Below are 70,035 nucleotides of genomic sequence, written 5' to 3' on the forward strand. Positions count from 1 at the left end.
CTAAATTGAAGTAATTTTCAAAATCGAAGGATCAAATTGTTGCGATTTTAAATAGAAGGACTAAACTGAACAAAATGTCCTACTATATGGACTTTTCAAGTATTTTGACCCAACAAATTTAGGTGCAAAAAATAATAAATTGAAATGCATTTTCAATTTTCACGTGAATCACAAAATTAGGATTTAAGTATAACTAAATTGACTGTTACTTCTTTTATGCAAGTTCGACCCTTGGGTAAGACCACACAAGCAAGGGCTTTAGGCCCCAAATTTGAAAAAGTTTCATATTTTTAAAATAATAATAATATAATTAATTATATTAAAAATATATTACAATTAAGATAATATATAAAATATATACCTAAACCCTACACCCAAATACATATTTATTTTCTCTCACTTCCACATCCCTATTAATTCTGAACTAATTATTTCATTTCTTATTAAAAATATGTAAAAGTCAAAAATAATAAATAAAATGACATATTTTCTAACTTCTTTATTTATGTGTCTAATAAATCTTAATTTTTTATCAATTCTTAACTATTTTTTTCAATTTATAATATCCACTCTTGATTTTTTCTTTCATCATTTACTTTTCTTCCTTTAACTTTATATGTCCTCCAAAAAATACACAGGAATCTATTATATTATTATCTTCAGAAAGCTATGAGCCTCATTTAGGATTTGTAATAAACATTCAACAATTAGGTATTATTGTTCTAATCTTTGTAGACTTGTTTATTTTAATTTAGTGTTTATATTGTATTATTATATTATCTTTATTTTATGCGATAAGTAATATATTTGAATTAGAAATTTTTATTATTGATTTTATATTAGCCATTTAAAAAATATAAAATAATTATAATAATTAAATATTTTTTATACTTCATAATAAATATTTGAATATGGTAAATCGAAAATATGAATTTGATTACTCAAAGTTATAAAAAATTTCTTAATTTTAATAAAAAGGTCTCATTTGAATATTTTATTTTAGGTCTTTATTTCATCCAAGTACCCCCTAATCAATGTTACTTTAAAAAGTAAAAAGGAAAATTAGCATGATAAACATGGGGTATATAATGAGAAGAGATGTAAGAAAAGAAAGGACCACAATCCTACGAGGTTATCAATTTTGAATTGGCCAAGCAGAGTTGATGATGGATGAGAGGACAAATAATGAAAAGCTATACTGATTCCAACAAGCAACCTAAAACCACATGCATATACCCTCCTCCGGATAGGATCAAATTCTAGTTAAATAGCATGGCCTCCCCATGTGATGAAAGATTGAAGACCTTGGGAATTGGCAAGGAGAAAAGAAAGGGAATATACACGACCTGGTTGATCGTACAGGATTGCATAGAGAGAGAGTGTGTACTGTTGGCTCTTCATCATACATGATGTATCTAAAACCATGTGAAAGCTAACATGCATGAAAATGGGGGCACACTATTTGGGCAACATGCTTGTGCACGTGAAGGGATGGGAACAAGGAAAAGACTAAAAAAGGGAAATAAGCTAGTATATATGGGTAGAGATATTTTGTGGTTGTAGTCGTGTCCATGGACTCTACTTGTTTTTAATTATCCACCTCTCATACAAAATTTTGAATTCGTCATTATCTAAGACTTATGATAAAAAATACTTTGCAATTTTTTTATACAGCTTTAATTAAATAATTTTCTTGAGAGGGATCATATCAATGATTCAATTTAAAACAAAAATTAAAAATTAAGAGGTGATGGCCGTCACCCCAACCACCACCTTCTGTACCCTATTACTTTGGAGAAAAGAAAAAATTTTTAATTCTAGTCTTATCAATAAACTCAACTTTATGCTTTTCAAAAAAAATAAACTCAACTTTATAATCAATTATATCTGCGTACACTTGCATTCACACATCGTAATATACAAACTCATTTCCTTTATATATATATATATATATATAGATAGAGAGAGAGAGAGAGAGAGAGAGAGTTTGAATCCAAGATTAAAACAATAAAGCACTTTGCAAAGCCAATATAGGAATCACTTAGATTGGTGAATTCAAATGTAAAACTTTTTTTCGTATATTATTGATCCATAACGTTTGCAGTAACCCTTTGGCATTTCGGATAGGCCACTATACAACCACCAAAAGGAAGGGCTTTTGGTGGATGCATATATAATTGTGTGATTCACTCAATTCCAAGTATCTAAATCCAATTATAAGCAGATATAAAGTTAAACATAGGACTGACATAAATATGATTAAGGGCTTTCATGCTGAGTGCCTCATAATTAATTGTTTTCATTCATAATTTAGACATGAGATTCCATGTGCTATGATGGGTTTTTGACTACCTTTTTTTTTCCATAAAGATTTGTAATGAGAAAACAAGCTACCTTTGCACCTTCTTGTCTCTCATGATTTTGTCATTTTATAATCATAAATTGAATTCCCAATCTTCAATATTCCATCTATCATTTCCTTCATTTTATTTCTTTTAATTAAGAAAAAAAGTATTACTAGCATGCATTCACTATTATTCATATATATAACATTGATTTCTTGTGAGTGTTTGAAAATAAGAAAATGTAGGAAATAAAACCATTTATCATAAAAAAGAAGTACTACATATAATTTACATTATATAGTACTTTCATTAATCTATGGTTTAAATTTATTGGTGGCCTGATGTATTAATATTGCAATCATGAAATGTTCAAATGCATGCTAGCTAGGTAAAAGAACCTAAAACAAAAACCCATTATTCTTAAACTCACTAACATTAATATGGGGGACAAAATAAGTTCCCAACTAAGATGATTAATCATGGAGCATGGGGTTAGATTAAAAGAAAAGAGCCCACCAACATTTTAAAAACTTTTCAAAAGATTATTTGATTACCAAAAGACATAATATATATAGATAGAATATATATGAAGGATAAAGACAAAAGCTTCAGCCTTGTATTGTTGTAGCTTTGTAAACATTCTTTTCCCTCTCAATAAAGTAGTAGTACTGTCTATAATAAGAAGCGATTAGCAAATACATTAAAGCAAAGAGTTAAGATAGAGAAATAGAGAAATATATACCCTAAAGCAAAGAGATCAATTAAGGCATATGTAAATTAATTTCCATTTCACAAAGATCATTTTTCTTTTTATATCAAACGGTTAAATTTTCAAACTCACACGTTATAACAGTTTAACTAACTGCATAATTAATATTAAAAAAATATATATTTACATATATTATATTATATTTATATATTATATTTCCACGTAAAGATAATACATTACAAATGTTTTCTATAGATATTTTATAGTTTGGAAGCATTGTAAAAATTAAGAAAATTGTTCTTTAATATTAAATTATAATATAATGTTCTCTACAGATTTGACATTAGGATTTCAATGGGGTAATTGCCCCACCCTAGATCTCTCTCTCTCTCTCTCTCTCTCTAACTAAAAGAGAAGATATTCTGAGATCAAAAGAAATTAAGAAAAATCCAAAGCTACCAATTAATTATTTAATATTGGGAGTCGACAGGATTTTATATTTTAAGTTGTTTGGGTAGTCTTTGTTTGACAGGATTGATATTCTGTAATCCCAAAGCTTAAGCCTTTTTGATGCAAGCAAATCAAGTGAAGAAATTTTGACAATCCAGCATACTGACATGTGGGGTCCAAAAATTGTTGGAAATTGTAAGCAAGAGTGATCTTCCCATGCACACATTAGACAACAAATGAATCACTCTTCCAAAAGTGATTATGAGAGATTAAAAAAAGAGTGCTTTCCTTTTCTTCTTCTTCTTCTTCTTCTTCTTCTTTTTCTATTGAGATAATGATGAGGATGATAAGTCATTGCAGATTTTCTCAAAAGAACAATGCTTTACTTCTTGTGGAATTATACTTAAATTTTGCTAGGCCATGTTTCAAGTGCTGGACAGTTTGCTTTTAACATAAAAGCACTTTCCAAGGTTGAGTAACTTGAAATCAACCATGATTTCTAAAACTGGCGGCTGCTGCTACCCTTTTCTGGTAGGGGATCATGTAATAGAGCAAGGTTGGAATCTGATCATTCAATGAATATTAATCTCTGGACTGTTAGATTTTGCAATTGCAGTCTGTCTGCGTATCCTAGATATTGCTACAAATTAAATGTATTCTTACGGATCTATTAACATACAAAAATGGCACATTTTGAAATAAGATGTAGAGGTAGCTCCAGTAATTAAGATTTCAGAATAATACAAAACTGGGGGATTAAAAAATGACTAGGTTATCTTGTCAGGGGAGTCAAAAAGTGTTGCTTTTAAAGAAATCAAAGGATCTGTGCTGGATGGATATCAGGTAAAAGGAAAAGGCGAAGAAGAGCAGTAGGAAAACAAATAGAATGTTCACTGAGAGAGACAATGCATCACCATGGTCTCCAAGAAACTCAAACCTCTTTCACATTGGCTGCCCACTGAATGAGACATTTCTTTGTTCTTTTTTGGACAAAAAATATGTAGAGAACAGGACAACAAGAACTGCAGAAAAATATTAGCTGTCTGTCTTATATGTAAACTTTATTAAACATGACTTGTCACCCTGGAAATTGTCACTCATGTTAACTGGATTCTTTCTTACTGCCAAGTCAATTTGGTGATTCTTCCCCCCATTTCTCTGAACTAGTAATTAATCCTAATTTGGGGCAACCCCTTTCAATTTCCTGCTCGAAAGCAATATCGATCCTTGCATTCACACCAGGAGGCCCAAATCAAGCAAAGTACTGTGCTGTTACCAATGCCCCAAGGAAAAAGAGAGGAGAGAAAATGGAAGAAAAGGTTCATCTTAAAAGAAGCATTGAACCTTCGGTTCCTCATTACTTTTTTGCACTTTCCAAATTTTATATTCCTTTTTTCACCCAATCGAACTTATCATCAAGAAAATAGCATTAATATATACCTCCATATACTATCCAAAGTAATCTGTAAGCTTTTGACTTATCGGTCGGTATTCACATTTTAATGGTGGGATTGATGTGCATCCTCAACCCATACCCATAGTCCCTCTTTATATAAGAAAACCACATAAAGAAATGATAGAATAGGCCGCTGCATGCCTGAATATATGTAATTCAGATTTATTTTAATGTATTCACACTACTTTATGCACATCAATGTTGCATAATGTAGCATCTAATCTTCTATGACCTATAGTTTTACCTTAACTAGAAAAATGAAAAAAAAAAAAAAAAAAGGAGGGAAGAAGCTGCATTAACACTTCGGAAAATGCTACTACATCTTAGAGCTTAGGTTGAAGCAACAGAACAAAGTTCAATAGATCCATAATCAAGCAACTCCTCTATCATTTGGTCTATATGGTCATCTTCTAGTGGAATAAACTGCTGTTCACTCCCCACCTGACTTTCCTCCCCATCCCATTTGTTCTCCGGCTGTCTCCGGCAATCCATTTCTCCAATACTTTGGGCAATGCCACTGGTGGGAGCCAAAGGATGACATTGTGCTGCATAAGACTCTTTTGCTGCATTTTTTTTAGCCAGTTGGAGTGCTGCCATGTGACATTTATGTAACTTGGCTGCCAAGGTAGCTGAGAGAAGCTTTGATGAAGAAGATTGAGGCTCATTGGGATTGTATGGGAAATTCGTTCGTGCTTTTTGGCCGCACATCAGCCTTGCCGCCTCGTCATATGCTCTGGCTGCATCCTCTGCCGTTTCAAACGTGCCTAGCCATATTCTAGTCTTCCTGTGAAGGCAGAAAAGGTTTCTCTCATTAGAAGAAATTGAAACAATCAAGAAAAACGTTTCCCTATAGCTGAAACATAACTAAAAAAGAAAAGAAAAGAACACAGATGGGGTTTGCAAGGAAATTACAGGACGGGGTGTCGAATTTCAGAGACCCAAGAGCCCCAATGTCTTTGACGAACACCGCGGTATCGCTGTTGAGGTCTTCCCATGGTGGGTTTAAGATGGTTGAAGAAGAAATGCTTTGGCTGGTGGTATGTGTGTGTGAGAGAGGCAGAGAAGGAAGGGAAGTGGTGAAAGAGGGAGAGTGAAGGCTTAAGTGTAAGGGAGGGGAGGGGAGGGGAGGGGAGAGGGGGCTCTATATAAGCGTCTTTTGCTGCATTCTCAACCTGGTGGTAAATGGTGATCAAATAAGGGCCCAGCCAGGAGCCAAGAGCCAAGGGCCAAGACTCTTTCTCTCTCTCTCTCTCTCTCTCTCTCTCTCTCTCTTTGTTAATCCCCTTTTACATGAGCAACCATTTTATTCTCTGCTTTTTCCTCCATTTTGGCTTCAGCTTTTTTAACATTGCCCACTCAAACGTCTCACTCACTTGAAAGGTTTTTTATTTTTTTTTCATTTTTGCCCCTTTCAATTCCATTGCCATCAGCCACATTTCTTTTCTATAGGTTTAGTGTTGTAGAAATTTTTTGTTAGGGGTATAAAGGTAATTTACTTTTACCCCATTATATCATCATTATTATCCCTATTATTATTACTATTATATACAATATTTAAAAAAACTCTTGAATTTTTTATAATTAATGGTTAATTAATTATCATTAATCAAAATATTATTTATCATTTTATACCAACATGACATTGACGTAAAAAGTAAAATATCACATATTCACATCAATATACTACTTGATCATCCATTATGCTATGTCAGTATGCTTCGTTAATGTCACACGATACAGAATTACAAATAATATATCAACTAATAACAGTTAGTCAATTAGTTATAAGAACTTATTTAGTTCCAAATTAAAATATAATGATTTGATCGAATGTAATAAAAATTTATTTAAATTTTCATTAAAAACTCAAAAGCATTTTAAAGTATTACACCTTGATACTATTACATGAAAAATAACTTCCACAAAGATGTCATTTTAAACAAAAACTCTCTCTACTTACACTATTCATTCTCATTTTTAAGTATAAGTTGAACACAAATATTTAGCAAATTAGCACCGATAAAAATGAGAGCTAGATTTATGTTACTTGGTTTTATGTGAATTGTATTTTGTCATACTCATTTAGAAATTAGAATACAATTTTAATACTAGTCTACATGTACCCTCCTTTTTTATTACTTTTTATTTTTTGTTAACTTGTTTCTTTATGTGGAAAAGTAGTTGCATTGCAAGTGGTATATTTCTATAGTTTTTCTACATGAAGATCAAATTTTTTTAAAAAGGGGGTAAGGGGTGTTTGTATTTATTGTTGGAGGTAGTGGACATAGGTACGTGGCTAACATCACATAATTTACTATTACAGGAAACCCACCCATATGGCATATTGTGGGGCAAGGACAGAAAACCCACGTTTCATGTAATTTTCAAGCCCATCCCCCTCTCATACTTCTCTCTCTTTCAATGGGCCTATGTATATAGCTGCAATATTTGACCATATATTCCGTCGTTGCGAATGAGGCAATCCAGGCACAAAAGACTTACAAGTCGACGTCCATGGCCACCCCTTTGTCCCCTTCCATTCATTCAGCCTATTGCTTGGGTCATATTCTCAAAATGTAATGTTTTTTGGGGCATGGAAACTAGCATTTATATATACATGTCAGCAAAGAACCGAGGCAAATCTAGAGACCAAATGCATGAATTTCAGCTCGGGTCCTTGTACCTGATTTACATCATGTCTCTTGCCCCTTGGGAAGTCTCACATGATGGAAAAGTTTGCTCAAACTATGCCCTATGGAAGGGAAGTCTTCTCTATACATACGCCATATAATGTAATAAACTACAAGTTCATTGATTGACCTTTTTTTTTTTGGCTTAAATATTCATTTATTTGCTCTAGCCATTCATGTATACAAAAGCTTATTGGTCTCAACAATGAAAAAAAAAATTGGCTTAAATAACAAAATGAACTCTTAAACTTATTAGTTTATGCAATCGAGTCCTTATACTTTATTGTACTCAAAGAAATTCTCATCCTTCACTTTGTACTGAAAAAAGTTTCTATTCTTGTTAAATCCACGTAAGCCCTTAATCCATAATGAAAAATTTATGATCGTCGAATCCAAAGTTAACTACCATTTTCTATTCACGTAGCATATAACTTGATATAATTATATATGATCACGTGACATTTGAGGTGGATTTCTCTCTTTCCTCCTTCAAACTCATCACATGAAATATGACATGATCACCTTAACTACCCTATGATCAAGTAAATAATTTTTATACGTAAATTTACTATAATTAAAAAATAATGTGTCAATAATTTTTATACGTAAATTTTTATCCAACTTAATACTCCTCACTATAATTAATACTTGTTGAAAACTTAATTTAAATTGAGTAAACAAAACATTTCACTAAATATCCATTCACCATTAGCTTTTGTTGATTTTGAATCAAACAGTGTAGTCACACATAAATCTATGAGATTAATTCTTTTAATTATGAGGTTTCAAATGGGTTAAAAATGGAGCAACATGTTTCAAACCGGCTGGGGGCTTGGAAACTTTTTAATAATTAATTAATGTCCTTGTGCTTATCGTCTTCTAAAAACATATGTTTCTTCATCATCAGGCATTACCATGGAAATATTAGTCCTATATACATATATATATATGTAAATTGGCAATCTTCATCAGCCAACTATTTTCTAAGCTGCTTTTGTTTCATGTTCCGGGGACAAAACAACATAAAAGAAAATTGCTCTCTTGGAATTGAGAGACAAGTTTTTGTCCCGAGTAGAAAGCATGCATTTACGACTTGGGAGGTAAAAGGTAAAGAAGGCATGCATGCCACAATAATCATGAATAATCAGTCCAAAAGGAGAGCAAGTTTTGGTGGGGTTGCCATGCATTGTTTCTGTTCTGTTTTCTTCACATTTACTCAAGGAATACACACTTGAGCTCAAAAAAGCCCTTAAGATTTCACTATCCTACATGCTTACAATGAATTTGACTATTGCTTCATGATTTGGATTCAATCCTTATTATGACTAAACCCTTACAAAAGTATGTTCTTTTTTTTTTTTTTAATTTCTTGTTACATTATAATGTTTGGATGAGTTGGAAGTTGAGGAAAAGCTAAGAAGAAACATGCAGGCTGTGACGACGAAATGAAGAAAAAGCAGACAACATTAGCAGAGGTTTGCTTAATTTTCTTCATCAGACAAAGAATATTGACCAAAACAAGGAGAAAGACAGACACTTTGCTCTCTTCTCTTGGCCCCCTACCTACATATGCTTTACCCATATCGGTTTATAACAGGAGAAAAAAACTCTTTATATTAATTCTTTTCTCCATTTGCCTTTTATTCTTATTGTCTTTTTCTTCTTCTTCTTTTTCCACAAATACTTCATTCGACTTTCCAGTTCAGATCTAAATCAGGATATCCTCTTAAGGTTAAATTATCCAAGTATTGAAAAGTTACATGTTGACCTTATAGTGCTAAATGTTTTAGATATAGACTCTGTAAAGTCAAAATTGTTAGTATGCAACTGAATATGAGATAATGAATGATCTCTTATCAGGTTTGTTTCTTTGTTTTTTACTGTAAACGAATAGATTTTTCATCTGGAAGTAAGTAGACATCATATTTTGTCCAAAGTAATTTAAGATTATGGTGAATGATCATATGGGTTTAATAGGATTTTAATTTTTAACTTTAAATTAAGAATATTTTTTAGTTTATTTAGATTATTTTGTTTGGGTCTAACTGTACATGAATTGAATTCTTAATCCAATTATGTATATAAACTTGGTTGCCATGCCATAGCAGCTAACTAAAGTTGGACTGACATGACAGCCCACCTTTAAATTCTTCCCAAATTGCAACTATATTTTCTCCCAAATTGTTGCACTCTTTTCAGAAAAGATTTCTGTCCCTCAAGATTTTTCCTCCTTCACCTGGCAAGGGTTACACTGTAAAGTCAAATAATATAATTAAAAATAAAATAAAATAATAAAAAACCTGTTAAACAAGTTAACAGATAAACAACATCTGTACTGTAATGAATTAAAATAAACAAATTAAATTCGTCCGATGTACTGAACTATAGGAAATAAATAACAAACAGGAGACCTTTACGTGCTGCAAAAATTGCTTCAAAAGGAGAAAAGAATAGATCATTCATCGCCAAGTTATAATGTTTTTAAATGAGAGACCTAAAAAACTTGGAAAATTTGTCAACCCTCATAAAAGTAAGCTTTTCAAACAGCCAACAATGGAGCAACCACTCTTATGGACTCTTCAGCCCAAACATTGATCACAAATTACCCAAGGGGCAGCATTCTAGTTAGACAGGTAACTCAATTCATATCCCAGTTGCTATAATGGGAGAAGGAATGACAGGATGTTCGAACAACCAGCGAGGGAGCGGCAACTCTATAGATTCTAAACCCTAAACCATTGAACATCCAACCGAAGGAGATAAATAACCCATGGGGAAATGTTCCTAATGTACACACAACTCATTCTTATCCTAGTTTCATACGGGGATAAGCAATGGCCATCTAGGAACCAGAAAAAGAAAATGACAAATCCTTTCCTCTAGTTTCAATCATTTTCTAACCAAAAGCAACCTTCACTTTCTACCACTTGTTCCAACTCGTGGCTTGCCTTTAACTTCAGATTCCTGCATGGGAAATGACATTAACAGTTGCATTCATGTGTGAAAATTTCTTATTTTGGTGTTTCCAATAAAAAACAAACAGCTTAATGAATAAAACAGATGATCAAATACGAAATCATGCATGTTGACATACCTGAGGCAAGTGCAGGAAAATGTAGGTCTTTGCTGTTGATGGGTTGTGATTTTCAGCACCCTTACTCCAGTCATAACAAACCTATAGCAAATTCAAAGTGAGAATCACATTACGAAACTTTTCCAGTTCAAAGAGAAAATCAGCATGGTAAAAAGGAGATACCGAGTATGCAAATATTGACCCATCATTGTTGAAAGTACTACAAGGTATGGGTTGACTACACCTTGACATGGCCTGAAAATCAGAAAAAGATAGTATTATATAACTAAACCAGAAAGCAAAACATATTATCTTTCCTGCTGGAGCTAAAATTGTCAAGTCCAGAACACTTTCAATTTATTTTAAAAAATAACAAACAATTTAATGTTGGTTTTCTTTTCATTTGGGGCAATTGACCTCTCAAAAGAAGCAAATTGTCAAAGGGTTTCATGAATTCCCATATTCCAAAATACAGAATGGTGTCAGTGTCACTGATGGTAGCAACTATGAACAATATCAAACTCCAGGCTTCAACAATCAGTGCAACCTTTCTAATAGACCCACCTTCACCAATCTGACTCTACTGAGAAGCTCTCTCTCTCTCTCTCTCTCTCTCTCCTTTCTTTGAAATTAGTTTTCTGAAAGCAGCAATTTTATTAATTTTGAACCTTATGTGCACAAGTAGGATAGAAGGTCATTCGCCCCCAAAACAAAAAAACTTACAACAGTTCTGTCTCGTAAATGATCTTATTGTTGCTTAATTTGAGGAAGGATTCTAAGAATACCTTTAGTCTCTGTTTGCTATCCTTGTCCCAAAAATTAAAAGCACCATCAGACCCTGCAGTGGCAAAAGTGTGATGTATCTGAAACAACAAACAGGTACATGAGATCATGAGACATAGAAGATTTACTTTCCCAAAAAGTTAATGAATACTCTGGACCCAGCATACATGCCATGAAACATAAAATTGAAGAACTCAACATGAAGATGAACAAGCAATAAAGAAACATACAGGATGGAAGTTTAACGAGTTGACTGAATATATCTCACTGCCATCCCTGTGGCATTTGAAGGTAAAGTTTTTATTCTGTTGTCCATCATCAAGGTGGTGTACGCCAACCCTTCCCTCAATTGAACCAACCTGTAAGAAGAGAACACCAAAGTCAATAATTGCAATCAAGCTATTCTATTACAGTTTGCACAATAAAACTTTTGATGTAAAAAGATAGAAAACCAGACAACTGCCTCTGCCCAATTCAAGTTAGAGTCAGTAATGACACTCAGGTATCAACAAAACAAAAATAAAGTAAAAAATGATAAAATAAAAGCCCCTCAACAACTCCACATAATGACTTCAACAAAAAGAAACAGAGAAAAGGGAGAAAGTAAACATGATTACAGATTGACAGCACTGAAGAACAAACCTATTTGAAAGATGGAGCAGAAATAGGGAGGAAACAATTCACATTATGACCATGAAAATACACAAACTGAACCACTTGGGGAAATGAGGCTTCTAGAAACTGGTCTATCTTATGACAGACAAAATGATGTCTTTAAGTAGCCAAAATGCCAGGGCAAACTGCAAGAAGATAAATAAACAAAGTGTCGAATTGTTGTAAACTTGCTGCTCAAAGGCAAGGCAAAGGTAATGTGCACTTACCAAGAAACCTTGCTGGTCAGGGAAGGCAGCAACACATCTTGTCTGATACTTCAAGGGTGAGACAACTCTCTTGTATTCAGTCTGTTAGCATTTCAGCAAAATTATGAGAAAGGAAGGTGTAAGAGAAAAGAGTAAGCCAACAATTAACAGAAGTAATTCTTCAATTAATCAGTCAGCATTTATACCAAACTCATCATGTCCAACCTCCGTATACAGTACAAAACAACATTAGCATAGACCATTTTTTAACTTGGATTTTATAATAAGTAAAAAGGAAGACACTGAGTGCACCTTAAACTAAATTATTTCTAATAAAGAGAGTGCTTCCCCCAATTCTATAAACAACAATATTCCATATCACCAAAAGTAATACTAAGAAAACCAAACATCAAACTAAAATGAGACAGAAGTGATGGCTCATTCTTACAAGATAGGAGGGGGTGGGGGAGCCTTGACTACATGAAATTATATGACAGAGAGAGATTGGAAAGAGGGAAGAACCTTAATCTATAATTGGAATTATAAGAAAACATTACCTGAGGATTCTGCAAGTTAAAAACTATTAGATTTCTATCAGCAGTGCCCACAACCATCAATGGATATTTTACTGTGAGTGCATAGCAGCGATCAGGAAGTTGTTGAGTATGCACTGGATTTGGCTGCCTTGTATCCCAATACCTAAATGTAAAGGTGAAAAACCAGTAGTTGATCAAAAACCACAGGAATGCAAAGGTATCAAATTGCTGAAATTGATAGATGAAGTAAAAGGGAAATCGTATTGGTGGCAATATGTAAAAGCTATAATTCATGAATGACCAAATAATAACACGAGGAAATGCGTCGAGTGTGCATGTAAACAAATAATAGACCAAATAATTATATTATCAATAGAAAATTCAACTTTAGCATTAAAAAGGATGCGTAGAGTGTGCAGGCAAGCCCACTCAGCAGGAAGGTGAGTTTGCCCTCACATGAAATGCAGAACTCATAACATGATCCTAAACGCTAGGACCCAAAATCAAAAAACATAATTTCAGATTTCTCAATGGTACACAACTGAGGGAAAGACTGGAATATTACTTTAATGTCTTGTCCCAGCTGCCTGTGACTAACAAGTTCATTTCTGGGATCCAGGCAACCTCTTTAATAGGGGCATCATGCATGGCAACTGTCATTGGTTGACCACCAGACAGTAAAGGCCACATCTTAACCTGCTTGTCACAGCCTCCAGAAAAAACTGTTGTTCCATCATCCTTCCAAGTTGAGCACAAAACCTTTTAAATGGGCAAGGACAAAGCAGTATTAGTTTAGCGCAACTATAAATTGAATAATGAATAATACGTCACTAAATACAAGAAGCCTGAGTTACTACCGGTTGATCATGAGTAATTGATGCCTTTGGCGTACTAGCAACAGCTGTACCATTCCGTGATATTTCCCAACATCTCACCTGCAGAATCATTCAACAACGAAATAAAAAGAATTGTCAAACTTCAGCCATCCCACCAATAAACAAAAGAAGCAACAAAGAAAGAAATTTCAGTAACATTTCAATAATTCATTTTCTCACTAAAATTCAAGAACTTAAAGAACAAAATTGAGAAATATAACATTAATCATTAAATGAAAAAAAGCAGAATGAACAAACCTGATTATCCCATGAAGTGGCAACCAAGATATTGGCCTTGGGACTGAAACTAAGGCTTGAAACAGAATCACTGGGCGGTTGCAAAACCTACAATCATAAATTGCGAGTAAAATCCCTTTTCATGAAAAAGATACACCAAAACTTCAACCAAGCTCTCAAAAATTAAATTAAAATTTACATATGTATATAGTAGCATCTCTAATCACAAAAAATTGCTCACTGCCCATATTTATCTTGAAAAATTAAAAGAAAAGGGGAAAGCTAGTTAAGACTAAATGAGGAAGAAATAAAATTCGCATCACAGTATACTACTTCAAATGTTAATTTAACCAAATGCATCTTGGTATAAGCCTTAGTGTGAAGCAAAGAATAAATTTCTTTTTTTAAAAAAAAAAATTCTTCCTTTCCCTAGAAAGCCCAAACAATCTATCCAAATAATCAAATAAATGCAGTAAGAAGAACAAAAGATTCTTTACTAAAAATTTATATAGACTAAAAGGACACGAAAACGATGCTCAATAGTAAAAAATAAGCTCAGAAAATCATAATACACAACCAAGAATCACATCAAGAAAAGATGATTAAAAATTAACACGAGAAATGTGAATCATATAAAACAGAATACCTCAAATGATTTATTAGGGTTATGATTAGCAGCGGCAGCACCGAAAGTAGACATTTCTGCAAAAATTAATCGAAAATAAAATTGTGATTATAAACACTCGCATAGCATTGATGAATATGCAAGAGAGAATCGAGAGTAAGGGGAGAAATGAACAAGTACCTTTGGAGGACAAACAGACAAAATTGATTTTGGTTTTTGAAAGGAGAGGGAAAACTGAGCAAAATGAAAAGCAAAGAGTGTAAAGGTTTTTATATAATGGGGGAAGTTCGTTGTTGCGGTGCGAAGCGGTGTAGGTTTAAGGAGAGCACGCGTTGCGTTGGATGGACGCCCTCATCACCGCGTCCGTTCCGCTAGTAAGCATTTTATAGCATTTCCACGTCCAGAAACGGTGTATGGTCTAAATAATATTTTATTTTGGTTAAATTTTGAAATTAATATTATTAATTTAATTATTAAAATATTAAACATTATTTATTATTTATATTAATATGATATTTTTTGTTAATGTAATATAATAATCTGTTGATGATAACATGATTTTTTTTTATCTATTTCACAATAATTTTCTCACTATTTTAAATTATAGAGAATAAAAATTCAATTTTTCATTGTCTCATAATACTCTTTCTCTTAATTTTAGAAATCTATTTATAATTTTGATTTGTTTCTTTTTCTTTCTAATCATGTTTAAAATCATTAAGTTACATTAGATAATTTTATGTCACATTTATAAAATTCATATTAATACTTGATCACATCACATCATTTGTGAAATGTCACTTTATCATTATTATGTTATCAAATTTAATGTCACATTAATAAAAAAAATCAAGTTAATATAACCACATACCATATCAATATAAATAATAAAAAAATTTTAATACATTGAACTGATATTATTAATTTTTAAAAATATAAAAATTTAATTTTTATAAATTATTACAAAAAGATTAAATTTATGATTTTGATAAAATATAAGAACTAATTACATAATTTAATTTTTAAATTTTATTGAATAATTAGATAAATATTACAAATTATTAAAATAGTCAAACAAAGTTTTTTTTCAATTAGCGAATTATTAATCCTTTTAAAATTATTTAAAATTAAATATTAAAATTTAATTCATGATTACCTTACTTTACTTAAACGGAAATAAATATGATAACGGTATCGAATAGCTTTCATTTTATAGCACAATTAAGTAAAATTAAGATATTTTATAATCGTATTTCAATAAACATTATACGATCAAAGGAAGTAAGATTAAGATAATTTTTTTAAAAAAAATTAAAATATCTTAATAATCATTATTATTTATCATGGGTTCGAGAGAGATTCAGATAATGATTTTGATATATAATACTCGAATTATATTATAAATAATAATTTTGATCATAAAATTTTAATTTTAAATACCTTATTTTTTATTTATACACTTATAATTAAAAGGAATTAATTGTTTTATCCATATCTCCTTTAGCACAGCAAGGCTCGAGTCCCTTCCCCAATTCAAAACTTTTTTTTGAACTTTGATTTTTTGATTGTTTTCCGACCAAAAACGAAAGGTAAAAATGAAAGCAATGAGAAAATGTAAATGGCGGAAAACTAAAATTCATATTTGACCTGTTAAGAGGCAGCTAGCTAGGACCCTCAGTGCTTTCACTGTCTACCCTCCAGAACCAAAGCCCACCCCGAGAAACCTTTCCCTCCCATTCCTCCCTCTTTTTCGCTTCACCCTTCTTTCTTTCCCTTCCCTTTTCCCTCTTATTTCACTTCACCACCTTCTCATTGAGGTGATTGAACCCCGAAAGATCTAAAACTGCCGCTGAACAAAACCCCTCATAAACCCTCACTCGCCAATCATGGCGTCCGCTTCTTTTCTCCCGGCTTCAGGTAATTCCCTCACTCTTGCTTTCTTCTTTTTTTTTTTTTTTAAATGTACTTGGGATTAAAACTTGGGATTAATCCAATCATTTCCTGCTGTTTAACATGAATTAACTACTGCGTTGTTTTAGTTAAGTTTACTATTCTGCTTGGATTAGATAAAAGCATTTTTTTTTTTTTGGGTTTGGTGTTTAGAGTTCAAAGTTTTGTTTTATTTGGCGTTCTTGAGTCCAGCTATTAACTTTCTGGGTCTTTTCTGTTTGATATCCAGTTTTTGTTGGTTAGGAAATTCTTTCTAAGTGTTAAATATAGATCTGTAATGTATGAAGATTGTTACTTTTTTGGGAAAAATTGGGGATGAAAATGTGGGTGTGTATTGGCGTGTGCATATGTTTGCGTTTTGGAATTAATTTTTGTTCCCCAATTGATGAAATTGTTTGCTTGAGCTGTTTGGTCAACACGGTGTTTTTCCTTTTTCTTTTAATTTTTGTTCGTTGCAAGCTTGAGCTGATTAGAGATGGGAGATAGTTGTGTTAAATTACTCAATGTCTGAGTTGTATTTGAATTGCAGGGACTTTGAGTGAAATTGACAATACAACAAGTGATAAATCTACAAGTGGGACGCTCTTTGATGTGGAAAATTGTGATTTACAGATTACATCACTATACAAGAAGAGAAGCCTTTCTACAACTACTGATTTTTTGTCACATTATGTTTCAAGAAAAATTAAGGAATCTTTACCTAGTTTGCATTCCTCTGATTATTATATGGAGCCTTCCTTGAAAGATATGGTAACATTGGAACTCATGGATCCTGGTTTCTGCAGCCGCATTCCAGATTTTGTGGTTGGAAGAATTGGCTATGGTTGTGTAAAATTTTTTGGAAATACTGATGTTAGAGGGTTGAATCTAGATCAAATTGTGAAGTTCCATAGGCATGAGGTGATTGTATACGAAGATGAAAGTAATAAGCCTATGGTTGGTCAAGGCCTTAACAAGACTGCTGAGGTAACTTTGAGGCTTCAACTTAAACATTTAATCTTGGAAAAACAGGAGGTAGATGGTATTGTTAAGAAATTAGGAGAGAGCATGACGAGGCAAGGGGCACAATTCATTGCATTTGACCCAGCAAATGGTGAATGGAAATTCTTGGTTGACCATTTCAGCAGATTTGGACTGAGTGAAGATGAGGAGGAAGATATTATAATGGATGATGCAACAGGGGTTGTCCAAGATCCTGGGGAAATGAATGGTGGTGAGAATTCTGGGATTGATGAAGATATGCAAATAGATACTAATGGACTGGTGCTTTCTCATTCTCTGCCTGCACATCTTGGGCTTGACCCATTGAAGATGAAAGAAATGAGAATGTTGATGTTTCCTGTTGAGGAAGAAGAGGAGATTGAGGATTTTAGAGGGGCAGCTTCTCATCAGAAACCAGCCTTTGGCAAAGAATACATAAGGTCTCCTCTGCATAACTCTAATCAGAGGATGAGTCATAGGTCTAGCCCACCTGTTGTACGGAAAACCCCAGTTGCTTTGCTTGAGTATAATTCTGGTAATTTTGATTCAAGCTCATCTGGAAATGTTCTGATGGTACAAGAAAATAAGGGCATGCCTTTAAAGACTGTTAAAAAAGAAGGTTTCAAGCTGGACCTCAAGCAAGAGACGCCTGTCACTGGTAGCCATTCTAGAAACATAGTTGATGCAGCATTGTTCATGGGTAGATCATTTCGTGTGGGTTGGGGCCCAAATGGCATTCTTGTCCACTCTGGTGCACCTGTAGGTAGTAATGACTCCCAGAGAGTATTGTCTTCTGTAATCAATATAGAAAAAGTGGCAATTGATAAAGTAGTTAGAGATGAAAATAACAAAGTAAAGAAAGAACTTATTGACTTTGCTTTTGATGCTCCATTGAATCTTCACAAGGCCCTAAATTATGAAGAAAAAGAATTGGAAGTTGGATACTTTAAGTTGAAGCTTCTGAAGGTTGTCTCTAATCGCTTAGAGCTCTCTGAGATTTGTAGGAGCTATATAGACATTATTGAGAGGCAGTTGGAGGTTCCTGGTCTGTCTTTGTCTGCTCGCTTGGTTTTGATGCATCAAGTAATGGTCTGGGAATTGATAAAAGTTCTTTTTTCAGAAAGGGAAAATACTGCTCATCTGAAATCTATGGGTGCTGATAATGAGGAAGACGAGATGCAAGATATCAAGGAAGGTCCTCCAGAAGTTGACCTGGAATCACTGCCTCTTATTCGAAGGGCAGAGTTTAGTTGTTGGCTGCAAGAAAGCGTTTGTCACCGTGTACAAGAAGGAATAAGCTCAGTGAATGATTCAGGTTATTTGGAACACTTATTCTTTCTCTTGACTGGGCGACAATTGGATGCAGCTGTGGAGCTGGCTGCTTCTAAAGGAGATGTTAGACTGGCTTGTTTACTAAGCCAGGCTGGTGGATCAACAGTTAATCGTTCTGATGTTGCACGGCAGCTTGATATTTGGAAAATTAATGGGCTGGACTTCAAGTTCATTGAGAAGGATAGAATTCGGCTTTATGAGTTGCTTGCTGGTAATATCGTTGGTGCTATGCATGGTGTTAAGATTGACTGGAAGAGATTCTTAGGATTGTTGATGTGGTATCACCTACCACCAGATACTACATTGCCCACTGTTTTTCAAACTTATCAGCAACTTCTTGATGATGGAAAAGCTCCATATCCTGTTCCAATTTATGTTGATGAAGGACCTGTCGAAGAGAATGCAAATTGGAGTAGAGTGGAACGATTTGATCTTTCATACCATCTTATGCTTCTGCATGCCAGTGAAGAGAGTCAATTATGCTCCCTGAAGACAATGTTTAGCACATTCTCTTCAACACACGATCCGCTTGACTACCATATGATCTGGCATCAGCGGGCTATCTTGGAGGCTGTTGGTGCTTTCTGTTCTAATGATCTTCAAGCTCTTGACATGGGACTTATATCCCAGTTGCTATGCCAGGGGCAGTGCCATTGGGCTATCTATGTAGCCCTTCACATGCCCTACCGTGATGATTATCCTTATCTTCAAGCCATTCTTATCCGGGAAATTTTGTTCCAATATTGTGAATCTTGGAGTTCACAAGGATCACAACGCCAATTTATCGAGGACTTGGGTGTTCCATTGCAATGGTTGCATGAAGCTATGGTATGTTATTGGTTTTCTAGATGTCATTGTTCTAACTTTGTGTGTCTGAAGCCCTTTGTTTTTCACTTCTTGTTGGTCTAGCCTGATTGGTATTCTATGTTAACATTCAATGCTTTGCTGGTACCTTAGATGCTCTATGTGGGTTAGATCCATCATTAGTTTTAGATTCTTTGCCTAGTGGCAGAATATCAGCATCCTGGTTAGGTGGAATTCTTTTTGAGAAAAAACAAAGAAGTTGAAATGTTACCTTTTCTTTAAGATGGACTGTTATAAAAATTAGTATCAATCTTGATTTGTCCTGCTCTATGCTTGTGTAGATGTTGGTGAGAGAGAGAGAGAGAGACAGAGCACTCATGGTGGCTGAAAAATCCTTTGAAACTTGAGTGTTGTTTCTTGTTGTGAAATTTTCCTCTTATGGTGCAGGCAGTTTATTTTAATTATCATGGGGATTTGCCAAAGGCTCTCGAGCACTTTCTGGAATGTGCAAGTTGGCAAAAAGCTCATTCTATTTTCATGACTTCAGTATCTCATGCGTTATTCTTGTCTGGTAAGATCTCATATTGCAGATTAAGTAATTCATTTGTGCCTTTTGAGTTTTGTTGTCCTGTTATCTCTTTATGTAATGCCTTGTTGATGTGACTTAAAATCGAATTCAAGGCCTCCACCCTTTTCTCTTCCCCAATAAAACAAGAAGCATGATAATAAAATTTGTAATCACAAATGATTATGATGTTGTGACCTACTGAGATTAATTGGTTCAGACCTCAAAGGAATTGATGTGTGTTATGAATTATGGTGAAACACAAAACCACATAGCATGAAAGAATTTCCTCTTGAGTTTTTGTTTCTTAATATACAAGTTACCTCTTCGCACCTCTAAAAAATATTCATTTAGCCTTGTAAAATATGTATAAAAAGGAAGTTAGAACTAGAAAAGTTATCTTTGAAGGGAAAGGTGCATACTTTTGAAAAACTTGAGAATTGTAATTAAGCTATACAACCAAGGGGGTTCTTGTAATTTACTCTATTATCTGTTTATACAAATGTATTTAGAGTATATTTGCCATGTTTATGGATGCATGAGTCTTATCACTTGGGAGGTGGCACTCTCAATTTGCACTGTTTAGAGACACAGACTCATGTAAATGTGGATCTCAACTACTTTTTGGGATCAATCTTAGTTATTTAATTTTGTCTCAAAAACCAATTTACATTTGAATTTTTTTCCACATATTTATACTAGATTAAAGAATTTAAATGTACAATTTTGGGCCATTGAAGAACTGAGAAGTCTCAATTACCTTCAATATTGTTGATCCAAGTCTTTTATTTTTTTCTATATGCAGCCAATCACTCTGAGGTGTGGAGGATTGCGACGTCAATGGAGGACCACAAGTCAGAAATTGAAAATTGGGACTTGGGAGCTGGAATTTATATTTCATTCTATGTAGTAAGAAGTTCATTGCAGGAGGACAACAATACTATGGGTGAACTGGTAAGAAATTCATGCAAATATCAATGGCATGGTAGAGTCTAGTTCTGAATTTAGGCTAACGCTTGTTGGATGGTTCAATTATTAATCAATCATGTCATTTACAGTGGTGAATCATTTGTAAATTACAGCTGCAGCTTTATAGGATTGTGTTGAGTGCAGTCCTTAGCTTCAGTTATGTTATTAATATAGCTTCAATCACTTGTAAACTTTAGTTGCATCTTAATGGGGTTGTAACCTCAAGCTGTTGAGCCAAATTTTATGTACTTCTTCTTACAAGAAAATGCTGATGAACATTTTGTTGCATTTACAGGATTCTCTTGACAGCAAAAATGCAGCTTGTAGGGACTTTCTTGGTCGTTTGCATGAGTCTTTGGCAGTTTGGGGTGGCAGGTTACCAGTTGATGCAAGGTATTTATGTTGATCCTGCTTCTTTGGTGGGTGTGTGTGTGTGTGTAGATAGTTAGATAGATTGGATTTGAATGTAGAATGGAACTTGTCACATTAAAAAGTTTTAATATGAGAATCTCAGCTTGTGATGGCACGAAGTTTGATTAGTATCAGCCTACTTTAAACACACAGGGGCCAAGAACTAAATGAAATAAAGTAGATACCAATAAGCTTACAATAATTTATTCCAGCCAATTTTTTTGATCTTCCTATAATTAAAAGAAATACAAATGTAGAGACTTAGTTCTTATGTACAATTGCTCAATTGTGAAGGTATTAACTAACTTAGCTGGTAAAGTCTACCGCCTAGTGTCTGAGCCCATCTGTCTGGGCTTGCAAGTTCATTTAAATGCCCATCCTTTCATTACCTTTAAAATTATTCAGGAAATAGATTGACATCTCTGCTTAGCTAGCTTATGTCTGTGTAGCAAGTTTTCGTAATTTTTCTTACAGATTTCCTTTTTCATTATGATATGTTATCATTTTATTCACTTGGTTCCAATAGAAATTTGACAGTGAATTCATGATAACAAACCTCTTTTGTTCTTTGCCTTTCACATTTGTCCATTAACAGTAGTGTGAAATTTGTCATGTACACTAGTGGAAGGGGGAAAAGTATTAAGTTTTGCTAAAATTGAGAGAAAGCTCACACATTCATTAATGGTACCTAACGGCCCCAAATACAAGAAAAAAGAAAACTACCACTTAATACATGAAAAAAGGATAAACTACCAAAGAGTACTGGCCAACATGGCCAATAAGCGAATTAACTGTTGGTTCATGGGTACATGGTTACAAACCACTAATGAGAACATGTCCATAAACTCAACTTACATGAAGGAAAAATTACTGCCTAGCAAACCATCAAAGTCTGCAACTCTCCAAGCTTGACCTCAACTTCAACAAGTTTATAATGTCATTCATAATATTCCTGTGTTTGTCAGCACATATCCTTGGAGCTATTTCATTTCATGGCGACTAATGATCTGTTATGGAATATGTTGTGTGACAAAAGCCTTAGTCATCACTTATCATCAATGATATTAGTCATAATGTTGTTTCTAATTACATGGATTTGATTTAAATCATATAGAAGTTACTCTGGCATTTTATTGCCCTTATCAACTTGAAAGTGGTTCTATCCAGTGTTTTCATTTGAGCTGCAGCTGTCATCAGCTGTCTAATAAGGAACCAGATTTTGTACACTAAAAAAATGAACCTCAATTTGGTAAAGAGGGGAAGCCAAATTATTTGCAGATAACCATATTACCCAAGTAAGCCCTTGAACTTCACTAAAAAATGGAAATAAGCCTTCTATTATTGCATGAAATTATGGATATGATTATGAACCCCTATTTGGGTGGATTCAGACCTTAGATGTCACTGAATATTCCATATTCTGTTTTAACATGCTTGGCTGGCTGGTGCAGTCAATAGAAAATGCTGATGTGGATGGTTTTCACATGGATTAAAAAATTGGAAAAAGAAAAATAATCTTCTTAAAAAATTTTTAAAAGACATAGTTCTTTCTCCAAGTGCATATTAAAAATCAAAGAAAAAAATAGTGTTAGAGATTTTGCAACAGTTAGACTCATGATGAAAAAAAAATGACGACAACAATAATTACAAATTTACAATCAGAGAATCAAAATTGAAAAGGAAGACCAAAACTAAAACTGTTATTAAGGGGAGAACCAAACTTGAAAATCATAGCATCAAATCACACTTCTATGGACCATAAACTTGCATGTAATATCATTGACGCTGACATGGTGAAAACAAATGTTTCAGTACCAAAAATGCCAAAAAATAGTTTGAATCTTGTATCAGTTAATCCTATAACAAATAAAACAGCCCATAAAAATTGTTCAAAAAAGCTTAAAGAAACAAATGCCAAACATACCAAAGAAATAAGCTTTAATTTTTTTCTTTTTAAATGGAGAAATAAACTTTCAATGCAATGGAAAACTAAAAAGAAAAAATAATGATAACCCATGTCAAATTTGCCAAAACCCTCTTCTTCCCTCACAAATTTTGTCTATTCTTTTAGCGATGATGACAATAAGCCTCGTGAAGAGAGTGGGGTTGTGTGCATGTTTGATGACCTAGAAGCCTCACGCTCTGTTATGGCTCTCCATTTGTTTCAGCATCATCAATATCAGATCTGGCTTGAGCTGGATCTGGCAATGCAGGCAAGATCTGATTAGCAGGACTCTAGATCTGGTGTTAAGATGCTTATATGAGGCTGACAATCTCATCAGCAGGGAAGAGATCATGAAAGGAAGAGGAGAAAGAAGATAAAAAAAAAAAACAAAACCAAAAGTTTTTAAATTCAGAACAAAAAACATTTATTTAATGGTTTTAAGCTTTTAGGGTTAATAGTATTATAAGTTTCATTCTTTTTGCCAGTTAAAAAATAAAAAGTATATAATTTCTGGTACACCTCATGTTTTTGTTTTTTAGATAATGGTTTTTTGGCTGCAAGCAAAGCGAAGATAACATGGATTAATGCTCCATTATCTCCATTAGACTTAATCTCACCCATTTTCAGATTTATTGGTTGTAATTACAATGAAACAGGAGTTTATGAGCTTAATTTCATGCAATAAATGATAAAGGGTTGATTTCCATTTTTAAATGAAGCTCAAGGGCTTATTTGAGTATTATGCCCAACATTATGATCAAGGACCAACTGATTAGTTGGATTATTTGGCATTCATAGGTGCATTGTGTGCCTGCTTAGCTCTAATATTATATAAAGTGACTAGCTGAATTGGCAATTTATCACGTCGATGTTCTTCGTTTTTAATGGTCGAAATAAATTAGACTCTTTTTTTTTTTTTTGAAAAGTAGTTAGACTCTTATTTAACTTGGTAAAGCATCCTCCTAAGTCCCTATTTTAACTTTTTTTTTTCTTTAACAATCCTACTTTTCTCATCTTTATCACAAGCCTTTCTTTTTTTGAAAAGCAATTGCATGCCTTTCCTACAATTTACATTTTTCTTCTAGAACACTGTATTTTTTTTTTATTACTTAACTATACAGATACTATGTGCATGTGAGGATGATTTACCAACTAGTGACTTAACTGCTGTGCATTTACAATTTAGGTGCCATGTGTTAAATTATTTTATGGAATGAAAATGAAAAACTGCTTTAGTGAACTATCTATTCATAGCAATATTAAATTGCTGGATCTATCCTTTAATTTGTTAGAACCTGTTGCAGAAGAATTTGTTATAGATTTGACCTAATAATTATGTCATTTGCGAGACTTCACAATTTTCATGAAATTATAAACTCACATTGTAGTCTTCAAATTTGACCTCTTCATGAAGTTGGAACGAGTCTCTAACTCAAAATATGGGATGCATGTAGCTTTTTAAGATTCTGGGACTTTTACGAGAATTTCTATGGTGGAGTTAGTTGCCATAGGGACCAGTTTGTTTAAGTTGGGTGCTTGCTGGTATGCTATTTGATTCTGTGTAATTAACAAACTGCATATATAGCAAAAGACAAAAGTAAACCTTCTTGGGGAAATGCCTGTAGACTAATACATTTTGATTCAAATCTCTTCCTGATAGTGATTTTTGTTTCCTAGAAGTTCTAGTTTCCATAAATGGAAAAAAACACAAGAAGGAAACAAATAATTCATGTTGTTCACTGTTGTCACTCTTCCTTGTAGAAAGTTGCTGGGAGAAACCAAAACGATTGGAAAAAAGATATAAGAAAAAGCCTTGTATTCAGAAAAATCACCAGTAGGTGGGGTTTGATGGCTCTAGGATATGTATGCAATGGACACACTCAGGTAGTCATTGCGTGTCTACAAATATGTTGATGGTTATAAGCTTGGGCTTTGATTAAGCCAAATGATAAAGGTTTAAAGAGTTCAAAGATTATGCAGCTTTAATAGATAGCTGATAAGTGGATTTACTGAAAAATGTTCATTGTAAATTATTAGTAAAATAATTTTAGCAAAAATGCGAAGTGGTTCATAGAGACAATATAAAAGGAGTTGTGTCTTTGATTTCCTTTGGCATTTATAATCCCCTATGGGAGTATGTATGCTCACTTCTTTAGTTAGTGATCTCTTTTCTCATTGACCCAACTCTTTAATTCCTGACTTGGCAATCATTTGTCGGATCTTCAGAAAGCAGTTTGCTAAATAAAGAGAGGGAAAGGGGCCTAAAGTCAAGCTTTGGGCATGTTACCTTTTTATCCTTATGGTTTTCAGTATCATTCACATTTTCCCTACGTTCTTGTTTTCTAGTGATTGACAGTCTTTTCGAAACTATGGTGCAGAGTGGCTTATTCAAAGATGGCGGAGGAGATATGTGATTTGTTGCTTTCTGAGATTAGTGAGGGTCCTACGCGTGATGACCAGTTAAGCTGCTTTGATACCGTCTTCAGCGCCCCCATTCCCGAAGACCTTCGGTCGAATCATTTGCAGGATGCGGTTACACTATTTACTTGTCATCTTTCAGAAGTGGCGAGTTAGTTTGTCTTAATCTGTTGAAGTTCTATTTTGATTTTGGTGTCTGTGCAGGTTGTAATAGTTTTTGAGTATTTTATGTTACACTTATTTCTTGTAATTGTTCAGTAGGATTCATCAAAATTCAGTGAATAGATATCAATCCAGTTGATGCACAAACCTCTTTGCGGTTCTAAGGTCTGTAGGAGGGAAAATATTTTCTTTCTTCATTCTTTTTTATCAAATCCAGCCTCCTCAAGTTAGGGTTTTTTTCACTTAATATGTATATCTTTTGAGGTGAAAACGTAGATTCGTATTTAAAAGTACTTGTTAAGCTCATTAGAGTATATCTTTGCATTGCACTCGTATAATATAGACAAAACAGTATTTATTGAAATATATTTACATTTTAATAATTATATAGTACGCATTGTATTCGTAAACAATCTAAGTATTAACAAATAAACATCATGTTAAAAAGATTTATGAAAATTAACCTACCTTATAAAATAGTAAAAAAAATGGTAAAAAGTTTAGACAAATTAGCAATTATAAAATATAGAACAACATTATAATATTTTTAAAAACTTATCAAATCCAAACAAGGGAAAAGGAAAAGCAAAAAACTTAGAACCATAAAAACTTAATATTCAGTTGTTTGTCGCTCCTGCAATACTCTTTTGAGAATCAAACAAATAGCTAGTAAACAAAAAAAAAAACATAATAAAATAAATAATAAATACAATCAACTAATAAAAAAAAGTACAACAACAACATTAAATATTACTTAACAGTAAGTAAATGAAAACATTAACAATGTATCTATAAGTTGGTATAAAAGATAGGCTAAGTTGAAATACAACAGAGATCTCTTGAGGAGTATATTTTATAATTAGTTGAAAATTTTAAAAAAAATTCAAGATGAACTGTAGTATTCAAGTAATGTTTTTTTCATCACATTTAGATATTCTAAACTTGAAGAACGCATTAAAAATAGGTAAAATTAATCAACAAATCAAAATTGAAAGTGAACCACAATATTTAAGTGATATCTTTTATGACATTTGAAAATTGTAAACATTAGTATAAAACCCTTTCTATAAACGTTTATACAAAACATTCTCAGAATTTTGAAGAATTCAGTCTACAATAAATGAAAAAGCAAAGTTTGAACATAGGCATGATAAAAAAAAAAAAAAAAAAAAAAAAACAAATTGAACATGGACTTACCTTTCAAACTCACTCTAAGGAGGCTTACCATTAATCATCTCAATGATGGTACAACCTAGACTCCATATGTGAACAACCAGAGCAAGATTTGGGTTGGCATGACAGCTTTTATGACCTGCAATAGAATAACAATAGTAAAGAAAAGAAGCCAAAACAGGAAAGCATCAAATATGTACAATTTACAGTAATGTGAATCACCTCATGAGCCATCTAGTATGAACTGCCCTTAAAAAGACAACTCTGATAGTTCTATAAGTTACAATTAATAAATAAATAAATAAATAAAAGAAGAAAGAAATTAGACTCTTTTAAACAGAAATTTAGCACGTATCATCAGACTAACACAATCAATCATCACAATCTCAAAATATTACTCTAAATATTGTTAATTCTATATAAAGCATAGAGCATCTTCTTACCAACTTGATAGAGTGCATAATTCCAGATAAACAACCATAAATGGTGACAATTGATATCATTATGATTCCAAATAAGTTCAACTCCATGATAGAAAAAAAAAAAAAAACTAGCAAAACAAGAGAAAATGTTAGACAATAAAGGCACACACCTGTGCAAATTTCTCTAGATAAGGATAGAAGTCAAACCGTGAGACCCATTGTTGAAGTACCCCATGATAGTAAATGCATCTGCTTAATATTTACCCTATAGTAGTTGATCCATCAGATGGTCTTCCAAACAATGAATACATTTAGACACTAAAATTCTTATGACTAATTCATTCCTTTTGTTTTCCAAAAGATAATGTAGAGAAGAGAGAGAATTCATGCATTGCAGGAAGAAATAAAAGCAAGCTGAGAAATAGAGTTAAGAAATCGAAATTCTAAGAGCAAGAGACCATAATCCAATTCCCAAAAACCATCGGTAAATAATCTTAAAATTAGATAACCAATCCAAAATTAAGACCAATCAAATTAATATTAAACTGTATTATTGAGAATTTCTCCCAACAAAGCTTGAAAACCAAGCCAAGGTAGAAAATTGATCAAATATCTAGATGGACAAAGACCTAAAAGGAAAACCCAAAAAATCTACCCGGAAAGCAAAGGTCGGAGATTACAACTTGTGAAATGAAAAAATTGACCATGAGAAAATAAAGAAGTTTTGCTTACTGGTACTGTTGACATAAAAGGGCAAGAGAAGAAAAATGAAATGACTAAACCATGTCTTGTCTAATCTAAAGATGATTTAAACACGAAGAAAAAAATATAGTACAGTATCTATATGTTTGTTTAGATTACCAAACCTGGTAGCTAGTGGGGGTCAATTTCAAAAAAGAAAAACGTGTATTTATAATTTTAACCAAAATAAAAGAAACTGTATCTACATTAGTCATTGTAAGTAATCTAGGTGATGAAGTTCTAATTGCATAGGTTACCATTTGGTTCTTTAAGCAATGGTTTTTCCTCTTCCAAAGTTGAGCTATCCTAAACAGTTTGACTCAACCCCCAAAAAAAAACTCATAAAAAATCAGGCATAAATTCTTCAAAATCATATGCCTCATCAATTAAGAAAGAAACAAAAAGAACCTATTAAATTAAACCAAAAAAAATCAGGCATTAAATCAATACCTACATTAAAATATTACATAATAACAAAAATTGAAATATCAAATTGTGTTTTTGACTTTGATTTATTCAAGTAGAGAAAGCTAAGTAATTAAATAATTTTTTTTTTAAAAAAAAAGAAATCACTTACCAAAAAACTACTAGAAAAACAGATACATATGTCAAAAAAGAAAACCAATCTTCAGGATCAGCTATTAATGTTAGAAAAATAGTATATTTTATAAGGTTTAAACATCTTACATTGCTAAGATACATAAAGATGTGAGTGCTTTAAACAAGCAAACCCATTATGAGCTTGTTGCAAAGAAGGAAAAATGAGTGGGCTTACGCGCACACAAGATCAAGCCAGGCCTTGAGAAAATTCAAATTTTCCCCTTGCACATGAGTATACACGTAAGCTAAGCCCAAGTGACCTTTTTACATGACTGAGTTTTCTTAACTCTTTTAATTTGGTGCAATGTCTACTTACATGCTGATTGGGTTTTTTCTTAACTCCCCTGATTTTGTGCAATGTTCACTTCATTCTCCTAATTTGATGCAACGTTCATTTCATTCGCTACCTATAAATACAGCCTCCTAGTCTCAGTCAAAACACACACCAACAGTTCCAATTCTCTCATCTCCTCTAAAGCTTATCTGCATACTTTCTCTATTTTCCTTGCTTTCCTGCTAGGTTCCTTTTTTCTTTGAAAAAGTCTTTCTGTTGTTCCTATTATCCTTTACTAGTTTGTTCAAACTAATAAGGAAAGGTATGTTGAATCCTGAAGAATAACCATTGCAGTCGGTGCAAAATACAGCCTCTCTATCTCAATCATAACATACATTAACAATTTTAATTCTCTCATCTCCTCTAAAGCTTCTCTGCATATTGTCTCTATTTTCCTTGCTTTCCCCCTGGATTCCTTTTTTCTCTGTAAAATTTTTTTGTTGTTTCTGTTATCCCTTATTAGTTTGTGCAAACTAATAAGGAATGGTCTGTTGAATCTTGGAGAATAACCATTATAGTCCTTTTATACCAATTTTCGTACTCTGAAGAGGTGAAAATTATTCTTAAGAATAGTGAAATCACGCTTCAGACTTCTCTCTATATTCACTTGCTTTATTATTTTTATTTGTTTATCAATTTTCCTAACAATCTTAAGGATAATGAATTCCACACATTGATAGTGTTGCTGCCATTGTTCCTACTGTCGCCTTTGTCCTAACTGCCACCACCACTGTCAATGGTTCCACCATGGCTCCCACTCCTTTGACTATTCCTCCTACGCCTTTGGTCACATATGCCAAATCATTTTCAGATACTTCCAAAATTGAGGTTTTTGATGGCAAAAGCTTTAAAAGATGGCAAGAAATGATTTTTTCAACCCTGACGTTCATGGGGTGGCTTTTGCGCTAATTGATTCAAAGCCAGGCAATGTCAACATACTAGAACCATGGATGCACGCGAATAAGGTTTGCAGGCATACGTCATTAGCACACTTTCTAATGAGCTATTTGGTGTATACAGTCCCTGCAAAAATGTAAAGCAAATATGAGAATCAATGATTACCAAATACGTTACTGAAGATGTTGGGAAATAGAAGTTTGTGATTGACAACTTTTATCGTTAGAAGATGACAGATAACAAGGACATCAAGTGTCAGATCAATGAACACCACAAGTTAATGGATGACTTAAAGGCTAAAAAAATCAACTTGCAATAAGAGTTCGTTGCTGGGTTGCTAATTGAAAAGCTGCTAGAATTGCCACAAGCAACAACTGAAGCACAAGGAAAAGTAATTGTCACTTGTAGACTTGATTGTGCACATCATCATTGGAAACACAACCCAAAGGGAGATTAAGGCCTCCAAAGCTAAGGAAGTTGCAGCTAAAGCCAATTTGGTACAAGGCAAAACCTAACGTCAACAAAGGTACACTCATAAACCTGATTATAAACCCAAAGCTTCACATCCCACGGTCAAAAAAAGGGTAATTATTTTGTTTGTGAAAAGCCAAGGCATTATATAGCACAATGCATGAAGAAAGCAAAGGGAAAGGACAAACCTTTTAATTCAAGAGTCAACTTGGTCAAAGCAGATGAATCTAATTATATAATTGCTATAGTCATTTCTCAAGCCAATATGGTGCCCAGTGTGAAAGAATGGGTGGTAGACTCAGGTGTTATCATGCATATTTGTGCAAACAGAAATGCCTTTACCACTTATACCCTAATAGAAGAAGGAGACGAGATAACATATTTTGGTGATTCTCGAACTGCTTAAGTTCTTGGCAAAGGGAAAATCCTTCTCAAGCTCACATTTGGCAAGACCCTAGCTCTGAATGATGTTCTACATGTTACCAATATAAGGGCAAACATGGTTTTTATGGCTTTATTAGGCAAGGTTGGGGTGAAAGTATCATTTGAATCTAAAAAGATTGTAATGATAGAAAATAATGTGTTTGTGGGCAAGAGATATTGTAATCAGGGACTTTTTATAGTTAACTTTGTAAATGTTATGAAGAAATTGTTAGTTTTTCTACTTCCATGATTGACTCAATTGATTTGTGGCATAGTAAATTAAAACATGTTAGCATTTCCTACATTAAGAAAATGCAATCACTAAATTTAATTTCTAGTATAAAAAATGGATGCTTTAGAAAATGTGAAATATGTACTGAAACCAAATCAATTAAGAAAACTTGTATTTTAATAAATAGAGAATCTGAATTGTTAAATTTAATTCAAATTATTTTAAGAGATTTGAAACAAACTATGATTAGAGGTGGTAAGAAATATTATATTACATTTATTGATGATTACTCTAGATTTACTAAAGATTATTTACTTAGGCATAAAGATGAAGCTTTTGACATGTTTCTTAGGTATAAAGCTGAGGTTGAAAATCAACTTGTAATACCCCATACTTTGATATGGTGACAAATAAAGTTTGTCGGATGCAAATTGAGGCTAATTATAATGTTTAAACGTGATGGAAGATGAAAGGAGTAGTTTAAGGTAAAATGATCCGCACGCGAGAAAATAATAATAAAATAATAATACTTTATCGAAAGAGAATTTGTGAGATAAAAGGGTGATTCGGTAGTCAATTACGGCATAATAAGGTATTTTGGGTACCAAGGAGACAAGAGAAAATTTTTAGAATAAAATGATATTTTATTAATAAAATAATATTAAAATATTAATATTTAATCGGATGTCGAAATCAGTCATGAAGAAGGATCATATGATTGATCCAAGTGGGGGAGAAGAAATACAAGCAAATATTTGGAGAATGAGCGACAAAAGTAAAATACGTGTGTTTTGCTAAGTCGTGCCAACGCGGATAAGTAAATATTTAAATATTATGTAATACCGCGTTGAAGTGTAATTTTGATATTTTGGTGGTACACGTACAGAGAAAAGAAGATAGATGAAAATTGACATTTTTCGACACATCAAAGGGATCGAATTTAAAATATAAAAGTTGAAGGATTATGTAGAGAAATTAAATGGAAGAGATAAAATAAACAAATAGTAAAAATAATAGTATAAGTGTGTGTATATAAAAAAAAAATAACTAAAGGAAGACTAACATGGGCAGCCGCCCATGTGGTCAATAAAAAGAGTCAAAAAAACTCTTTATTTTATTTGATGGAAGGGGGTCAGCCATGTGGAACAAAGTGGAGTTTAATAAGGGTGTTATAACTTGAAAATTAGCCAAATAAATAATAATTGCTAAATCTACAATGGAGTCAGAATTTGTAACTTTAGAGTTTGTTGGAAATGAGGCAGAGTGGTTAAGAATACTCTTAGCTGATATTTCTCTGGGAATGAAACCAATAACTTTTGTGTCCAAGCATTGTGATTGCCAAGCAATAATAACCATTATAAAGAATAAAACTTTTAATAGTAAAAATAGACACACTCGTTTGAAACATGATATAGTAAAGTGTTGTTCAATTTTTACTCATGCAGGTATACGTATCACAAAGATAATACAGTAACGAGTAGAGTTTCGATTCCACAAAGTTTTGAATTAATTATTACTGTTAACTACTAAAATTGTCACATCTTAATCTTATCTAAAAAATTAAATTTAAAATTATTAAAAAGAAAAAATTAAAATTAATAAACTGAAACTAAAATTAAATAGTAAATTTGTTTTATAAAACTCACTTAACTACCAAACCTAAGATTATGATGTCCCTCAATACTTCATCTGATTATTGTCTCTCTCTCTCTCTCTTAACTTAGTTTAATGGATTAAGTTACTAACCTAGAATCCTAAATTATTTACAAGCCTCTGTCAAGTTTCTCATACAAATACCTTTCACAATTAATTTACTATATATCTATGCAAATTAAATTGAAAAAAGATTCATTAAGTTCGTGATCTAATTTTGGCTATGTATGGTATAGTTGTCTGTCTACCTTATATGCAAATCAAGCCACTTAATAAACTAAGTGCATTTGATCATGCACTATTCTATTCAAGGTCTACCTAAATCTCCTTCGTCAAGGTTTAACCTAAGTTTCCAATTCAATCTAATTGGTGGGCAGGCAACTAGAAGCATTAAGAACAGAATAAAATAAATTATTTAAATCCATAAAACATAAGCAAAATAAAGATAAATAAAGCAAACTACATATTGAGTTCAATCATAATCTTAGATTAATGAATTAGTTTCCCATCAAGTCACACATCATCATTGAATAAAGTTTAAACATTAAAAACAAAACCAAGAAAATAAGAGAATAACAAAAAGATGGAAAAAACCAAGGATTATATTCTTGATTACCAAATCTCCTTGAATCCTTCAAATTCTTCTCAACTTCAATGATTTTGTGGCTTGAATTTTAGCTATCAATCTGGTGTTTCGTTCTCTCCTCAAAGTCTTCCGAAAAGTTATTTTTATAGGTTTTGAAGTTAGGCTAAGTTGGGTGAAGAAATAAGTCAATTCCAATAAGGATTTCTTCATCAAACTACATAGGCCACGACCTCGACTCATTAATAAGCAGAAATCATAATTGCTCTAAAACTGCTACAATATGTCAATTTCAACATAATTTTTGACCATCTTCTATGCCAAACTGGCAAAGTAATGAACATAAAAGTTGTAACTTTTTCTCTTAGCTTTCCAATAGCCTAAAAATCATCTCATTTGGAGCTCTGTAGAGAGAGATATGGTTGAAATACCAAAACATATGTAGTGAAAATCTGCACCTCAAAATTACTCTCCTTCATTCATTAAAATTTTTCTTTCATCAAACACCTACAAAAGTATAAATAAATCAATAACAACCTATATTAATCACATTAACACCAAATTAAGTATAAAATTAACTAAGATTAAATTGACTCACCTAAAATAACTAACTTAAAATAATTTAAATAAGAACTATTAATTTTTATGCATTACTACAAGAATTACACTAAATTACTATCAAAATTAAGTCCAAATAACTTTATATCATAAAGTTACATATAGCAACTACTTAAAGATGGAATTATGTCTATTAATTATGTGAAGTTAGAGCTAAAATTGACCGATCCTTTAACTAAACCGTTGGGAAGAAAATTGGTTAATGATACATCGATAGGAATAGAACTTAAGCCAATTGAGGAAATCAACAAATAATAGTAACCCAACTTATATGATTGGAGATCCCATGAGTTAGATTCATATGGGTAATAACAAGTTATTTGTTGATAAATTAATGTACTATTAAAATTATTGTCCCTTTTATGGTGTGTGAATAGTGTAAAACTATAATACAAAAGAGGTTGAGTTAAACTCTTATAGCATGTTTGGTTGGGGGAATGGCTAAGCCATTCCCCTTTTATTTCCAAAGAATTTTAGTTCCTTTATTTGGTTGAGAAATAGACCAAGGAATAGCCATTCCATAGGAATGGCTATTCTCCAAAATCCTTTAAAACTAAGGAATAGCTAATACCACCCTCCCCTATGGTATTAGCTATTCTATGGTTGAGGAATAAACTCAAAAAATCGTAAAGATAAAAATACTCCTTACAAGTTTGAAAAATTACAACTTTATTTGTATAAAATATTATTTCTCTCTCTCTCTCTCTCTCTCTCTCTCTCTCTCTCTCTCTCTCTCTCTTGATTCCAACTTTTAATAAAATATTAATATTTTTAAAATATTAATATTAAATTATAAATAAATTATTAATATTTAAATTATCAATTATTAATAAAATAAATTATAAATTATTCCTATTTAAAAATAAAATAAATTAAAAATAAATAAGCATAATATCATTTAAATTATATAAAAAATATTAATAATTAAATCATCAATTATTAATATTTTAAATAAACTACCAGTTATTAATATTTAAAAAATAAAATAAAATAAAATAAAAAATTAATAATAATAATATTTAAATTAAATAAAATATTAATGATTAAATTATAAATAAAATATTAATATTTAAATTATCTATTATTAATATTTTAAATAAATAATCAATTATTAATTTTTAAAAATAAAATAAAATAAAATAAAATAATTTATCATAATAATATTTAAATTAAACAAAATATTAATATTTTATAATATAAATAATTAAATTACAAATAAAATATTAATATTTAATTATAAATATTTAAATTACTATAATTATTATTAAATTATAAATAAAATATTAATATTTAATTTATCAATTATTAATATTTTAAAAAATAAAAATTAATCATAATAATATTTAAATTAAATAAATTATTAATATTTACATTATTAATTATTAATATTTTAATTAAATTCTATATTATTAATATTTAAAAAATCTAATAAAAAAATAGGCATATAAATAATAAAGGGTGTTTTTGGCTTTTTGTTTTCTATTCCTTTCTTATTCCAAAATTATTGTTATCAATCAAACACTACAATAAGTCATAATAATTATTTATGTCCTATTCTCTTTGTCATACAAAACTAAATAACAACTATTCTATTTTATTCTCACTTCATTCTATTCCCACATAATAACTATTCTATTCCATTCCTGTCTATTCTGCCAATCAAATGTAACCTTAATGAATTTCATATCCCTTATAAGGAGTGTATTAAACTGCAGTATACACTTGACAGAATCACCTATATAATTATGGAGTGGGGCCGCTCCTATGAGAATTGTACAAGTTCTCAAGAGCACTTATGAATAACCATGTACGCGCATGACTTATTCGTGCAAAACTACATTGAGCAGCAGAAATTGTGGAGGTGCAATGTGATTGATGGAAATCATATCTCACATCAAGAATTTTTTGTTCATAAAAGTTACAAAACTTCACCAAAATTCTATGATTTATGTTTCATTTTCTCTAGAGTTGGTTCATAGCTTAAAAGCACCAGTCACAAAATATTACACTCAAATGAAATTTGATGCAACAAAACTTCCTATAAAACCTTATGAAATATGTAGGGGATTGTTGAAAAAATAGTATATTATAAGGTTTAAACATTCAACATTGCTAATGTACATAAAGATATGATGCTTTAAATTAGAAAACCTATTATGGGCTTATTACAAGGAAGAAAAAAGAAGTGGGCTTGCACGCCCACAAGATTGGGCCAAGCCTTGAGAAAATCTAGATTTCTCCCCTTACACGTGAGTATACACGTGGGCTAGGTGCAAGTGAACTTTTGTACCTTAGCTTTAACTTTTTTTCTTCTTAGCTTTCTCAGCCTTTGATTGAATCAGACTCAAACTCAACCTATATGTCTAAGTTTTCTTAACTTCCCTGATTCGATGCAACGTCTACCTACATGACTAAGTTTTCTTAACTCTCCTAATTTAGTGCAACGTCTACTTACATACTGATTGGGTTTTTTTTTCATAACTCTCCTTATTTGGTGTAACGTTCACTTCATTCTCCTGATTTGGTGCACTGTTCACTTCATTCTCTGCCTATAAATACAGCCTCCTTACCTCAGTCACAACACACACCAACAGTTCTAATTCTCTTATCTTTTTTAAAACTTCTCCGCGTATTTTTTCTATTTTTCTTGCTTTCCCACTAGGTTCTTTTTTCCTCTAAAAAAGTCTTTTTATTGTTCTTACTATCCCTTACTAGTTTGTGCAAGCTAATAAGAAAAGGTCTGTTGAATCTTGAAAAATAACTGCTACAGTCCTTTTACACAAAGGTTCATACTCTAAAAGGGTAAAAATTATCCTAAAAACAGTGAAATCACGCCTCAAACTTCTTTCTATATTCACTTTCTTTATTATTTTTATTTGTTTATTAGTTTTTATAACAATTAACTCAAAAGTTGATTCAAAGCAAAGAGAAAAAAAATTTCACAACCTCCAAAAATAAAACTATTTATGCTACCTGAGGAAATTAATCCCTAGGAAGCTCATATTTTCTGTTAAAAAGGCATTCTTGCCTTCATATCGCTAACCAAATAAACAAAGAACATTAGGTATAATTGATCAAAAAGGAAGAAAATGATGATGCATAAGGAAAAGAAAAGGGAGAAGAAGGGAGGTTTGAATTAGGATGGTTGGTCAGCAAAGGGAGTGAGTGGATTAAGGTAGTTGTGTCGTGAGATGACTACTAGTGAACAAAAAGGGGGCGTCACTAGTTCGGAGGCTAATAGGTTTATGGGCAAAAAGAGCAAGGTGACCAAAAATGAGGAAAAACGAACTGAAAACCTAAAAAAAACAAAGAAGCAGAGAAAACAAAGATTGAAAGAGTAAAAGGAGAAGCAAAATCTATCATAAGGAAAAAACAAAAATATCAAGAAGAGATAAAATGAAAAATAAAATCTTGATTTTTTCAAGAATAGCAAACGTGTCCCAAAGGTTTAATTAGCCTTGTCATGTGGCCAACAAGTAGCCCCTCAATTGTCCCTTCCTTGAGATAACTTTTAATGTATGTAGATTTATTAAAAGTATTATTGAAGTTGGGGTCAAGCTTGAAGAGTTGCTGGCAATTAATTGCTTTGTTTTGTCACCTAGTAAGACCACTATTTTTAGGTAGCTTCTTTTATTCATGTATTTAGAGTTCATGGATAAGTGGTTATTTTTAGTTTGTAAAATTGTACCATGAACTGACAATTAAGTGTAACGAGGTCATCTAAGTCATTATTTTCAGTTTTATTTATCTTTCTTTCATGTATTAAGGGGTAGTTTTCTTTTTCTTGTTTTTAAGGCCGTTAGACACCACTAATGAATGTGTGAGCTTTCTTTACATCTTTAACATGGTATCAGAGCCAATTTAAAAGATCTTAAGGACTGAGAAAGAAAAAAAATCACCAATATTTTTCTTTAAAATCTTCATTCTCAAGCTTTTAAAGTAAAACACCATAACAATGGCTTTCTCAAGCCTTAATATCGTTACTCTGCATGTGTTTACAAAAAGAAAAAAATTTATAGTAGTTGAGCTATGAAAGTGGAGGCATATTTTAGAGCCTTCGATTTATGGAAGGTTGTGAGGGTGGGAGGTGAGCCACCAAAATAAAGACCCAACCCCATAGTAGTGCAAGTAAAGCAATCAGGGAGGAAGTAACAAAAAGATTTAAGGTTCTCTCGTGTATCCACTCAACTATGTTAGATGCTATTTTCATAAGGATAATAACTTATGAATTGCCTAAGGATGTTTGGGATCGCCTAAAAGAGGAGTTTTATGGTAGTGAAAGAACCCATCAAAATCAAGCCTTAAATCTCCATAGAGAGTTCGAGATGTTGAGGATGAACGATGAAAAGAGTATTAAAGAATACTCTAACGCAATTATAAAGTTGGTCAATTAACTCAGATTGCTTGAAAATAATTTAATTGAACACAGTATTGTGAACAAGATTCTAACAAGTCTCCTTGAAAAAATTAAGGTTAAGATATCTTCACTTCAGGACTCTAAAAATATTGCTGAACTGACAATTACTGAGCTTGTGAATGCCTTCCAAGCTCAAGAACAAAGACGAACTATTTGAAATGATGAACATATGGAAGGTGCCTTGATGGTTAAGAGTTGAGACAAAGAAGTGGGCAATAGTTAAAGGAGGAATGACCAAGACAAAGAACATGACGGTGATGGAAACAATGAAAAGCTAAGCCTAAGTTTCAAGCATGCTCGTATTGCAAAAAACAAAATCATACAAAGAAAGTTTGTTGGTTCCATCTTAATATGAAATGTTGATATTGCAATCAAATGAGGCATGTTAAGAAGGTTTGCAAAAGTAAAGGTATATGTAATGAAGAAAAGGCTGCAATCGTTAAGGAGAAAAAAGACTATAATGAGGCGTTGTTCATGATTAAGCTTGTTGAAAAACAGACCTGTAAAGATGCTGTGTAAGCTAACCAAGCTCAACCTTAAAGAGGTTTGTTGAAGTTGAGGTCAAGTTTGAAGAGTAGCTGACAATTAATTTGCTTTGTTTTGTGACCATATTGGCCATTACGCTTAGGTAATTTCTTTTTTTCATATATGGTGTTCATGGATAAATGGATATTTCTAGTTTGTGAAATTGTACCATTAACTTACAGTTAACTATAATGTGGTCATGTAGGCACCATTAACAACACATTCATGTAGTTTTCTTTTTCTTGTATTTATGGGCATTAAGCATCATTAATGAATGTGTAAGCTTTTTCTAAATCTTGAACAAGTATAATATTTAAAATTTTTTTTCAAATTATTTATGTTTTATTACATTTAATCAAATTTTTATATTTTTATTTTATTAAAAAATAATATTTTAAAAAAATTTAAATTATTTATAAAAATTTAAATAAATTTTTAATTTTTTATTACATTTAGTTAAGTTGTTGTATTTTTATTTTAAATTAAATAAATTAAAATATTATTTATTATTTTATATCACGTGATGTTAATATGACATAATGACATGATCACGTTAAATATTTACATTTCACATTAAATTCACATGAATATAAAATTACAAGTGATATTTTAATTTATGATAATTAATTAATTATTAATTATAAAAATTTATTTAATTTAAATTAAAAATATAAAAATTTAGTTATACCGATAACCATAACCTTTTAAAATAGAATAAAATACAAGAATAAAAAACGATGTCAAAGTGAAAGTGAAAAAGAAAAAGAAAAAGATGGGCGCGGCCAAAGGCAAAAGGCAACGAACAAATGACAAGTTGAAGGCCTCCTTCAAACGGAAAAGTCAAAAAGTGGTTTCCTTTCTTAAAAAAAAAAAATAAATAAAAGAAGAAAATTAAGAAAACTGGACAGAAGGAGTACTTAGATTTCATTTCATTCAACACCGTGCCTTCAAATCCTTAATAAACCCAAACCGAATCAGAAACAAACCAAAGAAATTCTGTTTCTTTTTGTTTTTTAATACAAAAAAATTAATTAGTACTAGTAAATAAATATTTTATTAGTAGCCCAAAATAAATAAAAATATTTTAATTGCTAGGTGTATAAATAGATAGGGTGGGAGAGGCAGACGGGGAAAAATCATAAACAAAAGGCGAATAGGCGATAGGCATAGTATTAAGCCTTTTATTTTATTTTTGTTCTTTTTTCGTTGAGCGACGAAGCTTCGATTGTTTTGTTTATGATGCGTCGCTCTGCATCCAAGAAAACGGGTCAACCCAATTCCACCAACCCGATTACTTATTCTCCCTCCGATCTCTTTCGCACCGGTATTTCCCCCTCTCTTCCCCAAAATTTGTTGGAATCGGCTTTTGCTTCTTCTTTTTTTAATTAATTTGAATTCCTTTTTGTTTGTAGTTGTTTCGGAAATTTTGATGTTTACTGGATCGTTCTTATTTAAATTTAAAGTTTCGGTTTATTTTTTTATTCTCTGGTTGATTTGTAAAGTTGTTTCAATTTTGCATAATCATGTTCGTAACTCAAGATTGTGTTTGTAGAAAAGAAAAGAATTATATATATAACTTTGGTGAATTTTGTTGATAACGATGAGCTATCAATAAGAGTTAAGCGAGACAAGATTTGGAAATTGAAGGAGAAAAATTTTTAGATACAATACGGAAAGACAAAGTCTCGTCTTTCAACTTGGAAGAGAACACAGCCTGTCAATCTTAAGGCTAGATAATAGCTTGAGTGCGTTCTTAAGGTAGTTAACTCTTAAAAGCATGTTCGAATATCGTGGTTTTAGTAAGAGAAGTTGAAAATTCGAAGAGAATCCTCGAGCACGAGGCAGCAGCTGAAAGAAGATACGATTAATAGTTCGAACTTCAATCTGTGGTTAGCTGATTTTCTAATTAAGAAAGGAGTAGGAGAGTGTGATTGCTATTTCTTCAAAGGAGTAGGAGACAATTAGTTAGTAATTTTGTTTCAACCAAACCGAGAATTATGGGCAGGTCTCAACGGATATGAAATCTGAATTGGTTTCCAGAGCACTTGTATAAGTCCTACAACAAATTGGATAGCAAAAAAAATGAAAGCTTACTCATTTGAGATCCAAGACTCCAATGAATTGCTAAAAAATGCATTCAAGAATTTCAAAGAGCAAGGAGAAATAGAAAACTCTGTCGTACGGATTCTTTCTCAGAACTGTACAAACTTTCAAGTTTTAAACTTTACTCTGTTAAACCAAGCATGCACCTCCAACCCAAGTTACCAATCATGATAATCCTATTACTTAGTCCACAAGATTCTACGAACCATAGTTCAACTTGCTCTCTGATTAACATGTAATTTACCTAAGCGTACCCTGAAAGGTGACATTAAGCTCCTAATCCTCACATGAAAGTTTAGATGTCATTGTTGAGTACATAGTTAGAATGTTTTAACATTTATTTATTGTTCAAATTTATTAACTAAGCTGTTCTAAGGTTGTCTAACTAATTAGTTGGCACTCTCTGTTTTCGATATTCAGCTTCAAGTAAGGCATCTTCAAAAGAGATGGAACGGATTGACAACCTATTCTATGCTTATGCCAATAGGTCTTCTGGTATGATTGAGTAAGTGCTTACTGGAACATGCAATTCAATATGTGATATTAGTGTTTGCCTTTCTAATTTTGGAGAATTTCATTGGTATTGTATGGATTTTTATTATAATTAATATGTTACATGCAAAGAAATATGACTACCATTTTTCAAATGTTTTGCATTTTAAAAGGTGTAAAGTTCAGTCAATATCATCATATGCCTACAGATTTTATTTTGTTGGTTTATTTAGTAGAACTATTAGAGTGATCAAACCCTATAAAAGTTTTCCCACTTATGATTAATATTGATTTAGGGATCCTAGGCCCAGTCTGAATTATGTGGGTTTTGCTAGTATTCTTGTCCCAAAATTAGTGCTCTAATGGACTTAGCATGCATATAAGCGACAGTTTATATGTTTTTTTAAAAATATCCAACTTTAATTTTCAAAGTATATATTATTAAGTTCAAATTTCAAAAAAAGAAAATTATTAACAGTTTCCATTTATGAAAGATGGTTTCACAATAAACAAGTAACGCATTAGAGCATAACAAGTAATTCTTTCATTTAAGCTTGTGAATATAGGATTCATTTTTTCTAAGAATCAGTGTGATGAAGTTCAGGGGAAAGTTTTCTATAAAGTAGATGGTGCTGGTTTCTGCTTAAGAGAAACTTAGTGAGTAATTTTGCTTGTATCAATTTGAAGAATGATTGGATGATCAGTTACTCCAAAAGCAATTCAAGCTAACTGGTCTTCTGCACTAGCTAAGTCCCCATGTTGCTCGGACTTGGTAGTGAGAGGCTGATATGGGTATATGTCCAGTATGGATACCTTTCATCTTTTCCAAGTTTTCCCTTTGAAGGTCAGAACTCCATACCCATGCCCGGAGATATGTGTCGGACATGGGTACTTTACGACTGAAATGTTAGAGCAACTTAGAATAGAATTGCCCACATAATAATGGAATAAGTTCAGGGAAGAGGTCATGCACAAAAATATTGTTAACTTTACTCTAGAAATCCTTAATACTGTTTTAAGACTCTTACAGAAAGCTAAAATAAAGATGCTGGAAACTGGAATTCAATTTTTGTATAATATAATGTGATGGGCATTAAAAATTAGTGTCGCCATTATAGAAACTAATGTTCTCTTAATTAATTTCAAATATATTCTAATCTTGTGATATATTACTTGAACAGCCCAGAAGGGATTGAAACTCTATGTTCCGATATGGAAGTCGATCACACAGATGTTAGGATCTTGATGCTTGCTTGGTAAGTGTTATATAAACTTGTTCAATAACTCATTTTGTAGCTTTTAGCGTAAGCTTATGTGTTGAAACTACATGTGCATGTGTCAGGAAAATGAGAGCTGAAAAACAAGGATACTTTATCCTGGTAAGAATTTTTGTTGTTGCATCTACGTTTACTTTTATAATTTTAATTTGTGTTATCTATTGAATTTTCATTTGATAAAATTGCTATTAGGTTTCATGTCCTCTCATTATTTTTTTTCTCTGTCATGGTGCAGTCATATGAAATAATCAGTTTCCAATCTCTCATTTAGGTTGGCTTTAGCATGTACTCTCTATGGGGATGCCTGGATTTCTGTTTTTGTAAATTGTTTAGTTAGTTGCCATTCTCTTTTTTCTTGTTTAAAGTTAAAACTCATTTTGATCAGTCTCCAATCTTTGTGATTTGATCTTATGATATTTGAGAGTCATGAAAATATGAGTTTTATAGACAAAAGTTTCTTCTTCTTAATACAGTCATGATCCTCGTTGATAGGATAATAATAGCATAAACATAGGTTGGTAGATGCATATACTGGTTCAGATCCCAAGCTCTCTTTATATATGTGTATATGTATTTGTATGTTTTTGTACATGTTTGTAGTTAGATTATCTGTTGAAAAACGACACTTGAATCTTATTTTTATAGGAGGAATGGCGAAGAGGGCTGAAAGCACTGAGGGCTGACACTGTAAGTAAACTGAGGAAGGCCCTCCCAGAGCTAGAGAAAGAGGTAGAAAATTCTAAGCTGCTTGATATCTGAAAGCAGATTTCATATGTATGATAATTATGGTGGAAAGTCTGTAAAGGTGCTGATGTTCTCTTTTCATATTAAATAGATCAGGAGGCCATCAAACTTTGTGGATTTCTATTCCTATTCATTCCGCTATTGCCTGACAGGTATTATGATAATATTCTGGCTTGTATTTTGAATGTATAAATATTGTCTCTTTTTTTCTGTTTGTGCTCGTACTTACTTTCTCGAATTTACTACTGCAGAGGAGAAACAAAAGAGTATAGATATAGAGAGCATATGTCAATTGCTGGATCTCGTTTTAGGATCCCAATTCCGTGCGCAGGTTGACTATTTTATTGACTATTTGAAGGTGGGTTGCTACAGTTATTGTACCTGACTTCAGAGATTGCAACTGTTTATACACGTACATCTTCATCTTTTGTTTTGGGGAATGAATTCATTTCAGTTTTAGCTGCTAGTATTCTATAATATATTTGTTCAAAAATTCTATCTAGTCTTTTTCAGCTTGGATCGCATTGTTATACTGATGGACTCTTCAAAATTTTCTGTGAAAAAGTAGGGTTAATTTTCTGACTTAAATGTTTAATCTTTTAGCTCAAAGGTTGTAGAAATGAATCTAACAACTTGATAGGCTAGATTACAGAGTTGCCCAGTTATAATGTGATGCTATATATTTAACACTGATGCTTCTATTTAAACCTTAAAAAAGTGGAGAAAATATCCCTCATACCATGTTCATGTTGTTAATGCAGATTCAGAGTGATTATAAGGTCATAAACATGGATCAATGGATGGGCTTTTTTCGGTTCTGCAATGAGGTACGCCACCATTTATCACTTTTTTTGGAATTTGCTATTGTGTTCTGCAAGTTTAGATGCTCCGTTATAAATAGTGTCAGGGAATAATTCTGTGCATTTCATAAGATGTGCTCACACAGAAATCACTTTTAGGAAAACCAAAAATTCTGCAGTGACTTAGAGAATTATACTAAAATCTTTTAAATAATCTACTTCTTAATGAAGGGGTAACCGAGAATGTGATGCCATACTCACTGCTTCCGTATTTGAAGACATCATAGCAATTGAGTTGTGTTTGGCAGAATCCTCATGGCACTGAAGGGATGCACTCACTTCCTGCTGGTTGTGTGTTGTAATTGACCCCTTTGTCATGAGAGTTTTATCAGTCTCTTTTCTGTTCTTTCCAGTGCCTTTCATCTGTTCTGATTATTTATTTTTCATTGATGAAAGTATGCGTATTTTTGGGCTTGAAGTGATTTTTAAACCACTTGGTGTACTTTTTCTTTAGTGGTTAAAATCACCAGTTCTTGGAAATATGGAATGACAACACAAAGGATTTTTGCTTTGGCTTAAAATTTGGGACAAAATATAGTTAGTAGGAATACTTTTTCTTTAGTAGTTAAAATTACCAGTTCTTGGAAATATGGAATGACAACACAGGATTTTTGCTTTGGTATAAAAATTGGGACATAATATAATTAGTAGGAATGGATTGATCTTTTCAGTTCTATAAATTAAGGGTCATGCAAATTACAATTCAATTGTCAATTTAGATAATACAGTAACCTGTTTGTAGGGTAAAATACACTAATACCTTTAAGTTTTAGCCATAATTCTACGCAGGTCTATTAATTTTTGAAATGTATAGTTCTCCCAAAAAGAATATCTTCCGCTGAACTTATAAGTGTAGCTGTTAGTCAACCGTTAGTGTTTCCATTAATTTGATGACGTGTCAATATTGAAAGGATAATTTTACCCTTCATTAATTTTAAATATTACTAAATTATAATTTTTCAAAAAAAAAAAAAACTTTATCCTACCTCCTGCTGGTCAGTCACCCCATGGCTGGATCTGGCGCTAGAGCACCGATCTGGTGCTCCATTGGGGTGGCTGGTTAGGGTAAGGAAGCATTGCCAGCCGGCCTGAAAGAAAGGAAAAGAGTGAAAAAAGAAGGGCATTTTAGACATTAACACCATTTACACATTTGGGGCGGAGTGTTCATTTTGAAAACTACTGGACCCACATGTAATTATGGCCAATAGGGGACCTGTGTATCTTACTCTTTTTTTATCATATGGAAAGATAGCGGAGAAGAAAAAAAAAGAATATAATGTTGTAGTTCTAATGAAAATTTCTCATGCATTGTGTACACTCAATTGCTACTTGCATCCTTGCACATTGTTTGGCGTAATAACCCATTCTATCAGCCATTTGTCTTGTTGGGGATCCACCTTATTTTAATTATTGAGCAAGTGCTCACCTTTTTTTCTTTTTTGATATTTAACAGATAAGTTTCCCAGACCTTAATAATTATAATCCAGACCTCGCTTGGCCATTGGTCCTGGACAATTTTGTAGAATGGATGCAGGCGAAGCAAAGCTAAAACTTATGTGGTTTGGTCAACTTGATTCTCAGCTGTAAACACCATCTTTATCAAAGCAGGTGATTTTTAAAGTTTAAACCCTGCTCCTTTTCTTTGTTCCCTATTTCTAGAGCCTTTGATTTGGGCATAAGTTTGTCAACTTGAAAAATTGTCAGAGCGTGTCATTCTTTAATAAAATTTCATTGTGAATAATCTGATGTCAGGAATGTTGGAAGTACGGAACCAAGCTTCTCCAGCTGCCTTTTATATCTTTTTTACTTCAAAACATGATAGTCGTCGTCAAAACTTTCCTTCCAAAATTACTTCTTCATGTTGCAAATATGCTGGAGACTGTCTCAATATATTTGAAGTGTATTTCTATTGTAGCTTCCATCATTAGTACTTCTAAACTGTGCCCAACTAGATTTATTTTAATAATTTGTCTTCATCTTGGAAGCAGTTGGATTGTGATGTTATATGATGAACAAAATTATTTATCAGATTACAGAGATGTTACGTTTGGCCTGTTTTATTCTTCTTTATATATATATATATATATATTCAGCCATTTTTTTTCGAGAAGGTATTGTTTTTCGTTCAAATTTTCATTTTTTTCTTTCATTGAATGTATATGGGGTAGGAGACTGTTGAGAAAATAACAGCAACCTAATACATGACACAATCTCCCCACAACTGGTACCCCTGTCTCACCAGTCAGTCGTGACAGGTATTGGCTTCATTCTAAGCATGTGTGAGCTAATGATGCTAAGCACCAACCCTTGGGGATGATCCTGCTAGGGATGGATTATGTCGACATTTTTCTCTTCATCATATCATCCTCTTAACTGTGAGTCGATTTCATTAACCAAATTGGAATAATTCTTCCATTTAGCCCTGTAATTTGTAAAGACCATCCCCATTTTCTAAAACACTGCAATTTATGTGCACGTACCAGTTGGGCAGTCATCAGGAGCCAGCATTTTTAGCTACAAATAACTTTCTTAGGGCACCACCTAGCAATCTGGTTGTTGGGCATTAGGTTTGGTAAGTGTCAGCTTTTTTGAGGGAAATGTAGCTTTCTGATGTAGCCATTATGCTATCTCAAATGGTTGTGATTCCCTTTTATTTATTAGCTCTGTCAATTCTTTCAATGAAACATGTCTGAAAGAAACAGCTCTGTCTCGCTTTGTGCTAGATAGTTACCAATCACTGCTACGTGTAATGTTTGTGAAAAGGGCCTAGGATTTGTCATGGATAATCAAATTTTAGGTAACCCTTTGGAGCATATGATTTGTATTTAACCAATATGCAAAAAACATAATACCTAACTTGGATGCTTTTCCTTGTGGCCTTATGTCTGCATGTATCCATTACCTTTTAAGGCAGGTATGGTCATCCCGGTAGGACTAAACTTTCATGGTCTACCCCTGTGCTGGAAAGTTTGCCATTTACTCGCTTCTGATTGAGTGCTTGATGTTTAACGAGAAGACATGGACATTTGTTGTGGAGCATTTGGATGGTCAGCTAACAATCAAGCAGAAACCAGGCTATGAAAACAGTAGGTCATCAGCTCCAATGCATGTTCTGGCCATTTGTGAGGAGGTTCTATATATGCTATAAAGGCTTTTCCTTCTTAATGGCCAAACGAGGGAATCAATTTTTGTATGGAGTTTGAGCCCAAATTGTTATCTGTTTGCTTGTTCTTGTAGTTTTGCTGAGATATGTTTGATCTTTGGCTTTCTTGGAGCGTAATCTTGTTTTAGTGCTCAAGTAAAAGAGTAGGTATAATAATAATGTTATAAATAAGTTGAAGTAAAAGGGTTATGTCCATCAACTATGCAATGTGATCAAAGCCCAAAAGCCAACACTCAAGGGAATGGGCAAATTATGTTGCCAAATTCATAATTGACATTTTACAATATGATTCTGAAAACCTTTTAATCTGTGGCGGAAATTTGGGGGGGGGGGGGGGGGGGGGGGGGGGGGGGTTATTGAGGGTTTTCTCTCCTTTCAAAAATTTTAAAGCTTCATAATATATATTTTTTAATTATATAATTTTATCTTTGCAATCTTTTTTTGTTCGATGCGAGGTCTATAATAATTAATTTTAATAGACTTAATGACTAAAGTAAAACGTATTTGCAATAGAATTATTTCTCAAATCTCCCACTGTCTCAAAGACTTCGTGATCAACCCATTCTCTTATTCGTTCCTTCAAATGCAAAATTCTGATTCCGTTACTGTGTTTAATGATGTTCCGCCAACAAATTTTCTCCTTTCTCCTTAAGGAAAAACGTTGCTTCCTGACAAAAACTTACTGATCTAGCGAAAGCACCAAGGGCAAAAGAATAAAGAAATCACTGCACCCTTGATGAGGAAGAAGTCAATGATTCCCAAAGTAGAAGGTGGGATACATGTTTGAGGGAACCTAAAGATTGGTAAAGATAACTTATGCTTTGGGGAAAAGTTAAAGAGAAGAACCAACAGCTGTGAGAAAAGCAAAAGAAAATTAAGAAAGTGCCTTTGTCAATTGTCATCGATGAGTCATAAACTGTTTGCTTTCAATTTTGAGCAGTATCCAGAGAAAGCTAAGTTCTGCATATCAAATCAAAAAGGAGAAAAGATGAAGTGACAGCAATAGATCGATGTTGACATAGATGCTCCCCACCCGCCCTTCTTTTTGCCCATTAAACATGGAGCATTGCAGCTAATAATTGAACAACAGAGTCGACCCAAAGTGGATAACACATCAAATCACATTTCCTAAGAGATAACAAGATATGTGGGAGGACTATGATCCTTGCGCAAGGTGCATAGCTTATAGACTTATCGATATATAAATTTTGATTAGAGATAATAATGACTTGGTCGATTCATGACTAGTTCAAATTACATTGTTTTGCAAATGTGAAAGGAAGGGGGTTATAGGCCTAATGAACATCCCCATGCTTCCAAGGCAATTCAAATGGTAAAGGGAACAACATTTTCTGGCTACAGGAGGAGGAGATCAAGTTGTGATGATATTTGCAGACACAAAACATCACTTTCCCCAAAAAATTGATAACATACACATGTACAGATATATCATGCCTGCAAAGATTTCTCAAGACAACCGTTAGCATCATAAAAATCACAAGAAAAGAATGCAAAAAAAATCAATGATTTGCTTTGCTTTGCTTTTTTTTTTCTTTCTTTTGGGGGCTCCTCTTGTGAGCATTTGATTCAATTACACTGCCCAATTTTTTATCATCAAGATGATGAAGGTCCAAGAATCAAAGGTGAAGATGGAGGCAGCGAACGTCTGCTTCTGCTTCTACCGCGAGTTTGAGTGATGGAAGGCGATGAATTTGAAGATGAAGAAGAATTTGAAGAAGATGTGAATCTGTTAGAGCTGCTTGTCAGTTTCTTCTTCTCTGCTTCACAAGGCTTGTCTTCAATTCTATGATGCCGGACTTTGGTTGCATTTAAGGTCACCGGAAGAACACAGTTGCAGAAGAAGCCTACAATGAACAACAGATGAGAACAATTCCACGTTATCCTAAAAACAAATGTCTTTAAAAAACCAACTGAATCAAACAAAACTTTGGAAACTTGCTTTGTTTCTTCAAAAGAATTTAAGTTCCAACCAGCAGATTTATCATTTTAATGAACTGAACTAAAGCATTGACTCTTATTCTTTCATTGTTGGCACTCTCAACGACTATCTTTGACACCCAGAAAAGAAAAGAACAAATCAAATGCCAGCTGGTAAGCTGACCTTATAACAGCAAAATCTAACTAAGGAACCCATTTTCACATAAATAAAAAACCAATGTTCTTACCAATTCTAGCAAGCCGATTAACCCAACTCGGGATTGGATTCCCAGTCAATCTGACACAAGCATCATTGCAGAAATGGTTACAATTCTTGGTGATTAAATTGTAGGCATTCCCTTTGTACTCCTCTGCTAGATCCTCCATTACTCCCCTCACATCTGCAGGCCCCAAATCTGTTTTTCCAATCAAAATTGATTTCCTAAACGTGAACCCATCACATTGTTTAGGTTCTGCTTCAAATATTCCCGTCGTTGGATACTCATGAGCTCCAAACGCATATTCAACCCCATGAACTGCCCCACAAAAGGAAAAACAAATAAAAAACCCATAACTTCAGCAGATAGCAGAAAGAAAAAGGAAATAAAACCAAACTACCCAAACTCATTTTCGTCAAGCTCACTTCAGCTACGCTTTCCTGTTTTCCCATGGATCTAACAACAATTTTTAAACTTTAAACCAATCTATAAACCAACTTACTCTCTTAAAACATCAATGAAACACCAAACCCAGATTTTCAAAACACTCAATTAAGCACCAGTTTCAGAGATTTAGTACACCAAACCTTTGAACTAGTTAGGCCAACCCCAACAACAGATCTAACTGTCCCAAGCACAAGAAGTAGAAAACATATAAACAATGTAAGAAAGTTGATAGTACTAACCTTGAACACCAGAATGATACACCCCAAGTCCAAACCAATATGCATAGCCATTAATTGGTGTTAGATCATACACATTGAGATACACTGGTACTGATCCTGTCTCCTCACAACTCGAATTTTTGCGACACAACATTTCTTTCTTCCTTTCGTTTTTTGCCAGAACTTAAGCTTTTTTTTTTTTTTCTTTTCTAAATGTGACGAAAATGATAGTCGCGTCTCCTTCAGCAATCAATTCATTCGTTAATGAATAAGATTGCTAACAGAACATAAATGACAACAATAATAATAATAATAACAATATTAAAATTATTTATATTAAAATTATAAATATAAGGTTTTTGAATTTTTTTAAAAAATTTGAAAATCTGGTAAAGAGAATGAGAATCTTCTGAGTATGGGCAACCATCGGCGGCAGATAGTGCTACACCGGAATTTTTTTTTATTTTAATTTTACACTAAGGTTTAATATATATAAATAAAATCCGAGTCTTTCAATAATAAGGCTTAGAGTTTGAGGAAAATTACGAGGGTTGCCATTGTGAGCTAATTGGAAAGTAAGTTAGGAGTCATTATGATACATTGTGGGGTATCATATTATATTTATGATTTAGTGAGTTTTTTTTTTTTGTGTTGAATTATTCTATATTTTTTAAAAATAAGAAAAAGGAATGACATTTATGATTTTTATTTTTAGGTGCACAGATGGAAAGTTGGGACCACCTAGATGAGATAATATTGATTATGTATTTAATTAACATATGAATGCTCTTAATTGCCCTCTTACTTTATTTTTTTAATGTTCTTTTTTGTTAACAAAATATGATTTTTTTTGAAGGGGAGCATTTAGGGATTGACTCAATTTGGTTTGTCTCAAACGAGATTGAACGGTTTTTATCGATGTTAATCATGAATGCGTCAATTCTGTAAAATGTAACAATTTATCTCTAAAGATACATACATTTTGCCTAATATCAAATTTCCACTTGCATTTTATTGATTATTGGGGGTCTTTTGGGTCTTTATCGTGTATAATTGATAAGCTACAAAGTCAAATGTGGAGGGTTAGAATGATTTTGTCCCAAGACCAGAGGCAGTTAAGAGTCAAGTGAATAGCAGGCATTTCATGATGTTGACTTTGTTGCACTTTTATTCTTTATAATTTCACTCATTGCACTTATCATGAACGCACAACTAAACTTTACTTAATTTATCTGGAGATTATTAATTATTTATAATTAATAAAAATAATTAAACCCTTAAATAATGCATCACAATTTTCTCACTAAGATTGCAAGGAACCATTCTGATAGGGTAACAGACATTCAACCATTGGCATTGGTATTAAGTGTATCACTGGCAAAAGAAAAGTCTTATTAGTCTTGGATAGACCAACTAATATTAAATTTTTTAGGACATCTGCATTTCACATTCCTATTAAAATAGAGTTTCCATCATGGCTATGCTTTTAAATTAAAAGAAAACAAATATTTAACTCTATATATATATATAATTATTAAACAAAGTTGTCATTAATATTATCTTGATCTATACCAATTTGCTGTCCAAAGGGTTTTGGGTTAATAAACTCATATTTTGACCATTTTCTCAATATACCAGTTAAATTAATTTTTCAAATTACAAAAAAAAAAAAAGAGACTTGAAAATGGTTGAGTTTAAGACTTATCATTATAATTTTAAATTCATATAATATTTCCGCAGACATTTTTATGGATTTGGGAGTTTAATATTCTATGTACAATAAAAATTTGAGATCCTATTCATAATAAACAATTATCTAAAAGCTAGGCTTTGATAATTTTGGATATCATCCGTTAATAAAAACAAGAAAATAATACGGTGTTAAAGGGGTTTTGATTTAAGATTGTTGTGTTTTATGTATTAATCATGTCGATATGTTTAAGAGATAACATTTGTATGTTTATAGGTGTTAGGAAATTTGAATACCCATTTAAGATCCATTTAATCAGTTTAATTAATCTGATTGTCTTGTTGACCCATGCAATTTGACTCATGTAACCCGTTTATGAACCAGTTTAATACAAATTTAATTAGATTAACCATATTAATTCTGTTTAATTAAGTTATGAATCATATTGTGACATAAAAAATTTAATCTGATTGTTTAATAAACATGTTTTTTATAATGTAATATCTTGTAACAAATTCAACAAATATTTATATACCTCTTTAGATTCTTGATACCTTTAATTAATCGTATTATGTTTATATTTATTTATATAATTATTAATATCTTATATATAACATGATATTATTAAAATACAAACACAAATTTAATTTCAAATCTACCAAAAACTTATATCTATAAAAATCAACTTGAGTCTTTGTTGTTCTCCAGTATAAGAAATCACACTTCATGTGTGGTAAGATTTATTGCCTCGAGATGATGCCTCTAAACAGTTCCAACTATAATTAATTTTTAACTCAACAAACTCATATTCAAGCATTTAAAAAGTAGTTTCAATAATAAATATACATAAATATTTTAAAAAGTTGAATTTAAATTTTTCTTTTTTTGAAATTAAAAAAAAAACAAATTTATTTTAACCTAAAGATGTAAATGGGTTGCTATTATATAGATATTCAAATGTATCCGACCCCATAATATAGAGTTCAAGTACCCTATATTTAGTTATGAGGCAGATTCAGGTAATACTTCTAATACCTGATTCGGATGCAGGTAGGTTTAAGAAATTTATAACTTATGAGATTCAGTTTGGATAAGATTTTATGATTTTATTTGGATTTTAATAAAATTTGGGTACCTTCTTGATTAAAGTTAAGATACCTCAAAACAAGCAGATCCTACCTGTTTACATCCATATTTTAATCCTTTAATATGTACCCTTAGCGATTCAACTAACTATTTAACAAATTTTGCTGAAAAAGTTAAAAAAATTCTCAAAGCCCACAATTACGTGTTGCTTTAAATATTGGAATTGGGAATTCTCTCTCACTAGAATGTTGCAAAAAGTGATTGATTTTCTGTTTTTATGTGCTACTTTAATCCAAATTTAATCATGAAAGGAGCATAAAATGCCAAAACCAAAGCTGTTTTAGAGGTTTTAGGAGATTTGTGCAATTGAAAAATATAGGGTAATTGTGGTTTTAGGTGAAAATGCCAAAGGCCCCATTGGGATTGAGTTTCTTGGGACATGAATACATATATCCCATTCGATTCTGATTTCTCATGCATGTTCATAGACCCTACTTATCAATTTAAATCCACAAAAATGACACTAATTAATTATTCAATTTAAATAGGATTACACATTCTCAATGAAGGAAATTTCTTTTGTCTTTTTCAGTTGATACATTGCATCATGTGGTTGGCCTTTTTATTACTTGCTTGTTGTTTCACAACCAAAAAAATTAAATATATATATGTTTGGAGACAAAAGGAAATAATATTTTTGAAAGATTATATACAAAATATGTAATTTTTTAAGATGACAAGATGTACAATTTTACTTTTTTTTTTTATGAGGTTACATTCACAATTAGGATTACAATTACAACGAAATAAAATGCAACCAAAAAAAATTAGAAAAAGTGCATTTGGAGACAAAAGTAAATAATATTTTTGCAAGATTATATATAAAATATATGTATATTTCTTGATTGACAAATGCATGATTATAGTGTTTTTTTACGAGGTTACGTTGAATCATTTATAAATAGAAATTACAATTATAATAAAATAACTGTATCGTATATAAAAACTCAAGGATCAAATTAAACAAACTAAGAAACCAACATAATATTAATTTTGGAACTTGAATTTGAAATTTAAAAGTTTTGGAGTCTCTTCTTTGTCAATAAGATGATTCTATTTTTTTATATCAATTAATTATGTTATATTAGTGTAAACTTATTTAATTATCTATTTGTAATCAATTAAAAATTTTATTATGGGTGTTTATGATAACTTTTTAAAAAGCAAATAACAAAAACTATTGATCAAACAAAGCCTTAATTTCACATCAAATATAGTAATAGGATCGAACCTTATTACTATATTAAATAAAAAAAAGTACAATAACAGTTGTGGAATTCTTACTGTTTTCTCTTCATTATTTTGACATGCAGTACATGGGGCAGGGGGTATAATGTATTTTAATAGAGCATCAAATTAAGAAGATAAAGCCTCTTAAGAAGTAAAAATATTTCCATAAAAGGGTAAGAATGTGATGATTTCATATAATAAATGAACTGAATTTTCAAAGGAGTTGAAAATAGATTTGTGAAAATGGCAGACTGCTTCTAATTTTGGGTTGGTAGGTACGTTGGTAGCCAAACTTGGACCCAAGCTATGAATGGTCGAGCCATGCAATCAAATGGGTCCATAAAAAGTAAGTCTCTTTTTCTTTTGTTTGTCCTGCAAATGCTTTCAACCACTAAGAAAAGGTCTAATTTTCTTCATTCTTTCCTTGATTCGAGATTCTTTTGCCTTTTCTTGCCACCACCTAATTCCAATTAGAATTCTAAAGACGAGTCTTTTACCATATATAGGCTCACCCAATAGTATTTTACCATCTCAGCCTTTTGTCCAACTCCTAATTGACTAAGCAAATAAGGGAGAGATTTCATCAACAACCTTGAGCAACTCTTAAAGAGTAAAAACCTTAAATTCTCATTTGTATTTTTTTCTATAATTTTACGTCAAGTATTCAATTTTATGTTATCAATTAAAAATTTTAATTTTAAAATCTAAATCTTAAATCTTAAATATTAAATTTACATTCGAACATTTTATTCATTGATTAGTGTATCATTTCTTTACTTGAAGATTAAAATTTGAATTCTTTTAAAAATTTTTTTTTTAAAAAAAATTCTGAAACATTAAACTCTAATGCGATTATGCGAGAGATTTCTTAATTAACATTGTCAGCCTTAATTAAATTTGACACGATAAACTACTGACATGGACTAATGTTTACATTAAATCATTTTCTTTTTAAGAACACAAACATTAGTAAATATTTGACACAAAGTCGATACCATATGCTTACATTCACCAATGAAAGATAATATAAACTGTGATTGTAATAAATTACATGTGCCCACTGATCAAAACCAAATACGTACTTTGCTAATTTCATTATGGATGATTTAAGACTGTGATTGTAACAATTATTAATCATTAAGGATTAGAGGTCATTGTGTTTGGTATCACATAAAAATTATATATAAATTTATTTAAAATACTAAAATAACCATAACAATTAATAATAATAATTTTAATATTGTATAAATATAACAATTTGTAAAATATTAATATTTAATTTTTTGGATATAAGGTATAATTAAATGATTTAATCAATAAATATAAAACAATATATTTATTAATAGGTAAAATTAACTTCTAAAATATTAATTACATAAAATTTTTAATGAATGTCAGATTTTATATTTAGTCATTATACTCTATCAAAATGTTAACTTTAACCTCTTAGTACTTTTCAAAAAAAAAAATAACCTCTCTATTGTAATTCATATAAAACGAGTTCTTATACTTTCAAAATTTGTTAATATAAATTTATTTATTTACACTATTAAAATTTCTCGATTAAAGTTACTAATGCGGTATTGATCCAATTGATATGACATTTGGCCAAGATGATGTACATTGACTAGTAATAATGTCATATTGATCAAGTTGACATGGAAACTTTTGGATGAATTCGTTTTATGTCTCTTAATTAAAATTTATTAGGTGAATTACATTCTCACTGAGAATCAATATACATCAAGAATTCTTATTATCTACAATTTATGAATTTTTCAAAAAAATATGAAAATTTTCATCCATAAAGGAATTTACTCTTTAACACAAATCTAATTGAAAATTGAGTTGAAATTCTTAATATTATGTATGTATGGATAAATTTGATTATAAACTAACAAAAACAAAATCAATGACCTAAATTCAAATACTGCAAATCTATTATTTCTTTCATTTTAAATTAACTATTCATTTTTTAAATGATACAAATTTTAGAAATGTGATATTTTCTTTCTATACAATTAGTACTTAAAGAAACATGAAAACTAGAGGATCTTGTCTAAAATTAAGATTTCATTGAAAAACAACGTCTGAAAAATGTTTATTATTTTAGAACAGTGAATATTATTTTGAAGCATTTTAAAATATTAAATTTGACTTTCAATTTGAAACAAATGGAATAGTATATAGTTAAATTTGAACCATTCAAAATTTAAAATAACATGAATTCAAACTAATCATTCAATTTTGAAATTTGAAACAATCCAAACATAACTTGTTCCAACTTAAAATCCTTAATGTTTATTAGTGTATAATATGTTTTACTTTTATAGGAATTAATTTTTAAAAAGACATAATATCTAAAATTTTTTTTAAACTATTTAAAAAAATTTAAATAAACTTTTATTAATTTATTATATTTAATTAAATTTTTATATTTTTATTTTGAGTCAAATAAATTTTTATTACTAATAGTAGTTAGTGAAAACGTCAATTAACATTTTTACATATTATAATAAATAATGACCTGAAATATTGATGGTACCACACATGATATAAAAAATAATAAGTGATATTTTGAGTAATGATAATTAGTGTAGACTTAATTAAATATAATAAAAAAATAAAAATTTATTTAAAATTTATAAATAGTTTAAAATTTTTTTAAATATTATGGCTTTTAAAAATTATAAAGAAGATAGATTATAGGTAACAATTTGGGTAAAAAATTATAAGACAAATAAGCCACTTTGGACAGAGATACACTCCCTCTCCATTCTCAAGAAATGAAAAACAGTACACTATATATTATTGCAAGGTTCAAGAGCGGAAATTGAAATAAGACAATGATTCGCGCCAGAACTGCCTGTGCTCGATTCTCAACCCATTTCAACCTCCTTCGAACGAGACCCTTTTGCAGCAGCACCAAAGACAGCAACAACAACAAGAAGAAGAACAAGGACAACGTTGATGGCAGCATTGAATCAAATGTCAGCACTTACAACGAGTCGTATCGTCAACTTGATAATCTCGACTTCATGACTGCTGCTAAGATCCTCTTCACTCATCCTCCAAAGAAAAAGAAATTTGGGTATCACTTTTTTTTTTTAATTTGTTCGATTCTTTAATTGGATTTGGTTATTTTTTGTTTTTTTAAAAATGGGTGTTAGGATTTTTTGGACTGATTCTTGGTTTGAGTTGTCTTTGGTATTTCTTCGAACATGTTTCCTTCTTAAGTGTTCGCCTTCTTTATTGTGAATTTGATGCTTAAAATGGCTACCTCCTGTTTCGGCATTGGTTGTTTTAGTAATTCAGTAATAATACACTTAAAAATTAAGAATGCTGCTAAAATAGAATAATTTAAATCCATGGTTCTGAAAACAATTCATTATGCAACTGAGTGTAATGAGGAAAATTATTGAAACATGTAAGTTCCTTAGCAAGCAAAATATGTGATATGAGTCCAATATATTGTGCTCCTGAATTCCACATTTGGTGTTAGCTTATTCTGGTTGTTGTCATTAGAAAACTTAATGGGATCAATTTGGTTTAAGTAGCGACATACCTGCATGAAATTTATTGTTTGATGGCTTCATCGCTGGTTTCAAGTTGATGATCCATAAGCTTCCTAAGGGAGCAAATTTTATCATCTTTGACGACTGATGTACCATATATATGCATCCTAGTTTTCTTCCATTGAATGCAAGCTTTCTTGTGATATAGCAACTGTGAAATTAGAATCTGCTATTTCCTTTCTGTATTGGACATTCTTGTTCTTTTCTTTTTCTAAGCAGACATTCTTGTTCTTGTTCAATACTCTGGATGAGTTTCAGTCCTTGCATGCTCATAGAGCTCTTGAACTAGGCATTTTTTGTAAGCTGAGAGTAGAAGATCTTTTAAAATAATTTTTATGAAGTGAAAGCATGTACTTATCTCATAATTGGTTCTTCAGTTAGCTTCTTGGCATCTTTCTGCCATTGTTGGGATTTATTCTTACATGTCTTTATGTTCTTTCAGGATAGATTTCCATCTGGTACAGCTTTTCTTTGCCTGCATGCCTTCATTGGGTATCACAATTAACAAGTTTAACATCTGCCAATTTTCAATTGGATTGCCTATTGGTTTGGTGCTGGTATCTAAAAAAACACTTCTTTTTTTTTTTTGTTTTTGTTTTGTCACAGCTGTATACTTGGTGGCTCAATATGCTCGCTACGAAATGAGAAAAATGGAAGCGGTAACTAAATTTTCCTTCCTTGATGTTTATGCTTTCTGCTTTTGCATAAGTTTTCATGATTATTTGATCTATTTTGTATCTCTTTCTATCCCTACTTTCTCACTTTCTTCCACCTAAGCTTATTTCATTCACCTCAGGAGCTGGAGGAGAAAAAGAAGCAAGAAGAAGAAGCAAAAAAGAAGCAGGAAGAAGAAGAAGAGAAAAAGAAGCAAAAAGAAGAGGAGAAAGCTAAAGAGATGGAACTAATTGCAACTGAACATAATAAGGGTGGAACTGACACAGAGCTTTTACAGGTAAAAGTGAGACTAGGTAAACTGGAGGAGGCAGTAAAGGAAATTGTTGTTGAATCAAAGAAACAATCAGCAGGCAGCATAACTAAAAGCCAGCAAAATGCTAGTGAACCAGGTGAAGCCCAAAGGACGTCAGAGTCAAGCAGTACTTTGGGGCAGGACAAGCTTGCAAAACAAAAATCCACTGAACAAACACTAAGCTTTGATCAAGGTAAAGTACGAAGTGCAGCACCAGTTTCCGATGCTTCCCAAAAGGATCAGAAGGGTGAGAACCAGAAACCTTCTCAAGATGCCAAAAAATGATGAAAGAGCCTTTCTGGTAAAAGAACATCTGTTTAATTGTTTACAAGATTCTTTTTATAACTAATTAAACACCTCCTGTACCTAGTCCATTTTGCCCAAGGATATAACGGGTGCTTTCCACTCTGCAGAGGCATAGGTGATGAAGATGTGCTAACAGTTCAATTGCTTGTAAGGGATGTAGATGTGCATAAATTTTATCCTTCTCTCACCATGAGAAAATCTTTTCCCAGTTTTTGATATGTAAGAAATACTTTATCACAAAGCTTGTCTGCTCCTGATCAAGGCCACTGCTTGGAAAGTAGATTTTGCAAAGCATATTGCCTGTTTTGTTCATTAGTTGAGTTTTGGAATTCAAACCATGAAAAAGACATCCTCTTTTCTGCTTCATTCCTCTGATCCTTCTATCTTTTGTCTAGTTCATACTTGGCTTGTAAAACTATTAGTTCCATACATGCATATTGCGGAAGAAAACGAAACGTAAGATGTTGTTTTAATAGATGAAATCATGTGTATCATCCTGCAGATGTAGCCAAATAGTCTCACGGAGATTATCAGATGACTGCTTGAGGTGTGAGGCTGTTGCAGGTGCTTCACTGCTTCTCTTGCCCCTATGCGCGTGCACGTGTAATCAAAATGTGCTTAGTATGAGGTTAGATTATAAGGGCTTGACTCATGAGGATGTGAACCTCAGAGGAAGGAGTTTATGTTCAACTACGTACATTAGAGGAGGAACCTTTAGCATCATAGAATCTTCAATTCTGTTTTAGTGCTGTACCTCTATACCTTTGTGATTTATGAATGACTCCATTAGATATAGGCTTTATTTGAGTTGTGAAAATATTAAAGGACAGGGACAATTTTAAGAAAAATTATAAAATATATTTGTATATAAGAGAGAATGAATGATAATTGAAATTTCTTTCCCTGGTCATGAAATTATATTTTTTTATTTAAATAATAATGGGGGAGGGGCATTGGGATGTATATTTTCTGCACTAATCTTTTTAATTAACCTATATATTTATCATTTATTTATTTGGGTAATTAGAGGGGAAAAAAAGACAGTAATGCGTGTTTGTCAGATTGATGGGTTCTGAAGCCACACCAAAACAAAACCTTAAACCTCCAGGCTCCGACATCGTAAACCCTAACAAATCCATCACCAAAGGCAAAGACGAACCAGTACTCCAGCATAGATGGCGTGGCTAATCCGACCTACAAGAAAAACCATTTCTTCTCCTTATCTTAAAGCCCTACTTCTTCATCAACACCTTCAACCCACCTCCCTGTTCACCACCAGAAACTACATCTCCGACATGCGAAAAGCTGCATTTCAAGGTAACATATTGAGGCTCCTTCGTAACGAAATCCAATACGAGCACGAACGATGCCCTCCCAAACAGGTACTCTATTTGCTTTCTGGGTTTTTCTTTTTTTCGTTTCTTTAGGGGAAAACTGGGTCTTGGATTCCTGGTTCTGTTAAAAGTTGCACTTGGATATTTAATAAATTTGCTATTAAAAATGGCTTTTTTCTTTTACTATTAAAAGGAAAATGCCTGTCGAAGATGGTTGCTTTTGATCACAGTTCGTTGTTATATTACACTCTTAAAAATGTATTTCTAAGAATATAAACAAAGGGTCTTAATTTGATATCATTTGGAATTAAAATGTAAACTGGAAAAGCAGCAATATATTTCAAGTTTCAAAATGTTATTTTGGTAGTCATTTGTCAAATATTTATAATAATATGGTCAATGAAACAAGGTAAATAGCTAAATTTGAGAAATTGGGAAAACAAGAATCTCCAAACTTAGTTATAGTAGAGTAGTTGTCTAATTTGCTAGAAAAATTGGAAAACAAAGGCTTTAAAACTTAATTATTTACCTTATTCATTGATTGTATATAGAGTAAAAGTGGAGATGACAAATGAATACCACTTTTCAAAATTAAAGGAGCCCTACTGTATTATGTTCTACTCTTATCTTTCGTAGAACCATTGGATATGTTCAATGGAAGCTTAGCAATAGTTTGTTCAATTGAGAACGAAAAAATAGTTCTTGAAATAACTTACTGTTTCATATCCTATTGGATTGCTTGGTTGTTGTGAGTATATATTTCTATGATTGGATAGTATACCATTATCTTGTTTTCCATCTGAACTAAATAACTCTTTCTCATTCTGAATTCTAACAATTGAATTGCAGCCTATCACCGGATTCAATTCTTTTATAGTTGATGACAGACCAGGAGAGCAATGGATTAGATTGAAAAGAAAATTTGGAGAGAAAGAAGACATTAGAATTGAAGCAACGATGTTTGATGGGTCCATTCCTGTCTCTGATTCAGAAAGAGTAGGGGATAATGTGCAGCTTCATATAACATTTATTGTTAACATATCTAAGGGGGATGATAATAATGTCTTGGAGATCATGTGCTCAGCTTGGCCAGATGCCATTGTGATTAAAAAACTTTTTGTTCGTGGCCGTAATAGGACACCAGCTCATCCTTACATTGGTCCTGAGTTCAAGTATGTTGTTTTATTTGCTTCATTAGATAGCTGAGAATTGAAAGGAAGAAAAAGACTTTGTTTGTTTTAAAATTATCATGACTGATTCAACAAAATACCTTGTGCAATCATAATATGACTCCACCTTTGCTTCCTTTAGTTTATTTTGGTTTTCCCTTTTTTTGTCTTTTCAAGTTAAATCTTTAGATTAGCAGGTATACGGTTAGTAATCATCTTTCTTTTTGCATTGTTTCTCAGCATCTAGTAGACTAGGGAGTTATTGGCTTGTTTCTTTGAGTATGTCTTCATTGTGGTTTAAGTTATTCTAACCAGCAAATTTGGTTGGTCCTTACAGGGAATTGGATGATGAAATGCAGGATGCACTTTATGAATTCTTGGAGGAAAGGGGTATAAATGATGAACTTGCTATTTTCTTGCATGAATACATGAAGAACAAGGATAAAACTGAGTTCATTAGATGGTTGGGAATTGTCAAATCTTTTATTGAGAAGAAATAGAGATATGTTTTGCTGTGTTCCTGCTGACTTCTTTCTATTTTAGTAACCGAAAAGATTAGTTGCCGAAAAGATTAGTTGCTATTCTGATTTTACCTATGCATACAAATATGCCAACCTGCCTATATTACTAGAGATTGCATAAAGTTTGATTAGAGATGAAATTAGCTTCCTGGAATTCCTATGATGCCATCTGATGAATATATTAATGAAAAAAAGACAAAGCCAAGCTTTGAATGAGTAGGAGAAAGAAGGTGGCCATAGAGTAGTTAGTATTTAGAACCATTTCCAACTTGGATGAATTACAGGTAGATGTTTTGATTTGAAAAGCATGAAATCACAGTTTGACTATAGATCATATGATTTTTTATTTTGTTCATGTTGAAACTGAGCCTACTAGCGACTGGTTATTTACACAGCTCAACTTTTGGTTTGGTTTTGTGAGTCAAACCAAGATATAATGTGAATATATTCTTAAAGCGAGTTAATCGAGTTTCTGATATTCTTGATATTCTAACTCCTAAGGTGATTATAGGCATAAGCTTATTTAAGGCGTTAGCCTCTATTGACATTAGTATTGTTTTAGTAGGAAAGAAGGGAAAAAGGTGAAGAAAGAAAAGATGGAGAGGAAGGAAAGTTGTTTTCTTTCCTTGTGTTTGGTATGAAAGGTGGAAAATCAAGAGTAAGAAAAGAGATTAGGAGTAAAATTGTAAATAAATGATTAACTTAAATAAAAAGAGTATTTTCCTTTCAATGTTGGAAGGATTAGATTTGGATGGAACGGGAAATAAGTAATTCCATCCATTTTCTTTCTTCCCTTCTGTTTCCCCCCTATCAAACGAACAAAGAGAATGAAAGAGACACTATTTACTTCCACTTCCATGCCTTTCTTCCTCTTTCTCCCCTACCAAATATAGTATAAGTCTTCCCATAACAAATGGACAGAGTTGGGTTTCTAGTAAGCTCATATAAGAATTAAAGATTAAAGCCATCTAAACAGTTTCCGCTGTCTGTTCATTCTCACAATCCAACAGGATAACCATCTATCTAACAAGAAACCTGTAATCTTGCCAATCATCTTTCATTGTACTTGAGATATTGTTGGAACAGGGGGAAAGAAGGCTTTAATTCTGGAACGGTTCACCTTAAAAATGCCTCCTCCATCGTCAGCCTTGTCTGACTTGTAATACTTCCCTCCTCCCAAAAAGGAGGCTGGCCAAATTCAAGGCCAGAGCATTCAAATCCCTTGGCAGTCAGCAATTCATCATCATCATCATTTATGAGAGAGCTCAAATAATACGATGTTCAAAGGATTCTAAGTTGTCTAAAATGGAGCAAGTGTACACTTGCAATTAACCCAAGAGGTGAAGCAGTCCCCCTCTTAAGGACTCTGATTTGGCATGTGAAGTAATGGAGACTTATATTAAGATGAATCCTTTTCCTTTTGGATTGGGTAAAACTTTAAAATTTGATCCCAACACACCATAAAGAAGGCAGCTGAGGCATTAAGGTGAAGACCGGTGTCAATATGGAAAACTACTGAACGTAAGGGGGGTGACCACTTGGCCCTTGCACCAAGCATAGCAAATGGCAAAACCAGTATATATTATGTAAATGACAAGGGAAAGAACAATGGGAGATGCTGAGAAGGATGAACTACTTACTTCTTGCTTGAATTTTTCACCTAATCTCAGCCAAAATGATAGCTCCACGTTTTGCATGCATCACTTTCAAACCAAAGACTTTTATAAGTGTTTCTTAATTGAGAGGCAAAATCAAAGGTTGCCAGTGTTTTTTAATGGCGAAAAAACAAGGATAAAGGCAGAGCAACACAAGGAATTGACAGTCCATCTGATTTCCGCCACGTGTCTTGGAAATGGGAACTTTCACTTTCAACAACCCCCTCCCCCCCCTGTCACTTTGTCCAAATCCCATGCTAATGAGAGGTTTTGCCATGATAATTAACTGTCATAACAGTGAGATTTTCTGTTGCTTTACAACTTGATTCTTGGAAAATCATGTTTTGCAAGAGTAATGATTAACATGATCTTAATTGTACCCATCAAATTGATCTGGACCCACTACTCATTGGACCCCACTCAATAGATCACTTAGGTAAGAAATCAAGGCAAATAAGATTTTACCCATAATTTGATATATTTGGGGGCAAAAAAATGATGTGATTGCATAGCTGAGGGTCACCATTTGGCTTGCTTTCACATGGCCACACCATTTTCCTCTAACCCCAATTTGATCCAAAGTCCAAATCATCCAATAGAGATGGTCTATTTCTTCAACTGCAAGTGGGTCAAAAAAAAGTTGTCATTTGAGACAAATCACAACCCTCCAATTTGTATACACACACACACACTTAGTGGACCATATGCGTTACATATAATAACAATCTGAAATGACAACCAAAAGTAATCCACACATAATTTCTTGTACTCCATGTTCCCTAAAAATCAAAGACTTGATGGATTGCATTTCAATTATGCATCTCAACTTTTCTTCCCCTTGGTTGAATTTTTGCATTCTTTAACGTGGTTAATTATAGTATTACTGTTCAATTTTGAATTTTGAATCATTTAAGGGAAGAGGAGGGTCAAATTCTATTTATTTCATTCAATGTTTAAGGGAAGGCTCAAAACCTAGTGCAAAATGCACGTAAACCATTTGTCTGTGTTCGTGTCAAAAGCAGTATATCTCAATGGCCAGGTCCCTTGACATTGTAGCCTTCAAAAATGAATACGACTACGTATGTCCCCAACTAATTTACACCTTCGAAAGTAGTTACTTATTAACAAAGAATCATCCAAAGAAAGCTTAGTGAAATGGATTTGGGTAGCACATTGGACCGCATGAGGCAACTTTGAAGCATCAAACTTGTAGAATTGGGAAAGTTTTTTTTCCGACTTTGGAATGGCAAATAGTAAAATCTCTTCAAGTCTTCTGTAACCAAAATGCATTTACAAAAGATCCAACTAAAATTCAAAGGGAAAAACTCTAGCAAAACAAGAAGAGTGAACCAGAGATAAGATGTCATTAAAAGAAGAGGAAGGGTAAAACTAGACTACTTAGAGCTTCAAGGACAAGTCAAGCTTCAACTCATCTTGCTTTGTCTTGAAATGGTTAACACTATCCACCCACCAATATCCACCCATCCCCTCCGTGGCTGGACCCAACTTTCGTGTACTAGTTTCGAATCTTGCAGCTGCATTACTTGCTGATGATCCAGCATTAATTCCCACATGGAATTTCTCCATGGAAAGGTGCCCGATTGCCGGTTTTGAATCAATAGGCCTTCTAGACCATCCATTATGCCCATAAATATGGGCTGACGGAAGAAAAGCTGGCTTGTGGATCATGGAGTGCACTTGAATTCCAAGCGATTTATTAAAAGAGCCATGCAAAGGGAGGGAAGCCATGCTAGAATATCGACTAAGATGCGCATTGGGGTGCCCAAAAGCTGCAAAAGAGGCTGCACCAATCCGCTGCCCTCGTTTTGCTAGTGTTCTTTCTCGCTTGTGCGCATTTTGGTGCCCTCCTAGAGCCTGTGAGCTATAGAATTTCCTTTGGCAATAGTTACATGAAAAAACTCTAGGCTCAGTTTCGTTACCTTGAGGAGTTTCCAGGGAATCTTGATCATCGGATGAATCCGTCTTGAAACAGTCGATGAGATTGAGTTCAGGCTTCAACTCAGGATTCGAATTGGAATCATCTTTGCTGGAGAGGCTCAGATCCAATACAAGATCATAGTTCACATCTTGTTGGTGTTCATGGTCTTCTTCTTCCGGTTGCTTTCCTTCTTTCTGGCTATCCATTGAGGTTCTCAGGCTCGCAGCTGGGCCATTTGATACAGAGATGATGCTTGAAGTTTCAGAGAGAGATGGCTCTGACTTTAGAGGCTCCATGTTGTGGGAGGTGAATATGATATGTGCGAATTTACTCCTCGTGAGGTTGAGCAGGAAGAGGGTTTAATAGAAAGAAAGGTGAAATGTTTTATGTATATTGTAATAAATGCACCGAGCAATTTCAAAGCTGAATATATATAAGTACCACTGTTTTACAGTTACAAGGTCTTAATATTGCAAGACTTGGAGAGAGAAAAGAAAAGGGGGAGGGGGAGGGGGAGTTGTGTGTTTTATCAAACATTTTGATTGAAACTCGAGAGGAACACACACGTACCTTTTTTTTCTTGCATATACCCCAGTAAGAGTGTGTCTCCTACTTTTTCTTGTCTTCCCACTCTTGTCTCTATACATTCCTTGTCTTTGAGATTTAGCCTTTTTGGGGTATATTCAAGGCTATAACTTGTGAGCAAAACAATCCAAGATAAAAAGCAGCTAGGGCTGCTTTTGTGGGATTCCAAAAATTATGTAGCTCTAGAATGGACTTATCCTAGAACACATGTGGTTTTCTAGAGTCTTATACCAAGGTTGCCTATACCTGATATTCCATCTTCCAAAAATCCTCACAACCTTCTTCTGTCCTTTGCCCTTCTCTTGCATCGCACAGGTTTTGTCCATTCAAGTAACGTCACTTGTCCAAATCCCATCCAATGTTATTAATAAGAGTTACCACACATCCCTCATGACTCGTTTGCTTTGCGGTATGGAATAAAATATAATAAAATAATTATTTTATAAAAATAAAATAAAAAAAATAAAAAAAATAATTATTATATTGTTTGATTCATGAAATAGAATAGAGTAAGAATTATTATTATAACTCATTCTTATATTTTGTTGATAGGAATAATTTTGAAATAGTTAAGAAATAAATGATAAAATTATCTTTTATTATAATTTATTAAATTAGAAAAAATTATTCATTACTATAAACTTTTTCAATCTTTTAATTTTATTTTTATTAAAAATTTAAAATATTAATAATTTATTATTAAATTATTAATATGATTTTTTATTTCAATTTCTTCTTATTTTGTCTCTATTTGCATTTTCATTTTTTAATCTTTTAATTTTTATTTTCATTCAAAATGTAAACATTAATAATTTATTATTAAATTATTAATTTATTTTTTTATTTTAATTTATTTTTACTTTTTTTTTATTTTTATTTTTTTATTTGTAGAGGTTTTAATTATTTTCAATAAATAGGGATATTTTTGTCTAATAAATTTTTGACTCTATTCCATAGTCATGGAATAGCCATTAACATGAGAGGGGTGGGGAATGGCTAATCCAAGATTTTAGAGAATAGCCATTACTTGAAATGGCTATTCCCCATTTCAAAAACCAACCAAACAAAAAGAATAAAAATGAAAAAAGAGTAAGGAGGGAATGGCTTAGCTATTCCCCCCGTACCAAATGTGCCATCAATGTATTTACTGGTCACAGATTAGGAATATTTAAGACATTCAGCCATGTTTTTGACGTGACTTTAAACTTTTTTGTTAGGGAAGTTGGGATCAATAGCTTCATCTTTAAAATTCTTGATGGAAAATCCATCTCTCTCTCTCTCTCTCTTCATGTCAGGTTTCCAGGGCAAATATACATTTAGATGCTTCCGGGGAAATGAAAAAAGAAAGAACCTATGGCCTGTCCACAGATTGTATGACGAAGATGGAAGTGGAGATCAGCTGTTGATTAGAGTTGGGACATTTTTTAACCAAAATGGGGTCATTTTTAATTAAGCTTCTTTACAGCTAAATGTCCTAACTAAGATAAACAGTTATTGCTCAATAATGATACACCTAATGTACCCAAAAAAAAAGGCACTTTTATCATTAATTTATAAGGGCTAGCTTATTATATTAATTAGGGCCTCATATCAAAAGTCTATTCCCCCTATATCAAATTTTGAATTGCTTGGCTCCTTTGCTAATTAATTACATCAGTTATTGCACTACTATATATATATATATGTATATGTATTAGCAGCATGATCAAAATGTTTATTAATAGAGACATGAAGAGATTAATGCAGATTCGAATCTAACTAATGACAAATAATTAATATTATTTTACATACCTAATATTGGTACGTACTGATACTTGGAGCTCCTTTGACAAGTGTGATCATTACGCGTACATTGATAAATACCCGCTATTCTTTTGGAATCAACTTGCATATGATAATTGCTCAGCTGATATTGATTTAAATTGGATATTCTTCGATGTTTACTAACAAACAAAGAAACTTAGTGATTAGAATCTAATTAGTTGCTTCAATACTGAAACCCCATTGGTTCTTACACCACTATATTAGGAAGAATTGTGATTTGAGTCCTTTCCCATGCTGAACAGTGAGCACATACAAAAGCAGAAAGTCGCCATCATTTTTTTGGATGCTTGCTTAATCACTTTATTACCACCTGATTTTACTTATTTATAGGGTAAATATTATATATATATATATATTTAAAGTTATTTATCTGAGCTATAATATTAAATAATCTTTCTGCGTAGACTGCACTGTACTTGTTCTCCGTGACTGATGGAAACATTGTTGAGATGTTGGTTGATGATCGATAATTGATCGGTGTATTTATTTCCTCACTGAAATAGGACAAAAATACTTGCTAGAAATGCTTGAAGTTGACATCACAACTTGAGTGAGAGCCTTCAATTTTCAGTTTCTTGTTAAGGCAGTGAATGGCCAAAGCTTTCTTTTTATACAATGTTCATCCCACCCTTCGAAAGTTTAGGTAGCTCTCATTAATTAATCCAAACCTCTTCTTTTGTATATAACTTTTATTGGTGTCTCCAAATATGAATTAAACCACTGGCCGTTGTCCCCTATTGCTGTTGTTATTACTTATATAACCTAGATATTGGACCAAACAGAAGGGGGGGAAAAGGGCAATGATAACTCCTACAACACTATCAAAAAATGGGAAGAATCTCTCTGTTTTTTCCCTCTAAAATTGCATTGTTAACACACACATGCACATACATAGAGTGTTTGATGATAACCAGTTGATTTAGATGACATATGTGGTCGAATGTTGCAATTAAAAATGTTAGGTAAGCTTGCATATTTCAAAAGATGACATTCTATTATATGCACGCCAATGAAATCTGTTAGACTATATCTAATCATCTATACTTCAACAAGAAATGATAGTTTTACAATACTTGCATCCATGTTACACCCAAGTTCTCATCTTCTTAAAATATTATTATCTCACTTCTCTCCCATTTTCCTTAGAGAATAATCATTTGACCAGTGATAGATACGTAAGAACCATTATTTTTAGCTTATTATATTTGTCTATTCTTCTTTCTCCTATTGCTTTTCCTCTTTTCATGGGAAGGGAAAGTGACAAAAAACAAAAGCGTCGGCATCAGAAATTTGGCAAATAAGCTGTAAGCAGCAGCTGAAATTAGACGAAGAAAAAAAAACTTGGGAAATTCAATCTTGACTGAGGAAA

The 70,035-nt window shown here is 32.4% G+C and overlaps 8 protein-coding genes across 15 annotated transcripts; 4 read left to right on the forward strand and 4 right to left on the reverse strand.

Moving 5' to 3' along the window:
* Nucleotides 1–5,098: 5,098 nt before the first annotated feature.
* LOC18595400 (ethylene-responsive transcription factor ERF003-like) lies at nucleotides 5,099–6,178 on the reverse strand. The gene is made up of 2 exons (XM_007023320.3): nucleotides 5,873–6,178; nucleotides 5,099–5,744 (listed from the first exon to the last, which is right to left on the reverse strand). The coding sequence occupies exons 1-2, from the start codon at nucleotides 5,953–5,955 to the stop codon at nucleotides 5,291–5,293; spliced, it is 537 nt and encodes a 178-aa protein (XP_007023382.2). The 5' UTR covers nucleotides 5,956–6,178; the 3' UTR covers nucleotides 5,099–5,290.
* A 4,026-nt stretch (nucleotides 6,179–10,204) lies between these two features.
* On the reverse strand, nucleotides 10,205–14,970 carry LOC18595401 (Transducin/WD40 repeat-like superfamily protein). The gene is made up of 12 exons (XM_007023321.3): nucleotides 14,820–14,970; nucleotides 14,661–14,716; nucleotides 14,036–14,122; nucleotides 13,760–13,837; nucleotides 13,468–13,661; nucleotides 12,924–13,065; nucleotides 12,388–12,468; nucleotides 11,737–11,865; nucleotides 11,509–11,586; nucleotides 10,907–10,978; nucleotides 10,745–10,825; nucleotides 10,205–10,614 (listed from the first exon to the last, which is right to left on the reverse strand). Exons 2-12 carry the CDS (start codon nucleotides 14,712–14,714, stop codon nucleotides 10,564–10,566), a joined length of 1,047 nt encoding a protein of 348 aa, XP_007023383.1. The 5' UTR covers nucleotides 14,715–14,716; nucleotides 14,820–14,970; the 3' UTR covers nucleotides 10,205–10,563.
* Nucleotides 14,971–16,158: 1,188 nt separating this feature from the next.
* Nucleotides 16,159–26,418, forward strand: SAR3 (SUPPRESSOR OF AUXIN RESISTANCE 3). Its single transcript, XM_007023323.3, has 6 exons — nucleotides 16,159–16,556; nucleotides 17,119–19,730; nucleotides 20,154–20,277; nucleotides 21,077–21,225; nucleotides 21,536–21,633; nucleotides 25,975–26,418. The coding sequence occupies exons 1-6, from the start codon at nucleotides 16,526–16,528 to the stop codon at nucleotides 26,168–26,170; spliced, it is 3,210 nt and encodes a 1,069-aa protein (XP_007023385.2). The 5' UTR covers nucleotides 16,159–16,525; the 3' UTR covers nucleotides 26,171–26,418.
* A 13,783-nt stretch (nucleotides 26,419–40,201) lies between these two features.
* LOC18595403 (defective in cullin neddylation protein (DUF298)) lies at nucleotides 40,202–46,794 on the forward strand. Of its 2 annotated transcripts, XM_007023325.3 has the most exons (10): nucleotides 40,202–40,589; nucleotides 41,789–41,873; nucleotides 43,042–43,116; nucleotides 43,203–43,239; nucleotides 43,783–43,866; nucleotides 43,973–44,033; nucleotides 44,133–44,239; nucleotides 44,643–44,708; nucleotides 46,195–46,349; nucleotides 46,494–46,794. In XM_007023325.3, the coding sequence occupies exons 1-9, from the start codon at nucleotides 40,502–40,504 to the stop codon at nucleotides 46,288–46,290; spliced, it is 699 nt and encodes a 232-aa protein (XP_007023387.1). In that variant the 5' UTR covers nucleotides 40,202–40,501; the 3' UTR covers nucleotides 46,291–46,349; nucleotides 46,494–46,794. The 2 variants fall into 2 exon arrangements, with proteins under 2 accessions (XP_007023387.1, XP_017979326.1); XM_018123837.2 differs by lacking the exons at nucleotides 46,195–46,349; nucleotides 46,494–46,794 and adding an exon at nucleotides 44,913–45,845.
* A 2,355-nt stretch (nucleotides 46,795–49,149) lies between these two features.
* Nucleotides 49,150–51,140, reverse strand: LOC18595404 (PPPDE putative thiol peptidase family protein). The gene is made up of 3 exons (XM_018122633.2): nucleotides 50,747–51,140; nucleotides 50,091–50,378; nucleotides 49,150–49,769 (listed from the first exon to the last, which is right to left on the reverse strand). Exons 1-3 carry the CDS (start codon nucleotides 50,877–50,879, stop codon nucleotides 49,519–49,521), a joined length of 672 nt encoding a protein of 223 aa, XP_017978122.1. The 5' UTR covers nucleotides 50,880–51,140; the 3' UTR covers nucleotides 49,150–49,518.
* A 6,392-nt stretch (nucleotides 51,141–57,532) lies between these two features.
* On the forward strand, nucleotides 57,533–60,845 carry LOC18595405 (uncharacterized). Of its 7 annotated transcripts, none has more exons than XM_088807726.1 (6): nucleotides 57,533–57,882; nucleotides 58,809–58,858; nucleotides 58,973–59,025; nucleotides 59,163–59,580; nucleotides 59,747–59,786; nucleotides 60,142–60,845. In XM_088807726.1, the coding sequence occupies exons 1-5, from the start codon at nucleotides 57,638–57,640 to the stop codon at nucleotides 59,752–59,754; spliced, it is 774 nt and encodes a 257-aa protein (XP_088663852.1). In that variant the 5' UTR covers nucleotides 57,533–57,637; the 3' UTR covers nucleotides 59,755–59,786; nucleotides 60,142–60,845. The 7 variants fall into 7 exon arrangements, 5 of the variants coding, with proteins under 5 accessions (XP_088663852.1, XP_017979472.2, XP_088663850.1 ...); XR_001928589.2 differs by having other exon boundaries at nucleotides 57,534–57,882; nucleotides 59,163–59,634; nucleotides 59,747–59,858; XR_001928590.2 differs by having other exon boundaries at nucleotides 57,534–57,882; nucleotides 59,163–59,634.
* LOC18595406 (uncharacterized protein At2g39795, mitochondrial-like) lies at nucleotides 60,815–62,711 on the forward strand. Its single transcript, XM_007023328.3, has 3 exons — nucleotides 60,815–61,021; nucleotides 61,823–62,145; nucleotides 62,480–62,711. Exons 1-3 carry the CDS (start codon nucleotides 60,815–60,817, stop codon nucleotides 62,640–62,642), a joined length of 693 nt encoding a protein of 230 aa, XP_007023390.3. The 3' UTR covers nucleotides 62,643–62,711.
* A 2,858-nt stretch (nucleotides 62,712–65,569) lies between these two features.
* Nucleotides 65,570–66,835, reverse strand: ZFP1 (zinc-finger protein 1). Its single transcript, XM_007023329.3, has one exon. The coding sequence runs from the start codon at nucleotides 66,551–66,553 to the stop codon at nucleotides 65,717–65,719; it is 837 nt and encodes a 278-aa protein (XP_007023391.3). The 5' UTR covers nucleotides 66,554–66,835; the 3' UTR covers nucleotides 65,570–65,716.
* Between the last annotated feature and the right edge of the window lie 3,200 nt (nucleotides 66,836–70,035).

This window comes from Theobroma cacao, chromosome 6 (genome assembly GCF_053813885.1).
Source record: "Theobroma cacao isolate CCN51 chromosome 6, ASM5381388v1, whole genome shotgun sequence".
Lineage (NCBI taxonomy): Eukaryota > Viridiplantae > Streptophyta > Magnoliopsida > Malvales > Malvaceae > Theobroma > Theobroma cacao.

What these genes read in the sequence shown, in the direction of transcription:
- LOC18595400 (XM_007023320.3), bottom strand. Translation starts at nt 5,955, where the DNA reads ATGGGAAGACCTCAACAGCGATACCGCGGTGTTCGTCAAAGACATTGG. An exon ending in GAAATTCGACACCCCGTCCT is followed by an intron (nt 5,745 to 5,872) that starts GTAATTTCCTTG and finishes CTGCCTTCACAG; the next exon opens with GAAGACTAGAATATGGCTAG.
- LOC18595401 (XM_007023321.3), bottom strand. Translation starts at nt 14,714, where the DNA reads ATGTCTACTTTCGGTGCTGCCGCTGCTAATCATAACCCTAATAAATCA. An exon ending in ACCCTAATAAATCATTTGAG is followed by an intron (nt 14,123 to 14,660) that starts GTATTCTGTTTT and finishes TTATGATTGTAG; the next exon opens with GTTTTGCAACCGCCCAGTGA. An exon ending in TTAACTTGCAGAATCCTCAG is followed by an intron (nt 12,469 to 12,923) that starts GTAATGTTTTCT and finishes AAATGCTAACAG; the next exon opens with ACTGAATACAAGAGAGTTGT.
- SAR3 (XM_007023323.3), top strand. Translation starts at nt 16,526, where the DNA reads ATGGCGTCCGCTTCTTTTCTCCCGGCTTCAG. An exon ending in AATGGTTGCATGAAGCTATG is followed by an intron (nt 19,731 to 20,153) that starts GTATGTTATTGG and finishes CTTATGGTGCAG; the next exon opens with GCAGTTTATTTTAATTATCA. An exon ending in ACAATACTATGGGTGAACTG is followed by an intron (nt 21,226 to 21,535) that starts GTAAGAAATTCA and finishes TTGCATTTACAG; the next exon opens with GATTCTCTTGACAGCAAAAA.
- LOC18595403 (XM_007023325.3), top strand. Translation starts at nt 40,502, where the DNA reads ATGATGCGTCGCTCTGCATCCAAGAAAACGGGTCAACCCAATTCCACC. An exon ending in ATTCCGCTATTGCCTGACAG is followed by an intron (nt 44,034 to 44,132) that starts GTATTATGATAA and finishes TTACTACTGCAG; the next exon opens with AGGAGAAACAAAAGAGTATA. An exon ending in TTTTTCGGTTCTGCAATGAG is followed by an intron (nt 44,709 to 46,194) that starts GTACGCCACCAT and finishes GATATTTAACAG; the next exon opens with ATAAGTTTCCCAGACCTTAA.
- LOC18595404 (XM_018122633.2), bottom strand. Translation starts at nt 50,879, where the DNA reads ATGTTGTGTCGCAAAAATTCGAGTTGTGAGGAGACAGGATCAGTACCA. An exon ending in GTATCATTCTGGTGTTCAAG is followed by an intron (nt 50,379 to 50,746) that starts GTTAGTACTATC and finishes TTTGTGGGGCAG; the next exon opens with TTCATGGGGTTGAATATGCG. An exon ending in TAATCGGCTTGCTAGAATTG is followed by an intron (nt 49,770 to 50,090) that starts GTAAGAACATTG and finishes TGTTCATTGTAG; the next exon opens with GCTTCTTCTGCAACTGTGTT.
- LOC18595405 (XM_018123983.2), top strand. Translation starts at nt 57,638, where the DNA reads ATGATTCGCGCCAGAACTGCCTGTGCTCGATTCTCAACCCATTTCAAC. An exon ending in TGCCTGCATGCCTTCATTGG is followed by an intron (nt 58,859 to 58,972) that starts GTATCACAATTA and finishes GTTTTGTCACAG; the next exon opens with CTGTATACTTGGTGGCTCAA. An exon ending in AAATGAGAAAAATGGAAGCG is followed by an intron (nt 59,026 to 59,162) that starts GTAACTAAATTT and finishes CATTCACCTCAG; the next exon opens with GAGCTGGAGGAGAAAAAGAA.
- LOC18595406 (XM_007023328.3), top strand. Translation starts at nt 60,815, where the DNA reads ATGGCGTGGCTAATCCGACCTACAAGAAAAACCATTTCTTCTCCTTAT. An exon ending in AACGATGCCCTCCCAAACAG is followed by an intron (nt 61,022 to 61,822) that starts GTACTCTATTTG and finishes ATTGAATTGCAG; the next exon opens with CCTATCACCGGATTCAATTC. An exon ending in TACATTGGTCCTGAGTTCAA is followed by an intron (nt 62,146 to 62,479) that starts GTATGTTGTTTT and finishes TGGTCCTTACAG; the next exon opens with GGAATTGGATGATGAAATGC.
- ZFP1 (XM_007023329.3), bottom strand. Translation starts at nt 66,553, where the DNA reads ATGGAGCCTCTAAAGTCAGAGCCATCTCTCTCTGAAACTTCAAGCATC.